The sequence below is a fragment of the Lactuca saligna genome, chromosome 1 (genome assembly GCF_052625555.1).
Source record: "Lactuca saligna cultivar CGN05327 chromosome 1, ASM5262555v1, whole genome shotgun sequence".
Lineage (NCBI taxonomy): Eukaryota > Viridiplantae > Streptophyta > Magnoliopsida > Asterales > Asteraceae > Lactuca > Lactuca saligna.
Genome location: NC_136417.1, coordinates 25,818,142 through 25,890,230, shown reverse-complemented (window position 1 = coordinate 25,890,230; position 72,089 = coordinate 25,818,142). Strand labels below are relative to the sequence as shown.

Sequence of the window (72,089 nt, the reverse complement as noted above, 5' to 3'; positions counted from 1 at the left end):
CCGACCTGGAACTCCAGGTCTGATCGGTGCTTATCGGCATAGCTTTTCTGCCGACTCTAAGCAGTCTGAAGCCTGCTCCGGACCTGCTGAATCTTCTCTATCGTCTTGAGCACTACCTCAGTGCTCCCCATAACCCTCTGGCCAACCTCGCTCCAACATATCGGGGTCCTGCACTTCCTCCCATATAGCATATCGAAGGGAGGACGATCAATGCTCGCATGATAACTATTGTTATAGGAGAACTATGCCAATGGAAAGTATGTATCCCAACTACCTCCAAAGTCTAATACGTATGCTCGCAGCATATCCTCCAGGGTCTGGATGGTCCGCTCGCTCTGACCATCCGTCTGCGGGTAAAAGGCGGTGCTAAAATGCAGACGAGTACCCAACTCGTCATGAAACTTCCTCCAAAACCTGGAAGTGAACTGCATATCAATGTCTGAAATCACAGAACCTGGCACACCGTGCCGCACCACCACCTCCCGGATATAGATGTTGGCCAACTTCTCGGCCGAGATGCTCTCCTGAATCGGGATAAAATGGGCGCTCTTGGTCAATCGATCGAAGATGACCCAAATCGAATCCACTCCCGGCGTGGTCCTAGGAAGCTTATGTTGAATTAATGTCTAAGTCCATAACTATAATTGGTAAGACTTGACCCGACCCGGCATGGTCTATTTGGGTTGCATGGCATCATGCATTTGGATAGACTATAATGAGAGAAATAAAACTTAAGGTTGGTTATAATATATTATAAGTTCTAATATATTAATAAGGTTATTTAACTAGTATTGATCAACAATTAATTTTGAATTAATTAAGTGATCAAAAGGAGACTAATTAAATATATGGGTTGATTGTGTAAATCATCCATTCTTATATATGTGGGCTTGTGATCCAAGATTCCTTATGTTGGACTAAGTCCATGGGGTGACCCATGGATAATCCATGGAGCATAAGGAATGGGTAAAGTTATGAGTTACATGGTGTAACCCTGATAGCCGTCATATAAAAGAATCCCATGGCTCAAGAAATCGTGCACTAGTGTGTGAATATGAGGGCTAGACGATTTCAAGGAGTGTTCCCTTTCTCTCAAGTCATTCCATGTGCATTTGGTGTTTTGTGAACCATTTGAGGTGTCACACTTGGGGCACTAGGCACTCAAGCTTCATGAAGATATTTTACATCAAAGAGGTATGTAATTTTAACTTGAGATATCCATATGAATCAATGTTATTTTGTTAGTTAGGATGAATACCTTAGAAAGTTCATATTTGCATGTATAATAGAGAAAACATAGATCCAAGTTATTTAAGGTTGCATGTACACTTGGGAGTGTTATAATGCTTAAACCCCTTCAGTGGTATCAAAGACATGGGTTGTTTTCTGTTATATTTATGCAAGTGTTTTATTTTCAAAGTTGAAAAAAAACATGACGTTTGGCAAATTTTAAGATAATTACTTGTTTTTGTGAAAAAACTAATTATTTGTAAAATTTGAATCATTTGCTATATAAGTTAAATTAGGTCAAATTTAGTAAAAAAATAAAATGATATGATTATTTTATTATTTTTAAAAGTTTGATCTAAAGAGTTTTTTTGAAACCTCCATAAGTTGTGGATATGAAAATGTTTTAAAAAAATTGATTCAAAGTTTTTTTTATGGAGTTACAAAAATTGGTTTTAATGTTTTAAAGAATTCCATAACTTGTTCTTAAGTTATGGAACATGAAAAGTTTCATCATTAAATAAACATTAAAATCCATACGTTATGGGATCCAAAAGTTTTTTTTGAATTACCTTGATCTTATGAGTTGATTTAGATTAATAGAAAATTATGTGATAATATGTTTTCAATCCATTTTAATCTAAGAGTTGATTTTAAAATGTGTTTTTGTAACTTGTCCTCAAGTTACATGAAAAGTCACATTTAAGTTTCTTAAAACTCATAAAAGTTGCCATAGGTTACAAAATGAAGAGTCTTGTCCTCATTAAATGGTTTTATGACTCCATAACTTGTCCTCAAGTTATGGAGGTTCAAGAGTCTCTTCATTAAATAATAATAAAAAATGTGTAACCTTAATTAAATTCATAAGTTATGAATAAGGAAGAGTCACATTCTTTAATGGTTTAAAGTCTTCCATAACTTGTCCTAAGATATGGAACTTGAAGAGTTTTTTAGTTAAAACTACTTTAAACACATAAGTTATGGAATTAAATAGTTTTGAATAGTTTCAAACTTTCCCTCAAGTTTTGGAATTTGTAAAGTTTTCCCCTTGAATACTTTAATTCCAAGTTAATCCCTTAGAATTTTAAAAGTTAGAATTAAACCCTTATACTTTATAATATTATAAGTTAATAATATTTATATATATGTATAAGAGCAAGTCGTCTTACCATTAGTAGGCCTCATTCACGAAGCCGGTCTATAAGGGGGGTATAAGGTTATTGCCTATAAAATGGCAGTTTAATGGGTGTCCACTCTCACCCACCGCTTCCTTGATTGGTGGAGAGTCGTTAGCCGAACGGGTAGGACAAGGACTATAATTATCCTTCGTTAAAAGTATTAATGATAAATACTACGTAACTAAACTCTTATTAATACCCAATCTTAGTTACTTAGGAAAATGTGAATTTAGTGCTAACCCATGAAATTATACTTTGCGCTTTGTTTAAGCCGTTAGTGGAGCGTGTGTGATTAATCGGCACACTAACCTGGACTTAACAAGGTAGGCAAAGGGTAACTTAATATTTATCATAGTATCGGTGGAGCGTGTGTGGTTAACCGGCACATCGATTAAGGGGTAAATTTTAAGGGTACCAACTATATTTGCATGGTTATTTCACACCTTGTTTTGTGATCCTCGGCATCCCAGTCACAAAACCTGAAGGGCACACTCGAGATTGAAACATGCCATTAAACAGTTCAATGAATCTCAAAAGATCTAGGAGTTTCAAATCCAAGTAAAACCTAATTAAATTATTTTGTTTTCATGGTGGAAATTGGTGAATCCTCATTCGCCTACCTTCAAATATTCTATAGCTTGGATTACAACATCCCTCTTCCGAGTTATAAAATAGTTTGTAGGGTCCTAGCCTTAATATCTCATATTGGGTGTTATATTAAGGACTTTTAATAAACTATCTTGATCCTCCCATATTAGAAGTATAGTATTAATTTTTGAAAGGACCATATTGACATATTATGAAAAGAGGCAACTCTTGTTTAGAAGTGATAGTCAAAATGGGAAGGTGGGAAGGTGGAAGTTATCTGTGTAAGATTAGGAAACTTAATGCAAGAAGAATGTTCAAAGGAAATGAACTTTGAATACGATACTTCGGGTCCATGGAGTTGATCTCCATTGGAATACTCTGTAATGTTTGTTGACAAGTCTTTGTGACTTTGTGCATAATCGTTACAAGAGGACCAATGCATATAAGTTTTAAATTTAACAGATTTTGATAAATGATAAGGATTTGGAATTATTACATTTACAATAAGGATTTGGGAGTGTGAAAAATTAGAATCATGGTTTAATTGGTTCATTTCACAATGTAAAGATCATAGACAAACATAGTGTGCATACTTGGTGTATGACATGACTAATGTTTAGAAAACATAGTGTACATGTTTGGAGAATGGGACAACTATTGTTTTAATTCAAGAATAAAGTTGATAGCTGAAACAGTATGCAATGAATAATGTGTAATCATATGGTGATATATAAAAATTATTTTATTTATATTCATAAGTTCTGAGATCTATGATCCTCCCAAATCTCTTGAAACTTCACTTCCACCACCTCCTCCAGTTATTCTCCCTATCCCACAAGTTCAAGGTCACTCAAGCCCTATTGGTAAGGCAAGGTCTAGGTGTGCTCACATCTTGGAGATGAAGTCACATATTGACAAGTCGGGATAGTTGGGTGTCAAAGTCTTGAGAAAGTTGGATGTCCAATCACTTTCTAAGTCACATAGTGAGTTCCTTTGGGACTCCTATGAAAAGACCCTTAATGATCTTATGTATTTGCTAAGATCAACTTCCTAAAACTTTATGGACATTGACAATGATGACACTGGAAATCCAGAAAAAGCATTCTCTTCCCAATGGAAAGGGATCGTCCATAGTCAACTCGGTTGACCAAATGGTAAAGAGAAAATCTAATTCTGTGATAGTCCCGCGTACCATTACCAAAGGGTCCATATGTTTATATTTCCAAAAGAAGGCGCATTAGTTGCGAAGTTGCCAATTTTACCTAAGGATGTTAAAGTCAATAAGTTTGACCCTACTTCAGATACAGTCCACTATCTAACTCTGCTAATTTTCTATTCTGAGATTCTTGATACATGATGTGACTAGGTCACATGTTGACGTTTTTAAGAATCAAATAAAAGTAGAAACTTAAAGAAAGAACATGCGGAATCTAATCGTGTAGATGGATTTCTATCGCATAGTTTGAAGATAGGATTCTTGAGCTACTTCTTAAGAGTTATGATATATTGCTTAGGAATAAATAACAACAAAGTTTTCATGCGCTTTTGCATTGTAAGGATAGTTTTCCCGCAAAGTTTTAAAATAAAAGGAAAAATTTTGATTTTATTTATTTTAAAATATCCTTACAATGGCATTTGAGAAAAAAAAATTGTTGCTTATATGATTCCATTAATAGTAAGAGTGGAAATATGAAATTGATTCTTTCATTTGTGGTAATGTCTAAATTTAACAAATAAGGTAAGATCCTCATCACCCAAGTTTTAATTGGACCGAAACTTGGAATCATGCAAGTTGTATAGCATGATGAATGAGAATTTTTCATCTTTGGAAAATTAAGACTAGTCCCTTGTTCACATGTATATGTGAGTCAAGTGAAGGACTAAGGGATCGAGTATACATTCTTGTGCACTGGCCAAAGTCCACCACAAAAGATGGATAAGACTATTCGTCATTATTTACTAAGTCTAGTAAATATGGTTATACTTATAGGCCTAAGTATAATTCTGAAGCATTGAAAAGATCTCAATGTATGGCAGAACGAATGAGAACAATCAAATTAGGTAAAAGGATAAAAGTTTCTCAAATATGAAAAGATGGGATAGTACTTTAGTATCATGTTATATGATCATCTTAATGATTAAGAGACCTTATCACATTTCATCCTCTAAGTGCATTCTGATAGCTAAGAAGAGGAGCTATGAATTGTTGAAGTGGTTAAATCAAGAAGATGATTCATACTTCGTTCCAAAAAAAACAATTCTTAGAGTTATACTCTAAGATTGTAATTTGAGTGACATGTCTTAAAGAAGGTTTAAAAGAATAAAATTTTTCTACTCTTGTACAATTGAAATTGGTAAGTTGTGATGTTTTGGATAAAAAAAACCCAACTAAGGCCAATTATGTGAAGTGTTTGTATTGATTAGAATCCACACTATCTCTTGAATATCTGACAAGAAAGTCTTATATGTCAAGAGGACAATGGGAGTCTTGAAGGCCTTAAAAGTCTCAAGAACTAATCAAGAATAAAACCTGAAATTCTTCACTAGCACACAGCTTGTGGTTTATAACATATCGTGTTGACATATTTTGTGCCCATTCCAATTAAAGTTGGCTTTGCATATGAGTTTTTAGAGTTCTCAATTGGTTGCACAACAACTTAGAAGCAATGGCAGGCCCTTGAGCTGCCAGATGGCAAGAAATTAAGATTGATTTCATTCCATATGAGTTTGGATTTGTCGTTATCCTTGTACTGTGACTATGGTTTTGATAATTCACATGGATAAGAACACATACACCATTAAATCTAAGTGTCATAAGGTTTCTCTTTGATTCATGAAAATGATGGTGAGGAAACACTTTCACTAAGTAGATTTTAGCTAGATATCAATTGTGATATTTGCATTCTCAAAGTCGTTAGTGGAGCGTATGTGGTTAACCGACACACTAACATGGACTTGTGGGAAGTGGCTAAGGTCTAAACAATCAAGACTATGATTACGACATCCTTTTTCATAGTTCTTAAATTGTTTAGACATGCTTATGAGACATCTAAGATAAGTTGTATGATATTGATAAAGTTTTATCAAAGCAATCTAGATTCAGAAATCTGAACTTTGTTAAGAAAGTCAATAAAGTATTGTTTTTCTAGAAGTCCAACTGATTTCTGAGTACATGTCAAAGCTAGTGGGAGCATAAGTGTTATGCTAATAAACATCATGTTAGTGGGAGCATGATAATTATGATAAAGGTTGCAAGTTAGCAATGTTAATTATAGAAAACAAAAGGTTTCAATTGGGAAAAAGTTGTTTTGCTATAATTAAGGGGGAGGAAATTATACTTCATCTCAAATCTAAAAGCTTAGATTGAGGTTTTAATCGTATTTAGTCAAGGATATATATATATATATATATATATATATATATATATATATGTATATATATATATATATATATATATATATGAATTTCACATTGGATTGGCTCAACATAAGGAAATTCTATATATGGGTCTATTATTTGCGTTCTAAAATTCGATTATGATTACGACATCCCTTTTCATAATCTGAATTATGAGAACTTGGCAAATAGAAATGGAAATATTATAGCAAAAGACTGGTTTAGTCTTTATGTGAGACATCATACATCGTGTCCCATATACTTCAGATATAGGATCGATTACATGTGCTATATTCATCCTTTCTAAAATTTTCCAAATGCCTATGGATTAAGAAGGGAAAAGGTATAGAACTGGATATGACTAAAACGATTAAGCAATTATCGAGGACAATCTAAGGTTTACCAAAGATTGGTTGCTCAGGGACAGTTGGAAGTATAGTGTTAATTTTTAGAAGGACCATATTGACATATTCTGAAAAGAGGCAACTCTTGTTCAGAAGTGATAGTCAAAATGGGAAGGTGGGAAGGTGGAAGTTATCCGTGTAAGATTAGAAAACTTAATGCAAGAAGAATGTTCAAAGGTAATGAACTTTGAATATGAGACTTCGGTTCCATGGAGTTCATCTCTATTGGAATACTCTGTAATGTTTGTTGACAAGTCTTTGTGACTTTGTGCATAATCGTTACAAGAGGACCAATGCATATAAGCTTAAAATCTAACAGATTTTGATAAATGATAAGGATTTGGAATTCTTACATTTACAATAAGAATTTGGGAGTGTGAAATTAGAATCATGGTTCAATTGGTTTATTTCACAATGTAAAGATCATAGACAAACATAGTGTGCATATTTGGTGTATGGCATGACTAGTGTTTAGAAAACATAGTGTAAATGTTTGGAGCATGGGACAACTATTGTTTTAATTCAAGAATAAAGTTGATAGCTAAAACAGTATGCAATGAATAATGTGTAATCATATGGTGATAAATAAAAGGTGTTTTATTTATATTCATAAGTTCTGAGATCATATTGGATTCAATTATTCTTGTGTTTCATTTTGATGTTTTGACTTCCATAATAAACAAGGTTGTTCTTCCTCAACGACTAATTTATTCAAAATATCCACATTCGGTCATATGTTGGAAGTAGATATGAATCAATACTGTCATGGGTTGTCTTGTAAAGGTTTAAGATGTTGGACAAAGTGGTGCTACAATACTCATGAGTGCTCATAAGTTCTGAGTATTAGATTCAACCCACACTCATTGGAATCACTTCATGGATTTTATCACGAGTGATCATGAGACGATAATATCTTATATTCTTCAAACCTAGAGCTATGAGTTGTTACTATGACTTGGTTATACATTGATTGCACGAAAACGCGTTGGTAACTCGATGTCATAAAATGTGCCTTTGTGTATGATTCAACAAGTAGTAGAACAAGCCATATGAGTCGAAGTTTATCTATTCCTTTTACCTTCAGGATAAAAGCGATATCTGTGAGCCTCTCGATGATTTAATGATGATACATGTGAGTGCTTGGCCAAGCCAGGACTGATTTGATTTGTTCAATCAGTCATTTGTCATGAATCGGAAATCAGGAAACAACAAATGGACAGAGAGAATGATTTATAATCCATGTCTTAGTCCATATGATATTTAGAGTGGAGGAATATATGATCCATTATCTAATGGACAAGTCATTGAGAAGGGTCAGAGTTAATCGACAAGGTCAGAGTTCGACAGAAGCTTTTGAGAGCTACGATTTTCTGTTGGTTCTTGAAGTCATACGCAATAATAGTATTAGACTTGTCCAAGTGGGAGACTGTTGGACTAATGTCCATAACTATAATTGGTAAGACTTGACCCGACCCGGCATGGTCCATTTGGGTTGCATGGCATCATGCATTTGGATAGACTATAATGAGAGAAATAACATTTAAGGTTGGTTAATATATTATAAGGTCTAATATATTAATAAGGCTATTTAATTAGTATTGATCAAGAATTAATTTTGAATTAATTAAGTGATCAAAAGGAGACTAATTAAATATATGGGTTGATTGTGTAAATCATTCATTCTTATATATGTGGGCTTGTGATCCAAGATTCCTTATGTTGGACTAAGTCCATGGGGTGACCCATGGATAATCCATGGATCATAAGGAATGGGTAAAGTTAGGAGTTACATGGTGTAACCTTAATAGCCATCATATAAAAGAATCCCATGGCTCAAGAAATCATTCACTAGTGTGTGAATATAAGGGCAAGACAATTTCAAGGAGTGTTCCATTTCTCTCAAGTCATGCCATGTGCATTTGGTGTTGTGTGAACCATTTGAGGTGTCACACTTGGGGCACTAGGCACCAAAGCCTCATGAAGACATTCTACATCAAATAGGTATGTAATTCTAACTTGAGATATCCATATGAATCAATGTTATTTTGCTAGTTAGGATGAATACCTTGGAAAGTTCATATTTGCATTTATAATAGAGAAAACGTAGATCCAAGGTATTTAGGGTTGCAGATACACTTAGGAGTGTTAGAATGCTCAAAACCCTTCAGCTTAGTGATAAAATCCATCGTGATGTCTTCCCATTTGCACAACGGAATATCCAACGGTTGCATCTTGTCGTGAGGTCTCTGTTGCTCAATCTTGACCTTTCTGCAGGTCAAGCACCGCTCCACGAACCATGTCACATCCCGCTTCATGCAGGGCTACCAATAGTCCAGACAAAGATCCCTATACATCTTCGTCGCCCCGGGATGAATGGAGAACTGAGATTTGTGCGCCTCCTCCATCAGAACCTGGCGCACACCCCCATGGTATGGCACCCACACCTTATGGTATAGTGTCAGTAATCCTCGGCTGTTATAGTCAAAGGAGGAAACCTACCCCACGATTCGTTCGCTCTTCTGATGTTCCTCCTTCATTGCCTCCTGCTGAGCCTCCCGAATCCGCTCCAACAGCGGAGTCACCACTGTCATCCTCAGGCAGATATCTCTGATCGGCGCTGCCACTACTAGAAAAACAGCCTTTACGACGTGCAATTTATGATACGCTTCGATTTACGATACGCAAAAGTATGTGACCTAAAAATAATGTCATCTCCCTATAACTTTTAAGAATTTAGGACGCGCATTTTTGCGAGCCATTAAATTAGTGTCTAAAAAAACACGGAGGGCGCCTATAATAAAATGTGTATCGTCTAAAGATGTCGCTTTATGAATTTTAATGGAAACGCGCGTTCCATCATTTAATAGCTGGGGGGAATGAAATATTAAAAAATTAAAAAGCCCGCCTCCCTTTTTCTTCCTTTCCCTCTTGCCCTAATTACCAACACTCCTTCCTTCCCTCCTCCTTTTCTCTGTAAACCCTAATCCGCCTCCACCACTACCGAATCTACCTCAACTCACCTCTGACATCGGCTCATCTCTTTCCGATCGCTGCTAATGAACATATTTTGTGTTTAATTTGGGAGCAAATCGCGATTTTTGTACACCGGAAGCCTAGATGATAGGTCTGACGCGGCGGCGTCGCTTGTCTCGCTTGCGAGAGACAACGATCGATCGCTTCTAATCTCTTTGATCCAAGGTTTATTTAGGCTCCATCTGGAGGAAGTATCTCTTTCATCTTTTTTTACATCTCAACGTGTTTCTCGGAAGCATCATAACTGGAACCGCGCTTTAGCAACAAAAAGAGTTCTTGGATCAGTCGCCATCCCGGAGAAAAACTTTCAGCAGATATGACCAATCAAAATTCTTCTTCATTTTGATTGAATCAGATAATGTCTTCGTCGCCTGACTTCAATTTGAGTTTATCAGAAAGGGCGTTTGCCGCCGCTGGAGCCGGTTTTCTATCTGTATTTATAGTAAATCCTCTTGATGTCGCAAAGGTACTCTTCTTCCTCGATTATTTTCCTTACACATGTTAGTTCCAATTTCATTCTCGACCTCTATAATACTCTGGTCGTGGATCTCGATGCCAACTGTATTGGTTTCCCTGATTTGATTGGGAGAATTGATTGGCTTCATGTATTGCCTGATTATGCATACTAGATTGCAAGCTCAGGCTGCTGGTGTTCCATATCAGAATCTCCACTCCAAATGTCGCTTTGAACCAAACACAGGTTCAATTTTCGAAGTCCCCGTCTTTCCAAATCGAATCCAAGGGTTCAATTTCCTGAACTCATCGTCACTCTTGTTCTATTGCTACACGAAATTACAGATTTTGTTCTAAAATGTTGTGATGTTGGGGAGGACATTAAAAAATTTAAGTGGTTGTTCTATTGCTACCTTCCTTTCTATCATTAGACAAAACTCTAGATTTTACTTTTACCACAACATTTTCACTGACATATGTGATGATGGTTGGCAGTAAACCAAGGAAATCTGGAAGTGGATCCTCATTAGATGCAATTAAATTTGGAGAGGTTTGGCTTTATTGTATTTCTGAATTAACCTAGAATTTATGCTATAAAATCATGGAGAATACCCTTGTGTGTGCAAAACACGTGATATGGCTTAATGTGTGATTTTGGAAAAAGATAACAATGGTCAAAAAACAACAAAAAATTGTTTTTGGATAATATTGAAAACAAAAAGTACAACACAAGGAAAAACTTTGTAATTTACTCAAGATGTTATGGAATTACTTATATACCCTTGTGATGGATGCAGTAAAAGGAAGAGCAGTTACTATCAGCGGCAATGACAGGCGGCTGTACAACTCACTGCAAGGAAGCTTGGAGGGAAAACAAACCCAAAGTACTCTGTGAATCATGCAAACAGAAATTGAAACTTGTAGATGAAATTTTAGTATAATACCCTTTTAGTCTTGTAATATCAGTAGTAGCTTTTCACTAAATTTTACAAATCTTGTGCTTTTTTTATAGACATTTGAGTTTGCCCAGAGAACATATGCAGACTTTTTTAGAAGATTGGTGGAAGAACTTATTGGGATTTCAGAATTTGTTTTTATACGGATATGGTGCTGTTTTCAACTTCCTAGGCATGCTTGGAACTATCATTATTAAAGGTACTTACTCCCTTGGATTTTACTCTGACCATTTTACCCTTTTACTTTTTTTTAATTATGTTAATCATTCACAGAAAACCCTTATTTCCATGTGATTATTTTTTCCAGGTCCTGAAAGCTTTGATATTTTACAAGGACATTCAAAAGCTACCATTCTTTTAATTGTGAACAATGCAGCTCAAGGAATTGTATCCTCTTTTTTCTTCAAATATGCTGGTAACATTATTATAAGCATTTGTTTTTTTACACAATAAAAAGATTATAAATAGTGGAAGACTAACTTTAATATCTATTATTTATAACATGCAAACACAATTTTGAAAAAGTATTCATCAACAGTTGCTACGATCTTCACTGGCTTTACATCTGCAGCTTTATTTGGTTACACTCACACTATAAATGTTATGTTTTCATCTCAATGCATCAGGTATATGGATTCAACAGTTTTTGTCCACTAATAATTACATTACATATAACTTGTAATTGTCCTATTATTATACATCCAAAATACATGTAAATAAGAAGCAAGACAATGATTTAATTTTTTTTTCAGCTTTCAAAACTTCATCAGTTAATGGTACATGCAGCAGAAGCACTGGAAATTGAAGCTCCTGATTTATATAGCCATATACACTAGCCCTTAATGGTGTACGGATAGCAGTTGCAAATATTTTTTTACCCTTGGAGCCTACACGGTACCTGGTATGTTACCTATTATTATTCTTTATAACCTTTTAATGTAAATCTCACAAAATCCTGAGTTTCATTTAATTAAGTGTTATCTTAAATGGGGAATCTAAAAGGTAATGACCAGTATTATATGCATCTTTGCAATGGCTGGTGTGAAAGAGCTGAGAAAAATTGCCCCTTTGAGAAGGTAATTGGCGTTTTTGACTTTTTTTTATTACCCTCTGACTTTGACTTTATTGTAGTTCTTTCATAATACAAACAGATTTTGAATGCAGATGGAATCTAGTAGAAATAGATGCAGAATTGTCGAAATTGACCATGGAGACAAAAAGTGTCTTGTCACTTATTTATCCTTCAAATACATACATGGATATTAATCTGTTAATTGCACATTTTCTTTTTAAATTTTAATGTTATTATAAGGTTTCATGAAAGTCTTTTAACTTATTTTTGGTGTTACAGGACCTTAATATTGGGATTGCCTTTTGGTTGGCAGCTGGTGGTGATGGGTGTGTGAGTGAAGAAATAAATGGAAATAATAATTTAAAGGTTAAATACAAGTCTGATTCCAGGATCCTATTGGTTGGTTCTGGTACAGATGAGCAGTGTGGTGGGTATGGGCGCCATAGAACTAAGTTCAGAGAAAGCAGGTTACTTCTTATTAATCAGTATTATCTCATACTGTAAAAGAAGCAAGATAAAATACTGAAGTAAGTTTTGATGATTATTTGTTGATATGTTTATTTGGGGTGGTCTAAATAAGGAAATGAAGTTAGATATGCAGAGAATATGGAAGAGAAACCTAGGTAGAGATGATAGATGCATCGCTGATAATGGCAAAGAGGTACCACTTGCTTCTTTGTTAAGTCGTTCAGTTCTTTATGTGTTAAGTCCAGAAAGAAACACATTACATTACACATTTAGTTGGATTGAATTTGAATGGACATGTGTGGTTTGGTCACTTCAGGCTAGGTTTCCTTTTCTGGATGAAAATGTAATAAGGATACTGCTTGATATTCCACTATGGGAGATTGCAGACCTTGGCCAACCAAGTGGAGTTGGTGATAAGATCTTGAGAAAGGTAAGTTTGTCTATTCCAGTTTTATCCTTACTAAACTTCCATGTGTACATGTGCACATTTTGATTACTTCATTTTCTCTGATATTGGTTCAGATCTTGGTCAATTTTCTGCAATATATGAATCCTGTTTTCCAGTTATTAAAAAAGAGTGGGAAAAGTTAGAGATGGTTGGGGTTGGAGTTACTACATATGAGGTATCTTTGAAGAGATTTAGATTTTTTATGAGCATTTCATGATTTACAGCTTTTGTATTAACTTTTACACTTAATTCTTACATTGTTACAAAAGAGTGGCATGTTGTTGTTCGTGTTGACTATATTCCTTCTCGTGTTGACTTACCTTCTTTAGGCCATGGGAAATATGTTGAACTTGTTAATCCATTTCAATGGAAGGTAACTTTCTTCATTTATTTACTTGTTTGCTACCAATTTGTATGCATAGTCATAGTTTGACTTAATTAGTTGCTTATTTTGTTTATTGGTTGCTTGTTTTCTAGCTTATTATAGACACTGATTGGTTTCTTGTTATTATTAAATCTTAACATCTATCATGGCAACCTTCAACAGTAGTTTTGGACCGGCACCTTCTTGCAGAAGATATCGTGTATGTGTTCTTGTGCTGCTATTGTGGATTCGGGAACATCCTTGCTTACTGGTCCAACTGTATGTATCTCACGTGAAGCTTCTGTTAGAACTATTAATCTTGGGGATTTCAAGTTTTTCATATTTCTTGTATCTAATTCGTTTGTAAATTTCGTTACAACTTTTATTGAATTGTTTTATCTTTCCATGAAATGATTATTTGTATGATATATATTAAATTTTATGTAATGGATTGTATTTTCGTATATGATATTTTATTTATTATGAGACATTAAATGCAAATTTAATTTGAAAATTAGTAAATCTATAAATAATATTTTTTTTAAACATATAAAATTACGATACGCAAAAATGTGTGTCATCTTCATTTATGACATGGCCTTTCTTGACAGTGACTTCCTTGATACGCATTGCGTGTCATTAACACGCGCGTCGTAAGGTTACGACACGCAAATGTGTGTCGTCTTCCTTTATGACATGGCCTTCCTTGACAGGGCCTTCCTTGCGTGTCGTAAACGCGCGTCGTAAATGCGCGTCGTCTCTCTTTATGACAGGGCCTTCCTTGACGCGCATTTGCGCGTCGTCTGAGCCTTTTACGACGCGCAATGAGCGTCGTAAAAGGCTGTTTTTCTAGTAGTGTGCCTTGCGGCTGAGCGCGTCGGCCACCACATTGGTCTTACCCGCATGATAAAGGATCTCACAATCGTAATCTTTTACCACGTTCATCCACCGACGCTGCCTCATGTTTAGATTCGGCTGATCCATGAGGTACCTCAAACTCTTATGATCCGTGTCGACGGTACAACGAACCCCATAGAGGTAATGACGACAAATCTTGAGGGCGAATACAACAGCTCCCAACTCCAAGTCATGCATCGGGTAGTTCGCCTCGTGAGGATTTAGCTACCTCGACGCGTAAGCAATGACATGCCCTCTCTGCATCAATATTGCACCCAAACCTGAGATAAACGCATCACAGTACACAACAAAATCCTCCATGCCCTCTGGCAGAGCTAAGATTGGCGCCTCGCACAATCTCTGTCTCAGTGTCTCGAACGCGGCCTGCTGCTCAGGCCCCCAACAAAAGACCACGACCTTCCTTGTTAGCCTGATCAGGGGTACGACTATCTTGGAGAAATCCTGGATGAATCTCCGATAGTATCTGGATAATCCTAGGAAACTCCGAATCTCGGATGGAGACTTTGGAACCTCCCATCTCATCATGACCTCCACTTTGGCCGGGTCCACTGAGATCCCATTCTGGTTGAAGATATGCCCAAGGAACTGCACCTCGTGCAACCAGAAATCACACTTAGGGAACTTAGCATACAAGTTCTCCCTCCTCAAAGTCTACAGAACCTCTCGCAGATGCTCCTCGTGCTCCTCCTGCGTCTTGGAGTAAACCAAGATATCATCAATAAACACTATCATAGACCGGTCTAATATCGGTCTACACATGCGGTTCATGAGGTCCATGAACACGGCAGGAGCACTGGTGAGCCCGAAGGGCATCACCACAAATTCGTAGTGGCCATAGTGCGTCTGAAACGCAGTCTTCTGTACATCCTCCTCTCTGACCCTCATCTGATGATATCCTGAACGCAAATCAATCGTGGAGAATCCAGATGTTCCCTGTAGCTGGTCAAAGACGTCATCAATCCTTGGGAGTGGGTAACGGTTCTTCACCATTACCTTGTTCAACTCCCGATAATCTATACACATCCGATGCGACCCATCCTTCTTCCTCACAGACAGAATCGGGGCTCCCCAGGGGGAGCTACTCGGTCTAATGAATCCCTTGTCTAGCAACTCCTGCAGCTGCGCGGGCTCAATGTCTGCATTCCATCATCTGGCAGCAATGGGGTCCTTCGCCTCGTGTAAATCTGGTGCACCACTGAACCTGAAGTCCTTAAAGGATAGTGTGCAGGATCCTGACTGGCCAGATGCCATATCACTCCTGAATGCCCTGAGGCGATCCTCCATCATCTCGACTATCCCTTCCTTGATCGACCGGAAGATGATGGGGGTCAACTCAAGGATGCCTCTGGTGATCTCTGATGCGATGAACTCGCGTAGCCTCTCATCTACTAGCTCGGAACCTCATCCCGAACCTGAATTGCCAACTACTGGCCTCTACTGTAGTACCACCATTCTATAAAACATAATGCCAACCGTTAGTGATACCGATACATTTCGAGTGATCACATCCACTACAAGTTCCCTGGTCTTGTTTCAGCCTTCCTCAATTTAGGTACGGATCCTCTGCTTTCAGTAGTACGGGCCCATACTACCTTCCACATCTATCCATACCTTCCTCAAGGACTGTCTTGACTCCACCAAGTCCCTTTCACCACTGCTGATTCTCTACTATTCCCATCCTAGGCTTACCCTAGGGAAAACATTTAACTCCACCCAAACCAGTCCTCAACTGCTGAAGGCCTCCTTGTAATCCCAATTAGCCATTACCTGAATACCATCACATGTGATGAGGCTCAGATAATCCTTTGAGTAACAGACTCGTCCCTACAACGGTTAGACTCATACAAGAGATGCACAATAGGGCCAAGTCCAGCACTCTACGATTATTCAACCCTGATCACATGTGACATGACGTATTCACCTAATGGCTAACTACCATCACTCAGAGTCCCACAAAGCACAAATCAAGCGGCATTCGAACACAGGAAAAACTACTCAAGCAAATTTGTCCTCATAATGAGAAGCTGAATTAGCATATAATGCTGAGCTCATACTGCCAGGCGTAACCTAAAGAGGCTATCCTACTACTGTCTACACAATACTAGCATGCAATTCTCATAAGTTGAAGCACATAAAGCAGGCACATAAGGCATCATTCCTAGATCCTTAGTCCTATTCTAGCATGTTGTTCTACTGAAACTGATAACCATAATATAACTCGTATGGGTACTATGGGGAAACTTACTTGAGCTCGGCCAGTTGTGCACATCACACACTTGTTCCATCTCAAAACTCTTTTATATTAGCTTTTAGAAAATCATTTTCCTTGTAAAAATCTTTTAATCCCTTGGTTGGAGTCCAGACACCCCCTAAGGTGTGTCCGAATCCCTCAAACCAGGGCTCTAATACCAACTTGTAACGGACCAATTTTCACGACCAAAAATTTCATTTTTTGATTAAGTGATTTGCACAACATTTGTGTCAAAATATCAACCGGTCATATCATTTAATAAAAGCATGTCTTGTATCTGAAAATTGAATCGTAAAAACATAATAATGTCATAGTATAATTCCCAGAATAACTCATAGTGCAGAAAGCAAAGAGTGTGTGTATGATGTGTCGCTACCGTGCCATCTCCTTCCCCTTCGATGAAGAGGTACCTGAAACCAAAATTGTAAAATGTAAGCACGAAGCTTAGTGAGTTCCCCCATCATACCACATATCATGCAATCACATAGCATACATACTGTCGGGCAATTATGGGGTGCCCAACCTACCCGGTACGACCATTCTGGGGTGCCGACCTACCCATGCGGCCATTCTGGGGTGCTGTCCTACCCATACGGCCATTCTGGGGTGCCGTCCTACCCATGTCAAGCCATTCTGGGGTGCTGACCTGCCCATCGGTCATAACAACCGACCCTCGGGGACTATTCCACCCCTTACTGCTACTATCACATATATCATAACATAAACATACTATCAAACATATCTGGGGGTGTACGAACTACCCTTCGGTCCTAACAACCGAACTTGGGGACTATTCCCCTCCTACTACCGCTATCACATATAACATATCATGCTAGCATATAAACATATCAGCATATATTATCAGACATATATGGGGTGTCTGACCTACCCTTCAGTCCTAACAACCGAACTCTACCACTATCACATATAACATATCATGTCAGCATATAACATATCAGGTAGTAGCAAACTTAGATGATATCACAAAGATAATCATCTCTTCATACAACTCCTACTGGTGGGCCGAAATTGTGGCCGTAGACCCACCGCTACTGGAAGGTAACTCACCTCATAGTAGCTGTTGATCTGTGCAGGAATCCTCTGACTGTTGCCGCTGCTGCTCCGAAAATCCTCCGGCTATAATTCCCAAAAAACACTTAGTCATACACTGCTAACTATTCTTAGGGTAAAATGACCATTTTACCCCTGAGCAAATCAAAGTTAAAGTCAACTTCTAGTTGACCTGACTCACCGAGTCCCTATCCTTCCATTTATCCTTATATCCGTCTCTACTCGTCGAGTTAGGCGATGACTCGATGAGTTTTCCTTTTAAATGAACATCGACTGAATCCTCATCCGACTCGTCGAGTTGTATGAACAACTCGTCGAGTTCATCTTCAACTGATACACAGGTCCTGTCCTTGACTCGCTGAGTTGTATGAACAACTCTTCGAGTTCATCTTCATCCTTAAGAAGTTTGCCTTGGACTCGCCGAGTCTGCTCATGGACTCGCCGAGTCCCATGAACTTCTAGAATAATGGCTTAGTCCAGAACGTTGTGTCACTCCCCGGGACCCCCTAAAACCTTTCCACACTCAACTGGGTCCTTATGACCCTCAACTGATATGGGATAGAAACCTTGGACTAGCCGAGTACAAGAATGGACTCATCGAGTTGGTCACATCCTCTCACTAAATGTTCGATTTCTAATGTACAACCCTTGATCAAAAGATAGATTTATGCTTCTACAATCGATCTAGCACGTAAAGTTACAATCTTTACGTGCTTGCGTGGGACTTTAAGCTCAAAAGGTCCTAAAACAATCTCTTACAATGCATGGGGCCTTCTTTGAGTGCAAGAGCCACTCCTTTCTGCCTTGTAACCCCTTTAAGGGCCTAGATCTGAAACATCAACCCCTAACCATGCTTGCAATCATGGTTGGTGACCAAAATGGCTTAGAAAAGCCCTAAAACTCCACAAAATGGGATGTATCAAAAGAACAAACAAGGTATAGACTTTATACCTTCTGTAGACTGCAAATAATGCTCCAAATTGGATCCTTCTAGCCTCCTCTTGATCCTTCAAGCTTTTCCTTCCTTCCTTGGGTCATAAAAGCACCAAAATCACTCCAAATGCCTTAGATTGCTTCAATAACGGCTAGGGTTTGCTATGGGGGTCTTCTGGGAGCAAATGGGATGAAGGAGGTCGAGTTAAGGTGTTTAAATAGGGTGCAAACCCTCGGGTTAAGGTTTTTGTCCAGATAGGGCCTACTCGCCGAGTCCGGGACCCGACTCATCAAGTCCACAGCTTAAACTCCGCGTCTCATCCCGCTTCTACCCGACGAGTTGGTCCTTCAACTCGCCGATTCCAAGGCCAAAATGCAAAAATATAATTAAAAGAATATGTACCAAGAACCAGATGCTAATCCCTTTCACGAACCATCACTGCTAAAGGGTTTTTCATGCATTCGAGAAGGTTTTGACGCTGAGAAGATGCCAAATTCCCCTCTCAAAGGTTAAAGGTTACTAGGACTATGAGGTGTGGAAAGTATCAACAACTTGGGCATAATAAGATTTCATGCACAAATGAGGAGGTACCTAAGCCACCTATCCCAAAAAGGAAGATTGGAAGACCTAGGAAAGATGGGGGAGGCCAACCTATCTTTGATCAATTCCCTCTATTTAAGCCTGATATACTAAGAAGTGATGTTGCTCCTCCCACAGTTTCAGAATGTGGTGATCAAGTTGGTGGGCCTGATATACCAAGAAGTGATGTTATACCTCCCCCAGTTTCAGAATCTGGTAATCAATTAGGTGGTCCTAATGTTAGTCCTCTGAAAAGGACTAAGATGATAGCAAGGAGAGGAGGGAAAACTAAATTGTCTGGATCAAGGAACAAAACACCAAAGAAAACACCTAATGGTAAGAAACATAAGAGTAATGCAAAGGAGGATGTGTCCCTAACTTGTGATGAGGATTTTGTTGATCTTTGTACCCATGCACCTAATGGTAAGCAAGGTATGAGTCAAGCAACAGAGGATGTTCAGGAACAAGAACATGATGATAATGAGGTGAAGTTAAGTGAAAGACTTACTTTACAGGAGTTGTTGATGTCTGGATATACACATGCTGATGCAGTGGCTGCTATGAAAGAGGTATGTTCTGGTAATCACTATTTTTGGCTTTCAAATTATAGATTTACTAACTACCCCTCCATATTGTAGGTTTATGGAGAGGTTGCGAACAACAGATTGAAGAAAAAGAGGTTGAGGAAGGAGTTGAAGATAGAGAGGTTGAAGAAAAAGAAGTTGAAGGCATACAGGTTGAGCAAGAAGAAGTTGAAGGCATAGTGGTTGAGGAAGAAATAGTTGAAGAGAGAGAGGTTGGAGCAAGAGTCCTACCCTCCAGAAGAAGTTATGGTGCTTACAATTTCCATTGGGAGAAAAAGAGGAAACCCTCTAAAAAAATTAGGAAGTTGAAGCTCAGGAAAATGGTTGAAGATGTTGATGGTGGTGGTTCCTCCAAAACCCCTTGGGTTTTAGAGTAAGGAGTTGTGTTTAAGGGTTCAATGGGTAAAATGGGCATTAGTAAATAGGTTGCCCTTTTTGTAAACATCTACTTTGGGCACACTTGTCTTTTGGTAACAAGCTTCCAATTCATATCCATAATGTTTGGTAGAATTGGAAGTTTGGTTCTAATTAGGTTAAATGGTATGATAGTGGTTTTTGGGAAGCATTGTAAAGTACATTCCCATTTTTGGGCTGTTAACTTACATTGATATTTGGTATGATTGTTAAGTTATGAGGCCGCTGATGCTCGACCTTGACCTTCATGCAAGTCATGTACCGCTCCACAAACCAGGCGATTTCCCGCTTCATGTGGGGCCACCAATAACTGAGTCTCAAGTCCCTATACATTTTTGTTGCACCTGGATGTATAGAAAACTTGGACTTATGAGTCTCCTCTAACAGTCTCTGCCTCACTCTCCCAGCCAATGGTACCCACACTCGACCACACTGAGTCAAAAGGTCGCGACTATCCTTGACAAACAAAGGATACTGACCCTGAATTTTCTCTGTTTTCTATTTCTCCTTCTTCACCCCCTCAACCTGAGCCCCTATGATCATCTCCAACAAAGGCGAAATCACTGTCATCCTCATACAAATGTCCCTAACAGGGAACCCCATCGCCTTGCGACTCAAAGCATAGACCACCACACTGGCCTTCCCTGGATGGTATAGGATCTCGCAATCATAATCCTTCAGTACATCCAACCATCTCCTCTGCCGCATATTAAGGTTCTGTTGATCCATCAAATACTTTAGACTCTAGTGATCGGTATAGATAATAAACCGCACCCCATACTAATAATGCCTCCAAATATTGAGGGCAAACACCACCGCCCCCAACTCTAGATCATGTGTGGGGTAATTTGCCTCGTGAGGCTTCAACTGCCTCAAGGCATAAGCAATCACATGCCCCCCATTTCATCAATACTGCACCCAACCCTGAAATCGTTGCATCACAATATACCACTAAATCATCCAACCCCTCAGGAAGTACTAGGACTGGAGCCTCACATAACCTCTGCCTCATAGTATCAAAATCCCTCTGTTGATCCTCATCCCACCGGAAAGTCACATTCTTCTTGGTCAGATGGGTCAATGGCATAGAAATCTTGGAGAAATCCTGGATAAATCTCCGATAGTAACCCGCTAAACCCACGAAGCTACGAATCTTCGAGGCGTTCCTCGGTACCTCCCATCGCATCACAGTCTCCACCTTCACTGGGTCAACTGAAATACCTTCTTTATTAATGACATGCCCCAAAAACTGCACTTCCCGTAGCCAAAAATCACATCTGGAGAACTTTGCATAAAGCTTATCCGCCCTCAAAGTCTCCAACACCTCTCTCAAGTGTTGCTCATGCTGCTCTTTGGTTTTGTAGTAAACCAGGATATTATTAATAAAAACAATCATTGACCGTTCCAACATCGGTCTGCATACCCGGTTCATGAGATCCATGAATGTTGTCGGGCATTGGTGAGCCTAAATGGCATCACCACAAACTCATAATGCCCATAACAAGTCCTGAAAGCTGTCTTCGGTGTATCCTCATCCCTAATCCTCATCTGATGATACCCGGACCGAAGATCAATCTTGGAGAACCAAGATGCACCCTGAAGCTGATCAAATAAATCATCGATCCTTGGCAAAGGATAGCAGTTCTTCACAGTCAGCTTGTTCAGCTCCCTATAATCAATGCACATCCTGTGTGATCCGTCTTTCTTTTTCACGAAAAGAATCGGTGCACCCCATGGGGAACTACTCGGACGTATGAACCCCCGGTCTAGCAGCTCCTGAAGCTGCGTAGATAACTCCTGCATCTCGGGTGGTGCAAACCGATATGGTGCCTTCACGATCGGGGCGGCACCCGGTACCAAGTCAATACGAAACTCCACTTGCCTCTCCGGAGGCACTCCTGTCAATTCTTTGGGAAATACGTCCCAAAATTCCTGCACAACTAGCACACTGCCCAAATCCATTACGGCCTCCGCTCTCGTATCCGAAACAAAAGCCAGAAATCCCGAGCAACGCTACTGTAGAAACCTTATTGCCCTAGCAGCCGAACAGAGGGTCGGTCCCTACAAGGCCCTCTCACCATGAATAACCAGCTCTCCCCTACTTGGGGTTCGAACTCGTGCCAATTGTTGCTCACAATCGATCATGGTCCCATTGTCCCCCAGCCAGTCCATCCCAATGATCACCTTCAGTCATCGCAATGGTATAGGAATTAAATCCACGCGAAACCTCTCGCCATGCACATTCACGACACAGTCCTGAAATACCCTCGCAGCACTCACAGTGCAATCATCTGCAATCTCCACCTCGAGCAGGGTATCCAAAGTCCCCAACGCGTCTCAAAACTTCTTGCTAAGCGCAAGAGACACGAACGATCGGGTAGCACTCGAATCAAACAAAACATGAGCCGACATACCATTGACCAAAAAGGTCCCTATGCAAAACATAATACACACATATAAGCAATTTTCAAACACAAGACAGAGAAGAATAAACACATACCAGCCACAAAGTTTGGTGCTGCCGTATCCTCCTCAGTAGTCAGTTGAAAAGCGCGGCTTGTCACTGCTGGAGCTTCCGCCTTGACAGGACGGCCGTCAGTAATCCTCATAGTGGCGGGTGCGGGAACCGCTACTGATCCTCCTCCTCCCTGCAACCTCGGACAATCGGCCTTTTTATGGCTTGTCTGGTTGTATTGGAAACATATCAAGCCCTTCTTGGGGCAATCCTTATTCATGTGGCCCTGCTGGCCACAAGAGTAACATTCTGATATCCCGGCTGTCCAACAAGCCCCACTATGAAACCTCCCGCACTTGGCACACCGGTACCAGCCCTGTTAGCCCCTACCTGAAGAATCATAGGTCTTAGACTTCTTAGCTTGAGCCCCTGCTGCCTATACCTGCTCAGTCTTCCGCTTCGTGCGGGACTCCAACTCCATCTCCCTCTCACGGGCCTTCTCCACCATCTCATTCAGGGTTTTGCATCATGTAAAGCTCACAAACTCCCGAATATCATCCCTCAACATAACATGATATCGGGTCCGCCTCATCTGTAGCATACTGAGGAATCAACAAAGCTCGCTCTCGAAACTTGGCGGTGATCTCCACCACAGTCTTGGTGGTCTGCTGTAAGCCTATAACCCATGAAACTCCCTCACCAACTGTTGCACCTCAATAGGTGGTGCAAACTCCGCATCGAAACATCGAACAAACTTAGCCCATGACATCTCAGCCACATTGGCTACCCCCACCTGGCTAGTAACCTGGCCCCACCAATCTCGGGCCCTATCCCTCAACATACATGAAGCAAATCCAACATTTGCCTCCTCCGGGAAAGAACTCGAGCGTTGGGCATTCTCAGTGTCCGCTACCCAGCGTCTGCTCACAATGGGATCCCTGACCAAGGAGAACTATGGAGCTCCACATGCCTTGAACTCCTAAAACGAGGGAGCTCGGGCTCCACCCTGACCCGCAACAACATCAACCCTGAATGCCCTAAGTCTCTCCTCCATGATCTCCATCATACCCTCCTTGACCGTCCTAAAGATGACTGGGGTTGCATCATGGATGCCCCTCGTAACCTCGGCCGCAATCAACTCACGCAACCTCTCATCAATACCATCAGTAGTACCACCTGACCCAGCCCCGAATCCAGATCCCGATCCTGATCCCCCTGTTCCCAACCGTGTCATCACCATGCTAAACTGAAATATCATAAATCAAAATGATCAGGATTTCTATATATAAGGGACCTTCCCAAACTGGTCCTCCTCGAGGTCCTCAGATCTAGCAATGCTTCAAGTACAGGTCTTGTGCTTCTAGTAGTACGGGCCCAATACTACCTTCCACATCTACTTGTACCTTTACGCACTGCTCTACCTGATAACTTTGATTCATCCCACAACCCAACCATATCCCACAATTACCAAATACATTAGCTGCAGGCTGTCCTAACACTCAGTCTACTCATATCAACAAAACCAATCATGATAGGCTGCTTTTATGCATGCAAATTATGCACGGAAAGAATCAAATAGACTTTCGAATAAGAGATTCTACACTAAGACTATATCCAAAAGAGGAAAAGAAAATAAGTCCAAATCAATCATTCTGAGGCTATAAGCTCCTAATCGTATACAATTTTAAAAACATACACTTAGCAGGTTCCATATAATCAACAAAGCTCAATATTAGTATCACATGGTTATTCAAATTGGGAAACTACTTACTTGGCGCGGCTGATCACGTGCGTCACACTCTCATCTTTTGGGTTTCTTTTAAATTCCTTTTAGGTTACTTTTGAAAACATTTTATCACCTCCTTAGTTTGAGACCTGACACACTCGAGGATGTGCCCGAATCCCTCGAACCAAGGCTCTGATACCAACTTGTAACGACCCAACTTTACAAAGAAATTTTTTCATTTTTAAGTTAATCAAAATCAGTCTCATAAACCATAGATTCCCAAACATATATTTTCATTCATTACATCATTGTTTTCCTTTTTAAAACATTAGAGGGTCCCAAATACATTAAAAAGAGAGATAGAGTGTGTGCCACGTCATCACACCTTGCCCTTACCCTTGGGCTCAGAAGTACCTGAAACAAATCAACAACCTGCAAGCGAAATGCTTCGTGAGTTTCCTAGAGCATACCACACACATTCACATACACATATCCTGTTAGCTAATAAAGCTATAACATGCCACATAAACCATGCAATATAATCCAACAAGAATGTCATGGGATACCCCACATGGTGTTTACCTAGGACTGCTATGGGCTATCCCACATGGTCTTACATCCAATTTCATAAGCTTCCCCACATGGTCTTTACCTAGGAATACCATGGGCTACCCCACATGGTCTTATATCCAATGCCACGGTCTCCCCCGGGGTCTTCTATACCAACATAATATCACATCACATATCAATTCATAAACGAATAACACACATAACATGATCACATAATGGGTCGGCCTTAGTGTCGTATACCCATTGGTATGATGAGAAGACTCACCTCCATCCAATGAATACGAATACTATCCTCTTAAAAAGTTGTAACCCCCCGAGCTGAATAATAATGATAATAATAATAATAATAATAATAATAATAATAATAATAATAATAATAATAATAATAATAATAATAATAATAATAATAATAATAATAATATAGTCAATGATAAGACCTTAAATTATTCAAGGAAAGGCCCAATCTTCCAATTCTACCCCAAGGCCCAATTGCCCTTTCCTTGCAAATGGGCCCCAAAGTCCAAGCCCATCATCCTTAACGGGCCCATTGGCCCAATAAGGCCCAACCGGTAAATCTACGGCCCAAACAGATGAAAAGGACTCTAACTCACAGAATTCAATCAAGCCCAACAACCAAATGAGGCCCAAAGGCCCAATACAAATTAGGGCTCAACTGAGTTGTGTACGCCCAGCGTACCACCCTGGTATGCACAGCGTAATGAAGGCTTAAGGACTACGCGTCGCGTACATCCAGTTACGCCCGACGTACAACCATTTTAAGCACTTTTTCCATTAAGTTCTTAATGCTCGAATCTTTCACGTCCAAAAGCTAGATCCAAGTCTAACAAACGGTCCTAAGGCATGAAGTTGGCAACTTTATACCCTTTCATGTCTCATACACATCCAACTACTCCATTAAGACCTTTCCAAGGTCTTTTACCCATTCATGAGGTCAAATCTCTCCTCAAGCTTCCATTTTTATACTTCTACATGATTAGGGGACCTCATATCTGCCTCTCATATCGAAAGGGGAGGCTTAGCTCAACAAAAGAGGTCTAAAGTTCACAAAAGGGACAAAGCACCAAAACCCTAGCCAGATCTAAAGATTAGAAAGGAAAGATTCTAGCTTTTTACCTGCAGAATCCTTGCAAGATGATTTTGTTGCAGGGTCTTGAAGCACCCATTTGATCCAAGCTTGCTTGACCACCCCTTCTTCTTGAAATACACACAAAAGGCCACAAATACACTCTTTAAGGCTCAAGACTGATCTCACAAGGTTTCCAGGTGTATAAGAACGTTATATAGTTATGGAGGCTCTATGGGGTTCAGTCCAAGGGACTTAAAGATGTTTAAATAGGCCTCAAGTCCTGGATTTAGGGGTTTGCATCCCTGGCGCGTACGCCCCGCGTAACTCAAGGTACACCCAGTGTACCCTGATTCCTCAGCAACCACAACCATGCAGTACGCTAAGCATACTCTTAAGTACGCCCAATGTACTTAAAGGACCAATTATGCAAAATTATCATTCCTTAGGGTTTCAAGACATACCAGAATTTTGGATGTTACACCTTATCCAAAGAACCAAGAGATCATAGCAGAGCAAGACACATCAACAAAAAATATCACTTCATGAGACATCAAGTAGAGGAGGGACTCCTCGTAGTTAAGAGGGTATCGTCAGAAGAAAATCCAATAGATCCCCTCATGAAGGGGCTGAATAGGGTTAAGCACTTGCAACACACTAGTAGTATCGGGCTGAATGAAGATACTAGTTTTAGTGATTAGATAGAGATTTAGAAACTTGTAGTAGTTAAAATGTAATTGACATTTGATGATTGAATAAAAGGTGTTTTTATTTACAAGTAAAGTTGCTGTCTTGTGTCAATTATTTACTATCGTTGCATTTTTGCATGTTTTGATTTCCAGAATAATAAGATTATTCAAACTATCCACAGTTAATCATACTTTGGAAGTAGGTTATGGAAGAAGACTATCATGAATGCGTTTTTGTATGATTATCTAAGGTGTTAGACATAGAAAAAGATTGCTACAAACATTCATGAGTGCTCTTGAAATAAGATTTAAGTATTGGACTAAACACACGCTCACATATCACTTCATGGAATTTATCACGAATGATTGTGAGACGATAATATCGTATAATCTTCAAACCAAGATATATGAGTTGGCGATTATTTGTTGATTGTACATTAATAGTGTGAAAACACATCAGTAACTCGATGTTATAAAGCGTGCTATTATGTATGATTCAGTGAATAGTTAGCACGAACATATAAGTCGAAGTTTATATGTTCCTTTTATCCTAAGAGGACTAAAAGAGATATCTTGGGCCCCACGATGATTTTGTTTTGATTTATCTGCCGGGCCCGGTCAGAACTCTATTGATGTGTTCAATTAAGTTCTATGTCAAACAAATCAAAAACTGGGAAACAAAATGTTGGATAATGAGTATGAATTTAATTCCATGTCTTTGTCCACACGATGTCTTGCAGAACAGAGGATTATATGATCACTTATCTAATGGACGCGTTAGAGTTTGACGACGACTTTTTGAGAGCTAGGATTGCTAATCGGATTTTAAGTTACATTGACAGTTACAGTTATTAGAATTATCCAAGTGGGGACTGTTAGAAAAGGTGTCTAAGCCCATAACTATAATTGGTATGTACTTGACCCGATAGTAGCATGGTCCATTTGGGTTGCATTCATCAAAGCAATATGTTAGGAAGGATATTTGAGTAAGAGGTTAATTATGATTTATTAATATATTATAAGTATAATATATTAATTGAGGAATGATATTATTTAATTAGTATTGATCAAGAATTAATTTAGTGATAAAAAAAGACTACTTAAATTGATACATATGGACTGGGCTAATGATCCATGACTGATTTGTGATGGGCTTATGGGATAGTCCATGAAGTGGTTATCCAAATCAAATGGGTGGATCATAAGCTTATGGGTATGGATTAGGGTTACAAATGACCATTGATATTCTACACACACACACACACACACACACACACACATATATATATATATATATATATATATATATATATATATATATATTCATAAGCTAAAATCGGTGACACACACATACCACTTGTATTCTGAAGAGTAAAAACCGATTTTAGAGTCTCCATAGCCTCTCCATATTCATCTTAATTGTTCTTGGTGTTTTGTGATTCCATTTGAGGCATCACACTTGGGGCACTAAGCTTTCTTGAGGCCAAGTCATTCAAGCTACTACACAAGGTAATATTCTAACTAGTTTTTATGATTAAAATATCCCCTTGCATGCTAGTTTCGGCTCCATGCTTTGGAAAATGTTTATTGCTTATATAATTAGAGAAAACTTAGATCCAAAACATTAGGGTTGTATGTGCACCATAGGAATGTTAGAGTAGATAAAACCCAACATAGAAGGGTAAAGTTTCCAACTTTACCCTCAAGAACTAACTACTAAGCTTAAAACTCAAACCCTAGTTTCTCTAAAGGTGGTCTTGATCCATTAAGCCCCTAAAATTCTACTACAACACACCAACATACAAATATGATGTCCTAAGGTGGGAAAATAACGTAAAGTTTCCAACTTTATGTTCATGCATGCTAGAAACACCCTCAGATGTCCATTTTTGGCTTCACAATGGACATATTACATGAATGGGACATGGAGGCCATTAAACATTGCAATTTTAAACCTCAATTGGTCATATATGGGTCAGATCTACCCCATTAACCCCTAGAAACCTTTTCTCTTCGGACCATTTGATCAAAGCCCCAAAACTCAAGCTAAAACTTCAAGAAAAGAGATATAGTAAGATATATACCAATATGACAACTTTATACTTCAAAGGTGCAACTCTTGATGAAGGGTTTCTGGATCTAGAATCACTCCCCTGAGCTAGGTGCTTCCCTCTTCAAGTCTCCTTAAAGAATCACCAACAAATACTCTCCATGAACTCACAACACTCAAAAATGGCCTTAGGTTTTCGAGATTTAGAGTTAGGGCAGTAGAGGCTGGAAATGAGGCCAAAACCCTAGAGATTAAGTGGGTGTAAATCCTTAAAATTAGGGTTTCCCAAACTCCATTCAACTCGTCGAGTTGTGCCTCTCAAACTTGTTGAGTTTATTCCCAAATACACGTCGAGTTCTCCTCCTTGAACTCGATGAGTTGTCCTAATTTCTTTTTCCTTATTTTTCCTTCTAGGTTCCGGGTGTTACAAACTTGCTCCTCTTCTTGAACCGGATGACACCTTCCCAAGGTGACACCTTCAAGAGAACCATGTCTTTCACTTAAAACTCCAAGTTCGACCAGAACCTGTCAGCATAACTCTTCTGCTGACTCTAAGTTGCCTGGAATCTGTTCCGAACCTGCTGAATCAACTCAATGGTCTTAAGCACCACCTCGGTACTCCCGATGACTTGCTGACCGACATCGCCCCAACAAATCGGGGTCCTGCACTTCCTCCCGTAGAGCATCTTAAAAGGATGTCAGTCGATGCTGGTGTGATAGCTGTTGTTATACGAAAATTCTGCCAACAAAAGATACATATCCCAACTCCCACCAAAATCCGATATGTACGCCCGCAACATGTCCTCAAGAGTTTGAATCGTCCGCTCACTCTGACCATCAGTTTGCGGATGAAATGTCGTACTGAAATGGAGACAAGTACCCATCTCATCATGAAACCGCTTCCAAAATCTTGAAGTAAAGCGAACATCTCGGCCTGAAACCACAGACACCGACACCTCATGACGTGCCACCACCTCCCGGACATAAATCTCAGCTAACTTCTCTGCAGAAACAGTCTCCTGGATTAGGATGAAATGCACGATCTAAGTTAATCCACGATGAACCAAATAGAATCCACTACGTATGCAGTCCTAGGAAGCTTTGTGATAAAATCCATGGCGATGTCTTCCCATTTCCATATGGGAATCTCCAATGGTTGCATCTTGCCGTGAGGTCGCTGATGCTCGACCTTGACTATCCTGCAAGTCAAGCACCGCTCCACAAACCATGATATATCCTTCTTCATGCAGGGACACCAATAATCACGATGAAGATCCCTATACATCTTCGTCCCCCGAGATGAATATAGAATCTCGACTTGTGAGCCTCCTCCATCAGAACTTGGTGCACCCACCCCAATACGGAACCCAGACCCTCCAATACAAAGTCAACAGTCTGTAACTATCATAATTGAAGGAAGCCGCCTGACCCATAATCCGCTCACACTTCCGATGCTTTTCCTTTATAGCCTCAACCTTGCCTCCTCAATCCATTCCAACAACGGAGTAATCACTGTCATCCTGTAGCACCCAGTTCCTGGTACATATTTTCATTCAAGTAATTATAACATTTTGGCATGGGACTCGGCGAGTTGAAGGTCCAACTCGTCAAATAGAATCGACTTTGGACACGAGAGTTTAATGACCTACTCGACGAGTCGGCAAACTGACTCGAATAGTAGGAGCTGTTTGGGAAAAACCCTAAATCTGAGGGATTTCACCCTATTTAAACGTCTTAATGCAGGCTCCATCGTCCCTTATGCTCCCAGAACACCTCATACTGAAACCCTAATCGTTTTGTGAGATCTAAGGCCCTTTTTGGTGATTTTGGTGGTTTGTGATCACAAGAAATAAGGAAAAGCTTGAGGAGCCAAAAGGAAACCAGAAGATTTTGAGTTTGTGCAGCATCCACAGTTCCTTAGAGGTATAAAGCTTATACCTTGTTCATTCATGTTCTAGATCCCTTTTTGGAGTCAATTAGGGCTTTTTGGAACCATTTTGGTGACCAATCATGAGTGCAATCATGGTTGGGGGCTAAGACTCCAGATCCAGGGTCCTTAGGGGACTACATGGCCTAAAGTGGCCAACCTTGTAGCCATTGAGAGTCACATGCACCTTTAGAACTCATTTTTGGGTCCATTAACCTTATACTCCCATGCATGCACATAAAGTTCATAACTTTATGTGCTAGATCAGCATTAGAAGCCCAGATATGTCTTTTGGATGAATGTTGTACATCAGAAATCGAGATATAAGACTTGGACAACGCCGAATCGTCGAGTTGTTCTTGGAACTCGGCGAGTCCAGGGCTTGAGTCCTTAGGTTGTTGAGGTTCAAAGGAACCCAGTTGAGTGTTAGAAGGGTCTTAGAGTGGTCCACGGGAGTGACTCAACATATTAGACTTAGCAATGGACCTGAGAATCATAGGACTCGGCGAGTGTATGAACATAATCGGTGAGTCCAAGGCAATCTCCCAACCCTTTGAAGATGGACTCGACGAGTTGTTCATACAACTCGGCGGGTCGGATGAAGGTTCACTCGATGATATTATAGAAGGAGAACTCGTCGAGTCTTTGCTAAACTCGACGAGTAGAGTCGGGAGGGGGTCAGATGAAAGAATAGGGACTCGATGAGTTGGCGGCCCAACTCGGCGAGTCAGGTCAATTAGAAGTTGACTTTGACCAGGATATTGACTTTGGCCATGGGTAAAATAGTTATTTTACCCTAAGGGTAGTTATCAGCTTCTGACTAAGTGTCTTTATGGGAATTATAGCCGAATAATCATCAGAGCAGCAGGCAGAGACTTCTCACTCGGATTGATAACATTCATTCATACGAGGTGAGTTACCTTCCAGTAACAGTGGATCTACGCCCACAATGTCGGACCACCAGTAGGAGTTGTATGTTATATGATTGTCTTTGTGATATTCATCTAGGTTTGCTACTACCTGATATGTTATACGCTGGCATGATATGTTATATGTGATAGTGGTAGTAGGAAGGGAAATACTCCCCAAGTTCGGTTGTTAGGACCGAAGGGTAGGTCGGGCACCCCATATATGCCTGACAATATGTTATAATATGTTTATATGCTGGCATGATATGTTATATGTGATAGTGGTAGTAGGAGGGTAATAGTCCCCGAGGTTCGATTGTTAGGACCGACGGGTAGGTCAACACCCCGGAATGGCTTGACACGGGTAGGTCAGCACCCCAGAATGGCTTGACACGGGTAAGTCGGCACCCCAGAATGGTCGTACCAGGTAGGTCGGGCACCCTATAATTGCCCGACAGTATGTATGATATATGATTGTATGGTATGTGGTACGATGGGGGAACTCACTAAGCTTTATGCTTACAATTTTCAGTTTTGTTTAAGGTACCTCTTCAACGAAGGGGAAAGAGCCGGCGTGGTAGCTGCACATCATACACACACATTGGATTTCCGCATTACGAGCTTTCTTGGGATTGTACTCTGACAATGTTACTACTTTTATGATATGATTTTCAGACACAAGATTATGGTTTACAAATGATATGACTTGATGATGTTTTCTAATAAATGTTTTCCAAATCGTTATATTAAAACTGAAATTTTTTGGACTTGAAATTTGGGACGTTACACATCCTCAAGCATATACCACGAATTGAAGTCGTGACCGACTTGCGGCTGAGAGCATCGGCCACCATATTGGCCTTCCCTAGATGATAAATGATCTCGCAATCATAAACCCTAAGAAGTCTTAGAGCCGATTTTGAGCCTCTCATACTCTCTCTCCAAGATCATCCAACTTGCTTTGGTGTTTGTGATCCATTAGAGGCATCACATTTAAGGTACTAGGTTCTCATAAGCTAAAGATCTTCAATCTACAATCAAGGTAATCATCTAAAATTATTTTATTTGATATTTTTGGATTATGTATGCTAGATCTAGGGTTTGTAAGGTTTGGGTAATTTACATGTACAATAGATAAACCTAGATCCAAAGCTTTAGGGTTTGCATGTGCACCATATGATTGATGTATTGCTCAAAACTCATCATTAGGATGGGTGAAAAAGGACTGAATGAGTTAAGTTGGAAAAACTTAACGAGTTGTCCTGATAACTCGGTGAGTTGGCTTGGGTTTTCCCGCTTTTTTGGATAGTGTAGGAACTCGGCGAATTGTCCTGATAACTCGACGAGTTGGCGTGGGCTTTCCCCATTTTTCTAAGTATTGTAGTAACTCGACGAGTTGGTATGTGCACTCGACGAGTTGGGTCAACATGGACTGTTGACCTCGACTATTGACTTTGACTTTGGCAATGGTTGACCAAGTTTAACTTTGAGAGCATTTTAGCTATTTCGGGGTTTTGATAGAATTGGTCATATGGTGGTTGTAGGCTTTTGAGTCCGAAGCTGAGTTTTGGAGTTGGATTTTTACCGGTTCAGCACTACTTGTGAAGTGAGTTTCTCTCACTGTACTTTTGGGTCGAAGGCACCAATGCCAACCCTTTTTGGATGGTTATCCTGGTAGATAGGATGTTGCTATGCTGTTATGATCTGTTAGATCTATATTCTGATAGACAGGATGATGCTATGCTTATTGATCTGTATGATCTTTGCTTGCTTGTTAATTGATTATGTGGTTATGATATATATATATATATATATATATATATATATATATATATATATATATATATATCGACATGTGTGTGTGGGTGGGTTGAGGCGGTCCTACTTTGTGTTGTAGGTCAAAATACACAGGGCAGTCTGGGTAGACTGAAGGCATGCGAGGCGGTCCAGTTAGTCCGAACGCCCGGTGAGCTGTCCGGATAGGCTGTAGGCCCTGTGAGGCGGTCCAGTCATGCCGAAGGCTCGGGAGCGGTCCAGTCATGCTAAAGGCTCATTCATGCTTGATTTTGTCTGTTATGTTATGTGATGATATTTTGGGGAAGACTCACTAAGCTATGGGCTTACAGTTTTTGGTTATGTTTCAGGTACTTTAGATGATTGCAGAAAGACGAAGGCTTAATCGTGCACCTCCTCGTATTCGTGTCATGATTTACGGGAAAAACTATGATGTGAAACCTATTTTGAAAACAATATGTAATAAATGATGGTTTTTGATTTTATGTAAAAGTTTTAAATTTTTTTGAAATTCCATGGATGTTACACCAGCAATTTCCAGTTCCTTGGTCAACTAAACCGGTTTCGGTCCATTAAACCCTTTTCCGGTCTTTTTACAAATTCGGAATACCCGGACCCATACTCGGAATATCCGGAACCTGGATAAGAATAATTTTTAGACCCCAATACCTGGACCTTTTAAGTATTTTTTGGTTACACCTATTTTGGCATCGGTCCGGTTTTCTGCTTTTATAACTTATCTCTATCTCATTCCATCATAAAACGAACTAGTAATTATCCTTAGCCGTTCTTGAAATCCATCGTCTCCATCCATCATTCATCAAATGAACTAACACATATTATAACTCCTTTATATTGATTATTATAAAGGTAAGTCTTTAATATGAATATTACTCATTTTTGTATCCACGATGATATCACCAAACTACATCACATGGGACACACAACCTCGCTACATTTTCCATATGTTCCTATATTTTAACCCTCTCATCAAAAATTATCCTGCACATATAATACTTAAATATCACGTTACCGATATCCTATAGTGGTATACATCATTGAGCAAAATCCATACTTTAAAACACAAAGCATCACCCAACAACTCTAAGCACTTATCATTACTCTTCCCGAAAGGTCTGGTGAACTTTATATTCCGGTTTTCAGCACTAATATGATGTCATTGTGTCTAATATATATGATAGTAAGAAAATATTCCTTAAAAGTTCTATCCAAAATCATCATATCCTCATTATAACATCCTTGGATTAGACTTTCTCAACAAAAAAACATCATAATCATGCCTTTAGATCGATGGTCTCTAATTCCAAGAATTTGACACCAATTTAAACATGACATTTCCATGACTAAAACACATCATCAAAAAAAAATTGGTACCATTAAAGATCACTCACAACAAACCTTCAATCACTTTAACATATTAGGTTAACCGATTCTTTCAATGGAGCAACCCACAATAATAATCTTTACATGTATTTCAACACCTTAACACACATGCTTATTTTATAGAAGTCATCACCATAACCAAACCGACTTCATCCTCTAAACAATATTACATCCTCAATATTGTTGTAAACATACAAACACGTTATAAAAGGATAGATCAACTTCTTCATCATGATCACATAATCATACATTATCATGATTTGACTACTGTCAACAATGTTATATACGAAACCATCCTCGTCACCTTAAATTTTATTATATTGCTAGCCATATGCCATAACTAAAATTAATTTGTCTTTTTTTTTTTTAATACATACCATTTCATATGTTCAGTATATCCCAATATCATACTCTATCCAATAATATTATCTTTGATTCAACAGACACATAAAAATAAAATCCTCAATTGAGTCACTACAAGGTGTCACGTCTCCCTCGGATTCTTTTCTCAGCTCATGCCTTCTCCTTTTCTATACCATTTTCATATAAGTTGAAGTTTTCATACCTTTATTAAATGTATCTTTCCTCAACATTAATCACTTATCATGAATGGTGTTATCATATGTCCTACCAATAATATGTCCTACCAATAGTAACTGGCTCATGAAACTTGATTCTTCATTGGGTCTCAAGTATCCAATCCAATAGATATTTGGTGCATGGGCCTCGAATACAATTAAACAGCCCAATGTTTACTGTGAGATGTGAGTTATGTGATCCACCTGCGAGCATTTTCTCGCTCCTACATGTCACTCTATCGAGCCTAGTATCTCCAGTCTGCACATCGTCTCCCCAAAGTCACACGCATACACACACACGCACAAAAGCGAAAGGAATTTCTTCCGTACGATCCTTTAGGGTTTTTCTTCATCTTCACCGATCGCTTTACGGTGTTTCTCTCACTCCACTGGTTGACGGACGCAGGTGTTTCCGCTTACCGAGTATTCTCGAGTGGTACATTTCGTTTTCTCGTAGTTTTCTTTTTAATTCTTTAACCACTGAAAGATCAGGTGTTTCTCGATGATTATTGATGTTATGTCTTCTCCAACCTGTGGATTACAACTTAATCTCTTCTATTCTTCGTGCATTTTTGTCTGGCCTGGTAATTTAGGGTTTTATTTTCGTTATAGGAAGGTTTTGATTCTACGTATCGGTAGTCGTACTAATTTAGCAAAGAAAATAAAGCTACCTTAGCTTTTTCCTCTTCTAACCATAGCGAGGATGCTGTTATGCTTCAATATGTAATCTTACTACTTAGTAAGAATGTGTTTAGGATATGCAGTATATGAGTGTTCTTATATCTAAAACTTACATTTCCTTATTCTGTTCAATGCTTCTTTTAAATGTCTCAAAAGATCTTATCAAGTTGTATTCTGTCTTTGTTTCCAAGGTAGATGGATCACAGCTCTGGAGAAGAATCTGACTTCAGTGAGTCAGAGATTGCAGAGTACAAAGACAAACCCTTAGAGCAACTTAGAGATGGAACCTTAAAGGTTAAATACCCGAATGGTATACTGAGGTGTCCTTTCTGTGCGGGAAAAAAGAAGCAAAACTTCAAGTACAAAGACCTGCATCAACATGCTTCAGGGGTAGGCAAAGGGTCTTCTAACAGAAGTGCAAAACAGAAGGCGAATCATCTTGCTTTAGCAATCTACTTGGAGCATGATCTGGCCCATGAGTCTGAACAACCACCAAAAGTGGCTGAGCCCAAACCTGTTGCTCCTGTTTCAGAAGAAAATGATTTGTTTTGCTGGCCATGGACTGGGATAGTTGTGAATATAGTCAAAGATCCCGAGAATGAGGAAGCTATTGAAAGCACTGAATACTGGATGAAGAGGTTCTCAAAATACAAACCTGAAGTGGTTGAGATATCTTGGGATGAGGAAAAGACAACTGCTCAAGCCTTAGTCAGATTCAACAATGATTGGACAGGGTTTAAAAATGCTATGGAGTTTGAGAAATCTTTTGAGGCTAATCACCATAGCAAGAGAGAGTGGGTTGCTTCTGATAAATCCTCTGGTTCAAGTATTTATGCATGGCTTGCACGTGCAAATGACTTTGAGTCACAAGGGGCAATTGGAGATTTCCTACGCAAGAATCGTGAACTCAAAACCATATCAGACCTTGTTCAAGAAGCTATGCAGACAAGAAACAAGGCAGTTGTGGAATTAACCAGTGAAATTGACACGAGGAATGAAAATCTCGATGACTTGCAGATTAAATACAACCAAAAAACAATGTCTTTGAGTAGAATGCTTGAAGAAAAAGACAGCCTTCATTCAGCTTTCTATGAAGGTTCTTTACTCCTTTTTTTCTATTTTCTAAGATTATGTTAAGTTTTATGCTAAGATGACAATCTTGTCCCTACCCAGAGACAAGAAAGATGCAGCGCCTTGCACGTGAGCATGTGAAAAGAGTGTTGGATGAACAAGAAATGTTGAATGCTGACTTGGAGAAAAGGAGGAAAAAGCTTGATTCATGGAGTAAAGAGCTTAACAAGAGGGAAGCTCTAACAGAAAGGGAGAAACAAAAGCTGGATGAAGAGAAAAAAAAGGTGATTGTATTCCTTAACATATCATCTTAAACATCATTATATTTTGTGGTTGACATCCTTTTTGTAAATTCAGAATGACGTGCAAAACAACTCTCTGCACATGGCTTCCATTGAGCAAAAGAAAGCTGATGAGAGTGTGTTAAGACTGGTTGAAGAGCAAAAGGTAAATCTGTAAGAAATTGTTATTATATGTGTTTGTTTATAACAAGTTTTGTTGAGTTGAATTGGAAATTGCAGAGAGAGAAAGAGGAGGCTCTGAAGAAAGTGCTTGAGTTGGAAAGACAGCTGGATGCTAAACAGAAATTGGAGATGGAAATTGAAGAATTGAAAGGGAAGTTGCAGGTTATGAAGCATTTAGGAGATGAAGATGATGCTGCTGTTCAGGAGAAGATTAAGGAGATGAACAATGAGCTGGAAACAAAAATGGAAGAAATGGAGAACATGGAGAATTTGAATCAAACACTTGTGGTGAAGGAACGCCAGAGTAATGATGAGCTGCAAGAAGCTCGCAAAGTGTTGATTAAAGTAATATTTCTACTGAATGAATTCCATTAATGTTTTTGAATAGGTATATGAATTAGTTGTTATTGGTTTTGGGGTTTTCAGGGATTGCAGGATATGCTGAGTGGGAGAACAAATATTGGTGTGAAAAGGATGGGAGAAATTGATATGAAGGCATTCCATGATGCCTGCAAAGAGAGGTTTGATAATGAAGAAGCTCAAATCAAGGCGTCTGAGTTATGCTCTTTGTGGCAGGATAAGCTTAAAAATCCAGAGTGGCATCCCATGAAAATGGTTAAAGTAGATGCTGATAATCATAAGGTATGCTGTGCTTATGTTTATAGTCTTAAATTTAGGGATGAATCATGAATGTTGTTATTAATTAATTTATGATGGTGATGATGATGCAGGAAGTGATAAATGAAGAGGATGAGTTGTTGAAGAATCTCAAGGCAGAATGGGGGGATGGGGTGTTTGATGCAGTGGTTGGGGCGTTCAAGGAGATGAATGAGTATAACCCCAGTGGGAGATATGTTGTGAATGAGCTTTGGAACTTTAAAGACAATAGGAAAGCTACATTGAAGGAGGTTATTAGCTATATTTTTAAGAATTTGAAGAGCCTTAAACGCAAAAGGTGATGGTTTATATATATTATGCTAACTTAGGAGGAATTGTCCAGTTTTATTGGAGGTCTGGTATGTAGTGGTGGTGGGAATGAGATTCAAAATACTCATCTATCCTTGGATTCTTAACTTGTGGTTTCTTTCTGAAATTACTACTGCATAAATCATATGGATTTACTGTGTAGCTAAATGAACATATTATTGTTATTATTATTTCTCACTGTATTGCTTGGCTCTACATGGTGTATGATATATGATATCTGACTAGTTTTTTAGGGCAATTCTTGTGCATATTTTTAATCGAAAAGTTAGACTTAAACATTACACAAGGCTGGGTGGTGGGCTGTTTTTAATGAAGCAAATGCAATCAAGCAAGAGATTGTGCTAGTCACACAAAATGAAATGTAGCGGAAAGAAAAAAAAAATACAAGAATTAAATAGAGTTAGTTACACAAATTGAAATGTATATTATCAAACCAAGGGACTGTGTTACACAATCAATCACATCAGAGCATAGAATGTATGACATAATTAACCCTCTATCCGTTAAAGAAGAAATTACTGCTTATTTATGGATTATTGTACATAACGACATAAATTCAATTATATAAAATCAAAACATGATTAATAATTAAATTTAATCTCAAAATCATTAGTATCAATTCTAGTTACACCAAATTAAAATCATCATAATTCATAACAGCTGCTGCAACTTTGCAACTTCTTCACATCATCAATGTTTGTGAGTCACAACAAGCTTGGATCATCCCTCTTCGGCACCAAACATTGCACTCATGTCATCTGTTGCTCCAAAATTTGAATCAAATAGAAGGGTTGAATATGACAAAAGCCAATACCAATTCATCAAATAAATTAGAAACATACACATATTTTCCCTTCTCCTTATTTCCTCTCAACTCCTCTAATGTTAAAATCATTAATATTATTAAAATCGATAAATATTTTGAAATTTGTTCTTTTGGAAAGTTAGATGTCTCAGTTTTATTCAAAGGGTTTATTCACTCTAGAAAAGAAACAAATCTTATGTATACAACACTTAATCCATACATACATCATTACTCATTCAATCATCTTACCCATACAAGACTTGTTTAAGTCATGTTCCTATTAAGTAAAAAGAAACAACACATATACATCAAGCGGAGGATTAGGTCCATATCAATATCATGAAAAAGTAATTATCATCCCCCATGTGACACATGTTTCACAAGGCTCACAACAAACTCACACACATTGTAGCAAGTACCACATTTAAAAGGGCTTAAGCAAAAAGAAACAACACACACACACATACATATATATATCCTAACTTTTTATAAGTATACCCACATCTTATTTTTTTCATTCCATTTACCAGATTCATAGTAATTTTTTAAACACATTTATCGAGTAAGCACTTGATGAGGGAAAGAAAACAATGCCTGAGCTATATCTGGCATGGCATCACTAAATTTAAAGGAATATGATAACATCTTCCTGATTGAAACATGATGATACCATAACAAATTATTGATTACACTTAGAAGTTAGAATACTACTACATTCATGAATCTGGAAAAAGATCTGAAATAATCAAACAACCAGATACATACCCGTGACATGATCAATGATCAGCAAGAGCATGGCATTGGCAACCAATCAATGATGCTTCACCATGGAATCAGACCTGCATACAAATGACAATAGATATTGTATACCTTCAAGAATCTATTTCATTGAAAATGGAAACCATTGTTAACGTAAGAGAAGATCGTGTAGATCAAAAAATAACCTTTTTTTTTTTCTCTCAAGATGTGTACAAACTGTGGTGCATTTACAACACACATATAGCTTTCATAAAATTTTTATTTTTTTTTTATTTTTTCTACTATCTTCCAACAACGAAAGCATTGTTGTCAATTCTCAACACCTAAACCATACAAGACACCAGCATATTTCTCCAAAGAACCACTAAAGAAGTTGTCTTTCAACTTTCTGAAAGTACAAGCAGTAAGCAAACTATCTGAACCAGCTTGATGACAAACACCAATTCTTTCAACTTCCAACAGTTCAGCCAGCTTGTTCAACCCACCATGAAGACTATTGCAGAACTTCATCAAATGCTTAATGTCAAAAATGGTGGGGAAATACATATCAATCAAACTAAAGAATCCAGATTGTGTATCGGGTAGATTCTGGCAAGTCAGCACCTTCAACAAATACCCAAAATCATATCCACTATGGAAAGTAACCCAATACACACTATCATTCAAGACAATCCCTGATGACATCAATAGCTCACCAAATCTCTGTGCATCAATTCCATTTTCGTTGTTTTTCTTGAAATCAATACCACTCTGTCTCAAAAGCTCAACGGAATCATTTGCAAAAACATCGTCGTTCACATTGAATTCCCGGAAATTGAATTGCCAGATGCAATATTTATCTGTTCCGCATGTTGGTAGGTTTCCTTGATCGTCAGAGAATGTTAACCCTAATTGGATCAATTTGAGCATGTCGACGTTATCTTTTAGCGTCTGGTAATGATAATCGTTACTGTTTTTGAAATTACCGACAGGACGAAGAACAATCCCAGGAAATTCGGTGTCCATTGCAATGTAAGGGAAATCATCAACGAGGCCTCGGATCAATGCGAATTCTTCTTCGAGATTGTCATTCCACACCTCCCGAATCAGAATAGAATCGCTTTTTGACAAAAGCGACATTTCTCATAACAAAAATGTTAAATTTTCAACGAGATTTCGTGAATAAACATGGAATTATATGAAACCCCTTTGCGAGTCGACCCAGATCTGTAATATACACAGGCGACAGACATCATCAGCATGATACAATTCAACAAATATAAAATTGAAGTGGGATAAAGAAGTATTGCTAAAGAGAAATTACTAAGAAGAATGCAAACCTTGCGATGCAGATCTAACAATGAGGAGAGTCTAGAATTAGGGTTTCGAATTGGAAATGGGAAGGGGAATTTTGGGTTTACTTATTGGGTGAACGCTGCAGCGAGGAACCTTTCCCTGTCCTGATGACGACTATATGGTGTACGAAAAGAGAGAGAAAAGGCAGCACATAATCAAATATATGTTCTTAAATTCATATTAGCACAAAATTAATGTTGTTTTAAAATGATTAAATATCTTATTTTACTCGACTATAAAAGCTTAAAGTTATTCACTGTAAATATAAATACCCAAAATGTAAGCCGTCGCAAATTAGTAAAGATAATTTTTGTGACAAAACTGGTTTTATAAATTAAAAGCAAAATTCATTAATTTCATGAAATTAATGAGTTGCAAAATCACAAAAAATGTTATTTTTAATTATTGACAGTTTTTTAATTCATAATGTATTTCTCGATGTTGGTCAAAATCATAAAACTTTTACCGTGGTACAGAATTTCCACATAATATTTGATTATATGTAGACTCATGTTGACAATTATAAGGAAGATAGGAGAGACACTACCATTAAAATAAATGAAAAACAAATATATACGGAATTATTGAAGTTAAAAAAAAAAAAATAGAGAAAAACGATGTTTGAGACTAGATATGGAATGTTCTTGAAATTTTGATTTTTTCAAGAGTTATATCTAGTTTTTTTTTTTTATTTGGTTATTTGTTACATATAACATTTAACAAAATATTTACTTTCATAATATTAAGATCCAACGTCTATGTATAATGAGATTCTCAAATAATAAGTGTTCTACACTTGTGATATTTTAGGGAAGATTATATTAGTAGGTGAGACAGTATGGACGATATCCAAGAGCCTCCAAATTTCTATGATTCATTTTTTATGTATCTATTTATATTATTGTATGATTTTTTCTTTTTTTGGAATTAAATTGTCACAGACAATGAAGAAAAAGAAAAAACGATAATGGTTTAGCTCAAATTTTAGGCAATACATTTTTTTAATCTCCAACACCTTATCACTACTTAAATACTCTATGAACATACATACAAGAACCTTATAATCTCTCAAAAAGCAGTCGAGGACTTTGAAACGTAAAGATTTTGATGAGTTTTAATGTTTCATAACATTCATGGTTGTTTTATTTTATTATTGATGCTAGCAAACATATAATTGATTATACTATACAATCTTTTGAATTCAATGGATTTAATGTGCATAAAATTCAAAGCAATTATAAAACACATGTTATGCTGCATTTTTATCCATGTAAGGGATTCGACATAGCAAGCAAAAAGAAAAAGTCCAACATGCATAAAGAGTATTAACTATTAAGCACCTAAACCAAGCTCATGCACGGCTGATTTTAAAAAATATCCAAGATATAGGGGGATACTCTGTACAATACAAAGTAGAAGGGCTAAAAGTTAAAATGAATGAAGTTTAGATAGAACTAGGGTTTTAGATTCCGCACCCTTTATAATCTCTCAAAGTCTGCGGGCAGAGCTTACCGTTTCGTGCATTTCTTTGATTTTGAGGCAGCATCAGGTATTCACCCCACTCTCGATCTCTACATCTCTATTGCTCGTTGTTGGTAAATATGGCGTTGGATTAATGCGTTATAGTGCTGATTTTCTGTTAATTGTTAGTATAAACCACGCATTATCTGTTTCAGTATGATATAGTGGGCGAGTCTATCGCTTTTTCTCGACCGAGATTCCGATTTTGTTTAGAATTACCCGAATACTGATTTGGAAACGCTTTGATCTTTGTATCCGTCCACCTGATTCTCCGATCTAAACGTATTGAGAAAGCAGGGAATTTTTTTCCCCTTCGAGTACGATTTGTTTGATTTCGTGATTGGCATTATGCAGCTTCCGAACACATAAAATTTTGATTTGATGTGCATGTATGCGATTGAAACTCAAGCTGATGCACGAAATTCTCTTTTATCGTATCGTTTGCTAGGGACACCAACGAGAAAACATTTATTTCTTTTCCGGATTTACTTTTAAGCCAAAGGGACACTGTCAGCATACATGTCTTTTTGTGTATTGTTCTTGCTTCTGTGAATAATATCTCTCGTTTTACTTTGTTTCTGTTGTGACTTGTGACTGATGAATGTTATCAAAAGCTTTCTTTACATATATTAAGAGGTTTGAGGGAAAATAGATGATCCGTTAACCTTCACTACAATGTATCTTCTTCCTGACATGCTTTCCTCATTTTTTTGACAGTTTGATTTGAACATCTTACATCCATCAACAGCAAACATGGCAGCAGTGTAAGTGTTGTATAAGCAGTATTGTAATCACTGTGATTTCCAATGAACACAATCATACATTCTTTTTCAAAATCTGATGGACACTTTTTCACTTTTTGTAGTGAAGAGGCCGTTGTTCCAGTTGAGGTCCCAGCTCCTGCTGCTCTTGGTGAACCCATGGACATCATGACAGCATTGCAACTTGTGCTAAGAAAATCACTTGCTCATGGAGGTCTTGTGCGTGGACTTCATGAAGCTGCAAAGGTGATTGAGAAGCATGCTGCTCAGCTCTGTGTATTGGCTGAGGACTGTAACCAGCCAGACTATCAAAAGCTGGTCAAAGCACTTTGTGCTGACCATAATGTCAGCTTGATCACTGTTCCTAGTGCAAAGACTCTTGGAGAATGGGCTGGTGTAAGTCTCTTTTTTCATCATAATTGATTAGAAATAGCAGTTTACTTTCATTGACTTGTTTTTCTATGATCTCTCTAACATCATACTTTTTTGGATTAAAGTTGTGCAAGATTGACTCAGAAGGGAAAGCAAGGAAGGTTGTGGGTTGCTCTTGCCTTGTTGTGAAGGTAAGTACTTTTTTTTATTTGTCAAAAGTGGTTTTGTTTATGTGCTATTTCTTTCTTTATTTAATTTTATATATAAAATTTACAGGATTACGGAGAGGAAAGTGAAGGGCTTCACATTGTTCAAGAGTACATGAAATCTCACTAATTATTTGGCGGTTGATGAAAATACTCTTGTTTTTTTGGTTTTTGAGTTTTGGTATGAGGAGACCCTTAGGGATGATTAGATTGTTGGAGTAAAAACTCTTGTTGAAGTTCATTAGATATTAATTATTGAGTTTTCTTTTGTTGTGTTTGGCCGTTGTTCAAAATTCAAACGATATTTCTTGTTAAGCATATTTCATACAATTTCTGGTTGAGAGTTGGGTGTAGCTTAATAAAACATTTTTTAAACACTTAAAAAATATAGAATCAAACACGTAACACGTGACTTAAATTAAAAATATCGTTGTCTTAGATATCAAGTTGAAATGATTATCCAAAAGGTAGCCTTATGTGATTGTGTCCTTTTTGTGTTTTAAACGTGCTTAAGAATGCATGAGATCTGTTGTAGCATAATAATTATACAAAGCAATTGTGCCCGAACTATAACAAGTTCAAATTTTTTGATTTTTTTTTTTTTTTTTTTTTTTTTTTTTTTTTTTTTTTAATTTAAAGATGTACGATGAGACTATTAGAACACTACCGATGTTTGTTTCAATCCCAAGAAGAAGAGAAATCCCATCACTTTAAGTTGTCTTCGACAACAAGGGTTACAAGTATTTAGGTCTGCAGGAGATGTGTTAAAGATCACAGTAGATCTCTTTATTGTGATAGAAGCTATTATGAGAAAATCTAATGGCATCTACTATGTCTTAGGCATTACAATTACAGGTTCTGCTAGACCTACAATTTCGATCACCACTCCCCATATTAAACCTACAAAATCGATCTACACCGGTATCATTTCCCTTCCAAAATTTTTAAATCCTTTAGTTATAGAAAAAGGAAACTAAAATTCTACGAGATCTACACCAGTATCCTTTCCACTTCTAAAATTTTTAAATCCTTTGGTGATAGAAAAAGGAAACTAAAATTCTATGAGCGCTATATTCTTGGAAAACAATATGAAATTTAACACTTTGCAGGTTCATACCACCAGAAACATTTCGATTATGTTCACTCAGATTCAAGTTGGTCGTGTCAAAACAAGTGCCATGGAGAAATGCTAACATGATGATAAAGCCAGTTGCAGTATCCAAGTTTAAACCTTGCTCGTAAGCTTGGTTGGCATTCAATCTATTCCTCAGTGGCTATGGTATAAGATTTGTTTTCCGTTTTTGGAAGTTTTTTCTATTGATGATGGAATTTGTCTCAAGGTGAGCCGGAGTCTCCTTCATGGGAGTTATTTGGTTGCTTGGTTTTCAAGTAATTAGGATTTATTAATCTTTCAAATTAGTTGGTGTTTAGGATTTTTAGAATTCATGGTGCCATTTATCATTTTTAGAATTGTCCCCACAATGAGAGTTTGGTAGTTCCTGTGTGAAATTTCACTCAGGTGATTCAGTGTTCAAATCCTGACACACCTGAAATATTGTTAATATTCCACGATTGACCTCCCACATAAGCTGTTTAGATGGTACGATTCACCATTTTTAGAATTTTTTGAATTCTCGTAAGATTCTAGTTACGATGCTTACAAACATATAATGTTGCTATGCATTCTAAATTCCCCTCTCCATTTAATTATTATATATCATTTTACATGTAAATCGAGTGTAATGTGATTTTCCTTACAAGTTCTCTTTGTTATATATATATATATATATATATATATATATATATATATATATATATTTCTATTTTCCATAATATGATATGATTTGGAGTTTCAATTTTCCATAATATGATATGTTTATTATTTATTATTATATTAAAAAAAGATATAATAAATTTTTAGAAATATACATTTTTAGATTGGGCTTTCAAATTTGTACCAAATAAAACCAACACTATGTTACCAACTTAGCTAAAAAACAGATAATCAATATATTTGATAACTAACATTTTTGTTGGTGGTTCGGTAATAATCATATAATTTGATATCATGGTATATCACAATTTTTGTTACTTTTGATACAAAAGGTTTGTTTGACAATGAGTTTAGGAAATTCTAGCTTTAAACTTTTAACAAAAAATTCATGTGAAAGTATTAATTTTTAGCTTTTAGTTTAAATAAGAAAAAACATTTAAAAACAAACTGTTAGGTTTTTTTAATCAATTTCTAGAATTGCCTTTAAAATTATATTTATATATTCATTTATTTTAAACAATTATCTTTTTATACATATTTATACATTTTAAAAATTTTCATTTATTTTTATCAAACACTCATAACAAATAAAATTACAACTTCCAACTAACTTTGCAAAAAAATGACCTTAACGTACTTTACATGGAAGTGGTAGCTAAAACTATGTACCAAATATTAATTAATATGACAAGACTTAGTACCATAGTACCATACCATACCATGTTGACACCAACTTTTTGATAGGCTCTGTTCTTAAACCTATCAGTAAACACACATAGGGTAAACTCATAGCATTTTATTGCAATGAAATAAAAAGAGGGTAAAAACGTGGGGTAGAGTGGAACAACAGATATCTCAAAACCCCCAAAAGTTGTTACACATCCATCCTAATTATAACATCCTATATGTATATGACTCGCTTCAAGTGTTCCAATTCTCACTTGTACATATCATCTACCAAAATGATTTTTTTTTTTTTTTTTTTTTTTTTTTTTAAAAAACAGCAAGTTCTAGATAGAGAGCTACAAGCTAACATTTAATCGTGATTTAATAATTCATTTGCTTCCAGAAACCGGCAGATACACCCCCTCCACTGCCAACCAAACATTATCAGCCCTTTTCTCCCTCACACCGCAAACCTAAACAAAAAGAAAAAACACATAACACCACTTCAGCAGCTCATTCTTTTTGACTTAATGAATGGACTTAATCAGAATAACACTATAAATATTTTTTTAACATATACTACCTCTTGCTGACCACCAGCAATGCGGCTGTATTTCTTATTATGGCTGTGTAGATATCCACCCGTGTCCACATGGCGAAGCCTTATTCGTTGATCCTGTCTCCAAGTTTTTCCACTCCCCTCAATTTCAATCCTAACCCCATAATATATAATCACAATTAATTATACAACACTTCAACTCGTAAACTTATTATATGGTAGATAGTTCTCACCTCCAATAATCTCCTGTATCTGAATTACCATCATCCCCAAAACAACTCACCTACACAAAACTTACACTTAGCCACTTAACCATTTTCTCTAATGATTAAAATTTAAATAACAAACCTCTAAATTGCCTGAAATTGGTGAAGCATGCAAGTGACTATGGAGCCATCTTCTGGTTTTCATGTGTTGCATTCGAATAATGGTTCCACTTTTTATACTGTCTCCCTGTTTTGCTGATGTCTCAGGTGAAGCCCGAACAATCTGGTTTATAAAAGTTAATTATGTCATTTTGTTAACCATGTGAAATGGATATCAAGTTATAATTATAAACACCATTAACATACCCAGTAGCTATTGGCATCATCTACATTAGGAAAACCTGTAACGGATTGCTGCCCACTGCCTGATCCATATGGCACATCATGTGAATGAAGTCGGAATCTTGTCTTTTCATGCATCAACTTCAGTACTGATCCATATGTAATCTACCATATATACAGTTTCAATAAATCAACATTGATGAAAAGAAAAATCAACAAAAGTGTATACCTCAGAATTCAGATCAGTCTTTTATGCAATATCAGGTGATATAAGTATCAGTTAAGCTAAACATTGATATAGAAATGCTACTAAAAAATATAAAATTTCTCATTCCCTAGTTAAAAGTGCAAGAAAATCGAACCTTAATAGCTTCCTACCCAAGAAAAGAAAAAGATGTCCTGACACATTCAGTATTCTTACATTTCAAATCTAAAATTCCTGGAATTTATTACAACCTTAATGGTGATATTAGTTTTAGCTTCACAAGGAATTTAACGAAGTTATGTAGTCTATTTGACCTTAAGAAGTGGTCATGATATTTCTCTTCCAAGATAGAAAGGAGTTCATCCACAGATTTACCACAAATACAAGCGATAAAATCTTCTCGGTGTCCGGATTAAAAAGAAAAACCGGCACAACAAATGACTTACACCAGCATTCTTTTATGCGTCTTATTTGTTAGAACGACTGGAAACCTTCATCAAATTTCGCTTGCAATATTACACAATTCAAATCAATTTCGAAGTTGAAACTAGTAATCGAGATTAGATTTTAATCAAGCGAATTAGAGTCTCCAAAGAAATCAATTAGCTCCAACAATCTCATGAAATAAATTCGTAATAAAAAATCGTATAATCAATGAATTACCTCAACGCCTTCGGAAGTGGCAGCGTAGACAGGAGTTGAGGTGTAATCCGAGTCTAGGGTTAGGAAGAGAAATACAGCAAGACCAAAGAAAGACAGCGCCATCACCAGTAAAAGTCCAATAAACCAGGTCCGTTGCCAAAACGGTAGGTCTAGATCCGATTCAGAGAATGAAGAAGTGCCAAGGGTTTCTCTGTAAATGATCCGAGTAGGAGCCGAAGGACGTGTCGGAGACGAATTAGAAGAAGCGGTTCTTCTTCGAGTAACGTTGCTGTTGTTGCTCTGTTGCTGTTGCCCTGACGGAGGAGCCACGGCTGGATATTTTCTCAGGTCGGAGCCTCCGGCGGGAGATCCGACCTCCGGTGGCTTATACACAGACTATAAACAACAGCGAGAGAGCGAGAGCGAGAGAAAGAGCGAGTGTGTGTGTGTGTGTGTCCCAGCGATCCGATTGAGAGTTTCTTGTATCATAGCATCTCTTGTTTGTAGTTGGATTGTTTCGTCAACGGCGGTGCCACGTTGGTTGTAGTTTTTGAGCAAATAAAATTGCTCCACGTGGTCATTCCGTAACAGCTGGAGTGCTGATTAGGATTATTGTTAAGGTTTACAAAAGTATTCCTAAATTTTTTCAATTTATTTTGCAGATTTTTAAGCAATAAAAAATTGTAATTATATCTATATTAATTATATACATCTATTTCTATAAAAGAAATTCGGATTATTTTAACGTGTGTTATTTTTTTTCATAATAATATATAAAGTAAGTTAGCATATCATACTAACTAATGAAAAACAACTTTAATATTTTGATGTGACAATGTTTACAAAGGAAAACACCAAAAAAAAAAATCTTGCTTTAAGACTTGAATCTTCCAAGGTCTAAGAGGGCGATAAGAAGGTGTTTAAATTTTTTTAATTAATTAATTAATTTATTATTTTTAGAAAATATACTATATCATAACCAATTATTATCATCTATTTGATTTGGTCATTATTATTATTATTATTTTTTTTTCACAATAAATCATTAAACTTATAATTTACTTGTTTATTAAGTCACTTTCGTTAGTATTTCACAAATCACTCGTAACTATTTATTCTAAATTACACTAATGATCCCTATGATTTCAATTTATTTTGTGGTTGGTCCCAAACCATCACCACCACCACTTCAATACTTCTATGTTTCTAGTTTAATAATGACACCCAAAATCTGTTAATCCATCATCTAAAAAGATTACAAATAACAACTCTTCTACTGTGTTTCATTTAAGCTCCATAGATTTTTGAATCGTTGACCATGGAGTCGTGTGATTTTGATTGAAATTAGATTTTCACAGAATGTATGTATAATAGATGAGTGACAATCTTGTAATTTCATATCCACAATACCTACATGATTTTCAGATTAGGTTCCATTGTTGTTGCTTCAGCTGATACAGTTAAGCAGATCAATGTTAAACGTCCTCCGTCAACAGATAATTCGATAACTTATAGAATTTTTTTTTTCGATTCATTTTACTAAAAAAAGGGGATTCTTTCTAATTTCTAACTTTGAACGGACAATGATGTTGTTCCATGCTTCTAATGTTGAAATTGGAGCTTAGGAAACGATTAATCTACTTCTTGATAGAATAAAAAAGAAGAAGGCAAAAAACAGATTATTGTATGTGTTATTGCAGAAGCTATTCTTAAATCCGTATCCAATTTTACTCTATATTCGATTATTGTTTCTATGCTTTTTAGAAAAGATGAAGAGGAAACAGATAATGTTAAATTAATTTGCAATTTAATCAATGCACAATCAAACACTCCAGATTTTGAAGATCATTTTACTTGAAATTAAAGATATGTTATCTGGCATGATTGCTATTCCATTTCCGACAGCCGAGAAAGAGTGTGTGTGTACGAAATTGAAATGACGAACAACGCAAACGAACTTGAACGATTACGAAAATTAGTCAAAGAGCTTGAAGAACAAGAAGTCAAACTCAAAGGCGAACTTCTTGAATAACAACAATTGCACTTTCGTTTGAAGAATCCCAACTTGTTTCAACAACAATAATTTCCCTTTCATTTGATTCACATTAAGTTGAAGCTACCTTTGAAGCTCCTTGAATCTTTTTCATGGCTGCATCTAATTCCTTTTTATAATTAGCTCCGATAACGACTTCTTCTTGAAGTTTTTTTCTCTCGGTTTGTAACGAATTGATTGTAATACTCAACATATAGATCTCGACTGTTTTGATTTTCATTTGTATTTGTAATTCGACAATATCAAATTCATGTTCTTTTCTTAGGTAGGTGAACGGTGGTGGTGGTGGTGTGGTGGTGAGGGACAAACCACATAAGAAATTGAAATCATAGGACCATTCCTGTAATTTAAAATAAAAGTTAATGGAGGATCAATTAAAAATTAACAAAAATGATCTAATAGAAAGGTAAGTTGTAAGTTTAATGACTTATTATGCAAAATAAATAAATAAATAAATAAATAAAATTACTTTAGTGACCAAATAAGGTAAATAACAATAGTTGATTGTGCTACAATGTCATTTTCCTGTTATTTTTCGATGTTTCAAAGATGAATGTTGTTTAACCTACACAATTCTCGCTTGTCCTCCACATTGTTATGGAAATCATATTTGTTGTTCATCGTTATATGGCACCCACCTATATGGCCACCCACTCGTACTACCAACAATGTAGATATCTCAAACGATGAGTATAGAGGTTTGGAGCATGCTCGACAAAAATAGTTGGCAGCGGGTAGCTCGTAGGGGTAGCGGGTGGCTTCTAGATGGTAGCGATTTGTTAAAAACTACATGAAGTAGCATTTAGATTTGAATGTTTTCTGTTCAAAAGGAAGTATTTTGTCAAATGCTAGAACGTAGAAGCTCTCAAACGCTCATAAACATTCTATGTCGAACACGCCCTTGATACTTTTAAGATAAATATTGTTGTTTGGTACTTATAAGAAATATTTTCGTTTGGTGCTTTAAAAGAAAGACAAAATTTCGTATATGTCATTTCTAAACATGTAAATATCGTATTTGTTCGACCTTAACTCTAACTATCGTATTGGCCCTTCTTAATATTTTTTAATATCATATATACCCAAATCTATTTTTTATATATTTTACTCATTTATTGTAGCATCCCAAAAATACCAAGTAATTTTTTTTTGTTTTAAATCTATCAAAATCACCATTCATTCAAAAACCCATCAAAGTGTGAATATATATATATATATATATATATATATATATATATATATATATATATATATATAATAGTTATCTGAGTACAAATCATAACATAAATGCGGAACACTGGCGGATGTGATGCAATCACGTCGAGATCTTTCCTTTCGTAACGGAAGTACCTGAAGCACAAACATAAAACTGTAAGCACAAAGCTTAGTGAGTTTCTCAAAATACCACATACCATACCTATATCGGGCCCTACACGACTTCTATCGGGCCCCGCCTGGCATCAGGCCCCACCCGATATTACATACAAACACATGCAAGAGTCACAAAGACAGCTAGCACCCTACATACATAATCTACTGGGTCAACATTGGTGCCTTCGACCCACAAGATAGTGAAGAGACTCATCTCAATTGATAACATATAATTCTCACACCCCGAGGTACTGGTCTAAGAACCTCATCATACTATACATATCAAAACCAACCCTAATTAATAATTAGGGTAATAATCATAATCAATATTCCATTACATACTTTCTCTCTAGGGTAAAAGACTGTTTTACCATTCCATACATTACCTAAATCCCTAAAATGACCAATTTCCTCCTCTGTAACTATGCCATGCGTACTCCTTCACATTGGTTGTACTTTTTGAGCAAATAAAATTCCTCCACGTGGTCATTCCGTAACAGCTGGAGTGCTGATTAGGATTATTTTTAAGGTTTACAAAAGTATTCCTAAAACTTTTTTGCAAATCTTTAAGCAATAAAAAAAATGTATATACATCTATTTCTATAAACGAATTTCAAATTATATTAACGTGTGTTACTTTTTTTATAATAATATAAAAAGTAATTTAGCATATCATACTAAAGTTGGAGGGAGTGATAACATCTTTAACATGTTGTCACATAAGATTTTTTTAAGGCTACATAGGATTTTTTTTTAACCTCATAAGATGAAGAGAGTGGTAACAAAAAGGTAGGACCTTGAGTTTGAAGATCCGGGTTACCATCATCTTTTGGCACTCATTTGAGGTATAAAGCTCAGAACTTGTTGTATTATAGCTTAGATTTCCTTTGTTTGAGTTTTTGGACCATTTTGGTCCCATAAATGGGATCTTGTGGATTATTTTTATTTCTGAATCTTAGAGTTGCTACTCTTGGTGTGTTCTTTTGGTCCTAGATTCATAAAGTTTCTATCTTTGAGGCTTAGAACCATCCATGCATGAGTTTGGGTTCATCTTATGGAAGTAGAGGGTTGTATTTTGGGTTTGGGTTCATTTGGGGCATGTAAAGCCGCCAAGTTGATGACTTTATGGTTTAAGATGTTGCATATGACTCGGATTTGTGTTTGGGACCCTTAGACTTAAGTATTCAAGAGCTTATTGGAGAAATGGCTTAATGGGTGAGTACGATGGGTGTACAAGCTCATATGCTTAACGTACAAGCCATGCAACATGTACGTTTAACATACAGTTGAGTACGCCCAACGTACTCAATGATTTGGGCTTTGCGTATTTTAGGATACTTCCTTGGACATTATTGTTTTGGGCCTTAGTGGGCGATCTGAAATCGAGCCTTTGTACCGAGTGAGTTTAGTGGGCCTAGAGATAAGGCCCATATTGGGGGTTCCTTAGAGGAACAAGTGGTTTTGGGCCTTGGTTTTGGATCATATTAGCTTAGGGGTAAAATGGTCATTTTACCCCAAGGAAGGATTATTGAATATATAATGGAATCGAAGTGTTAATTGGGTGTTATTGTGTACCGTTAGCTCGAGGAGTCACCAGGGTAGCAACTAGGGATTTATTTCAGTGAGACTCAGCATTTGAGGTGAGTTTCTTCACTGAGTTTAGCGGGTCTAAGGCACTAAGACCGACCCTTGATTGGTTATGTTGATATACTTGTTGTTTGTGTGATACTTGTATGTACTTGTATATGTATGTTTATTGGGCGAGGCCCGTATCTCATTGGGCAGGACCCGTTATATGAGAGTGGGGGAGGCATGTATCTCTTTGGGTGGGGCCAGTAATATGATATGTATTGTATGCAGTATCTTGGGAAACTCACTAAGTTTTATGCTTATGGTTTTTAATTTATATTTCAGGTACTTCCAGTTCCAAGGGAAAAAGCTCGGGTTGTCTGCATCGCACACATCATATGGATTTTGTTTATGGGACATACTCTGATTTTCATGATGTTTGACATACTTATTTTATTGGGATGTATGAATAATGTTTTGAGAATGTTGTTTTTACTTTAAGATATTGAAATTTTTGGGTCGTGTTTTAAGGATGTATTAAATCAATGTTGTTTTGTTGTATATATATATATATATATATATATATATATATATATATATATATATATATATATATTGTTTTTTTGATTATTACAAATATCATTCTTATAAATAGCTAAGTTTCTTTTCTGAATCTTGCATATCATCTTTATCTTCACATTTCTTTTAACCGATAAAGAATTTGTAAAAGAGTATTATTATAATACTTTTTGTAATGGAAGGTTGTTGTAGAAAGTTAATAGAGTTTGAGGGTATATGTTAGCTCTATGTTATCAATAGTCAAACTTTGAATTTGCATTTGGGGTATAACCTATTATAAGTTGATTAATTTGTGACCTAAAAATTACGTGTATTGGATAATCAAATCATATTACCAAAATTATTTCGATGCCCGACAATGTTGTCTATTTAAATGGGAATCAAGAGGTAAATGACTATCTAGTTGTTCATTATGTGTATCCACATATGGCTAAATATGGCTATATTGTATGTGATCTTTGTACACCCGATGACAAGGAAGCATGTGAAAAGGGATTAACAATATGAAGTGATAAAGTTTCTATTGTGATGATGTCTCATATAGGTCCTTTTAAGTATGTTATATTTTTAAGTATGTTACCTATCATAAATGTAAGAACGTTTTCAGTGAGGAACTTGCATATAATTGGATATCTTATCTTTTGCTAAATGATTCTGGATCATATCATCTTCATCTCTATACGAGACATTGTTGTTGATTCACCAGATAAAGCCATTCTAATGAATGATTATAATGTGAAGAATGAAGAAAATAGTATTTATGGAAATATTAATGATTTCTCGTGTATGCCTCCCTTGTTGCCTAACCAATAACACACTATCAATGTTAGGGTATCACTCTGCTTCACGACTACTTCACATGTTTGACTTCCTCAAATATTCAATGACAAAAAAAAGAGTTGAAGCTAACATCGACATTAAAATGCATTGATGAAAGTTCTTAATATAAAACCACAAAGTCATGCAAAAACATACTTTAGGCTTCATATCTTTTAAAAAACTATTAATGACATATTAGGTATTCCAAAAGTAAAGATACATTTCCAAGTTCGAGTATTCAAAGAACATCACACGTGTTCAAAAAAGCAAATTCATCTCGATCGTCTTCAATCAAATATTAATTTAGTGGGACATATATTAAATTTTTTAATGGGGGAGCATAATAAAACACAGGAAAAAGAATCACCAAATATATGAAAAGCTGATTTAAAGTTCACATTTCGTACTCTCAAACTTGGCATGTGAAGTGCCATTGCTAGATTCTTACTCTTGAATATCAATCACACAAGAAAGGAAAAGACAAATTCAAGGAATTATCGATCTTACATAGGAAATAGATGATTTAATGATCAATTTTACATACATATGACAAAAATCTTGTAACATCCAAAAAATAAAAGTCAAATTTGTATTTTTCAAAAACAACCAAAAACCATAAATATTTACAAACATAGTTTCCAAAGTGTCAAAGTCACAAATCAGAGAATCCAAAATCAAATCTCACAAAAAATGAAGGTTGTGCACGATCAAGTCTTCGTCTTGCCCTAATCATCTGAAGTACCCGAAACATAAAATTTAAACTGTAAGCTAAAGCTTAGTGAATCCCCCAAAGTACCACGCACAACCAAACAAATATACATATTGTATGTTGGGTCAAACTTGGTCAAACCCCAAACCCCAGGTCAAAGGTCAAAGTGAACAAGTCAAAATTCAAGGAAAGTCAAGGTAGGTTAAGTAAGCCTCACATACTCGACTACTACGTTGGGCGTAGTCGAAAACTTAGCAAACTATCAGGGCTTCAGCCCATTACGCGCAACATACCACATGGTACGCTCAACGTACTCCTTTTGAACCCTTTTCTCTTCAAAATGTGCTTATTCCTTTAAGATCTTTCATCCAAACTCGGATCTAGACCCAAAACATTGTTCTAAGTCATAAATTTTCCACCATTATGACTTTCTATGGCTAGACAAGGCCCAAAAGCTAAAATCCTAATTCAATAATCCATTAAGACATCATAACTCTTGCATGGAATGGATAGAAGTACCAAGATCACATTTTTATGATTCCTAATATCTAAAAACGTCTAAAAGGATAGCTCTTCTGGTTAGAGTAACCTATACTCATAAACACCAAGCTTATGGGACCAAAATGAACACACCTAAGCAAATACTCATCAAGTTTCAGACTTTATACCTCCAAGAGATGCTTGAGGGTGAAAAACTTCGAGATCCAAAGTGCCTTAAGCTTCCAAGATGTTTTACTTTCCTTCTCTTTCCTTCAAGAACACCATAAATGCACTCTTAAGCTCACAAAGGCTCAAATAAAGGATTAGGGTTTGTTAGGGATAAATTGAGAGATGGAGGTTGATGAATGAAGGGGTCTCAATGAGATAATGATGCTTAAATAGGGCTCAAACCCTAAAAATTAGGGTTTGGGCATCAGCCACGTACACCCTACGTACATAAACGTATGCCCAACGTACTAAAAAAAGTCATGTTTTCACTTAAGTGACAAAGGATTTTGCAACACATTTCATATTTTAGGGTAGAAAATGAAAAATACATGGATAAATGTGTTATAAATCCCCCCCCCACACACACACACACACTTGAATCAGACTTCGTCTTCGAAGTCAGTTGTCACGAATAACTCAGGGTAGTGCTCTTGCATCTCTGCCTTAGGTCTCAATTCCATTCGGAACCCTTCTGATGCTGCCACTAAACCCTGACCAATGAACCCTTCAATTTTTTCTTCTTCTCGTAATCCATAGAATTGGAAATACCTTTCTACTCTGAGAATCCAACCATCGGGGTTGGTTCCATCAAATAAGCGCATATCAAGTTTCCAAAAATGCTAATTGGATCCCCCTTGACCATTTTTCTGAGGGGGAGACGGTCGATCACCACTGTGATAATCATTTTCCTCTCTTATCAGTGATTTCCCTCTATTCTCAAACGACCTCCTCAATTTTCTATATTCCTCTCTCTCTTTTTTTTTTTTTTTTTTTTTTTTTTTTTTTTTTTTTTTTTTTTTGTCAGTGTTGTGAATTGACTGCAAAGTTGTTGCAATTCTTCAATGGTGTTCTTCACCCCTTCCAAATTCACTTCTACTTCTTCTATCCCTTGGGTATTGATGGGTCCATGAGCCATTTGCTCTATACCACATTGCTAGATTCTCACTCTTGAATATCAATCACACAAGAAAGGAAAAGAAAAAATTCAAGGAATTATCGATCTAACATAGGAAATAGATGATCTGATGATCAATTTTACATACATATGACAAAAATCTAGCAGTTCGAGAAGCCAGGATCTCCCAAGAGAGTAATCTCTAAAACAACCGATAAGATGTCCCTCCTAACTGATCTCTTACAATATAAATAAAGACATAACTGAATTAAAGACATAACTAAAATAGTTTATTTACTTATTTACTCTTGTTGCTCACAATTGCTTACTCATGGTTTAAATCCTTTATTGCCCCTTCGTGAATAAGTAAGAATTGGTTTATTTCCCTACTTGCCCCTCCTTGAATATGTGAACATGAGTGGTGGTCTAGCAACCATACGCTCAAACTGCATAATGATACAAATGAGGATTAATTTTCGAGAATCCCGTTGTATTGTTACAATCCGGAGAAGGCAAATCCATTTTTGTAACCCATATTAAGATAGATGATCAAATAGCTTTAAAATATGGAATTCACCGGGTTTGGTAAAAGAATCGTCAAATTATTCACCCTTACACCAAACCCATCACATGTAAATAATTTTCTATCAATAACCGTCAAATGTAATGGTAATTATGGTAATTACTAACTAGCATCGCATAAAGAAAATAATGAAACCCACAATTTCTATAAACAAGAACCAAGTATTTCAAAATGGAGGTTTAGAGCAAGCTAAACAAATCCAGGTATTTTCAAAAGCCTATATACACAAAACTTAACCTTTTTCTTCCTAACAAAAAGAGTCCGACCTTAGTTTCACAAAATAAGCATGCGAGCCTTGTGGATATTCTATCATCTAAACACCATAAGTCTTGTTCGGTTTTATAATCCAAGATATTGTGATTAAGATTCTTTTCTACAAGATCCAGTACTTTCATGCACTTTTCAAACCGTTGTTGTGCAGCCATGAGCTCTGCACGTCTCTCTCTCACCTCCATTTCAGCAGCTTTTTTAAGCATCCATGTTTTTGCTTTTTATTTCCATGGATTCATTCCTTCTGCGAAAGGCTTCCAAGTAAGATCGAAGCCACGAGACACGAATGTTGGCTGCCTCTGCCTCTGACACCTGGCGCTGTATTTCTTCCATCTTGGAAATTATGGTTTTTTCATCATTGGTTTGAAGTTGTGTGACAATTTCACAAATAACTTGTAGGAAAGACTCCCTTATGGAAGCTGTTTTGAATAAACATTCAGCTGCTATGTCACCGTGTTTCATGAAAATGGATACAAGAATCGGTGCAATGTTGCTCTTCACATTGTAGCCTTTGACACAAATTATGCAAGATTTAGAAGACGAAACCTCTATTGGCAATGCCTAGATACAAATCCATATCATATAAATGTTTATAATGTACCTTAGTTATGTTTCCAAAAGGGCTTTTGATACGAAAGTACTTACGTTTGTAAAAAAAAATATGTTTTTAACCCAAGTCTGTTTTTATGTTCGTTAATGCTCGAACTTTACAAGTTTTCTTCTATTTTTGCCCTTTTTACTTGTTATAACAGATTTGCATATTATCAGGAAATAAATTCTCAACAAAACCCTTAAGCTTATAATTTTTTTACATTTTTACCCTAAGTATTTTTTTTCTTCATACTAGACGTGTATTCATACTGAAAAAAATGTATTTACACACAAAAAAAACATTTTATTTACGTTCTTTTTAAATGATATTTCTTTGTAGTTTGTATACGATAATTTTTTTTTTCCTATTTATATGGTTTAATACATAAAAACATGTTTTTAGAAGTATAAAGTATAAACAACTATTTGAAGTATATCAATTAAAAGCGTGTTATATATATATATATATATATATATATATATATATATATATATATATATATATATATATATATATATACACACACACACACACACACACACACACTTCTATAAACGTAAAAATATGTATTTATACTTCTAAAAATGTGAAAATGCATATTTATACATTTAAGAAATATATATATATATATATATATAAATTCATATTTTTAGATTTTTTAGAAGTGTAAATACATTTTTTTTAGAAATATTAATATGTCTTTTAGAAGTATATGTATTTTTACGTTTCTAGACGTATAATTATATTTTAGCAGTATAAAAATGTATTTTTACATTTTTTAGAAGTATAACTACTTTTTTAGAAGTATAAACACGTTTTGTAGAGGAATAAATACACATTTTTATGTATTTAGAAATTAGAAGTATAGATACATATTAATATTTCTAAAATATATTAAAATACATATTTATACTTTAAAAAAATATGTACATGTATCTAAATACATAAAAATACGTATTTATACATCAAAAAACATATTTTTTACGTTTTAAACCATATAAAAAGGCAAAAAACGGAACCCATATACAGAGAAATATTATTTAAAAAATCTAAATACAATGATTAATTAAATATTTTTTCATGTATAAAAAAGTTTTTTCTGCATGAATACATATAATATGAAGAAAACATACTTAGGATGAAAACGTAAAAGATTTGGAAACTTAAGGGTTTTCTTGCGAACTGTATTTCAATTTTCATGGTATCAGAGGTAGCAAGGGCAAAAGTTTAACAAAAAAAAACTCGTAAAATTTAGACATTAATGAACATAAAAACGGACTTAAGGGCTTTTGTGTCAAAAGCCTTTTCCAAAATGTACAAAAGCACACAAATAACACACACGTTTTCAACCACCTTCCAATGTAGCTTCTTGAAGAGGGATTCATGTTTGTTTTTGAAGAATTAGAATAGTTTCCAAAAGCAGGCGACATTACCTTTTTCTTTGGTGAATTGCACTTTCTCTTACATTTTCCCTTCACCCCTGTTTTTGACTTGGTTGACATTATTGAATCATTGGAAATTAAGAGGGTTTTCTTTTCATCTTCAAAGTGGATGCCATTACAAATTTGTCCAACAATTTTAGAGTAATCTTGAAGAGGAATCCCCATTTTGCGTACAAAACCCGGGAGATGTGATTTGAGTTGAGTAACACAGTTCTTAAGAACATTTTCCCCAAGTTGCCAACAAACATGCAAATCAATCTGCAAGAGAAACAAACAACAAAAACTCTAGCATATGATATGATGTAATTAGTGAACCTAATATGGTATTATGGTTAACCTCACCTGATTAGAATTTCTCACACTCATAACTAGGAGTTCTACAAGCTCGACCATGGGTGCATCACATTCCTTCATGATCATGATCATGCTCATGATCATCTCCATCTCAAGTACAACAACAGGGGGATTGAAGCTTAACATGCATAAGCACAAAGAAGAAATTCATTTGTTGGTTTATAACAAAAGAAGTAAATCAAAAGTTCACTTCTAAGAAACCAGTTGCAAGTTTACAACTTACTCAGCAACTGTTAGAAACTGTTTGAATAATTGAACTACTAGTTTGTCTATCTTCAGGTCCAACATCAGCAATGGAAATTTGGCTTTCCTAAATATTTTGAGAACTTTAGTCATCCTAGTATAGCATCCACCTGATGAAGAAGATAGTTTCTCAAATGTCATTGTTGTCAGTTCAAAAAAATCCTGCACAACAACACACAGTAAAGAGTAAAGACAACAGTTACTTGAAAGTTGTATAGAAAGTTCCCACATGTTAAACCAAAACTCATTCAGATGTCTAGAACCTTCAGTTGATTGTCATTGTAAGGGGGATTCGGTGCCATAATTCTCAAAATCTCACAGTTACAGCATACAACTGAGATGTTCACATCCATATCATGATGTTTGACTAGTTCTTTAGCAATCAGTGCCTCCGCTATTGGATGCATTGCATACTTCATTGATTCCGATGGCATTTGGTTCACCCAGGATAAATTTTGCTCCATGTGCTACGAAGAAGAATACACTTGAAACTTGTTAACTGTAACAATGAAATATGAGTAGGATTGTAATGTATGTAGCCTACTGGATAATCTTTAAAATTTCGAGGAAAACCCTAATTTATTTATTAAACATGTCTCGAGTAGCTTGAACAATGAAAATCATAAGAACCTATGCAGAAAACAACTTACGCCATGAATTAATTGACAATCTATATAAAAACCATCAAATTCAAGATTACTAACATCATTAATTACAAAATAAAAAGGAAATTATATGGCGGGAAAACCCCTTACTGCAAGAACATCAAGAAGCTCGGGACATGAAGAGGGCAGAGGTAATAGCCTCCGTACCACGTCCATTAACACGTTCTCGGGCTGAATGCCAGAAAAAACAGACAATCTGGACGCCATTTTAGGAATCGACTTCAGCAGTCCACTCAAAGAGCATGAAAACCGAGAAATCCCCTGATATTCTCTAACCTGGGGACCTCAAATCGACCCACAACTTTGATTCATATGCAAACTTTCCTTAAAATTCGTCAATATATGATTCTAATTCCTAACAAAATTTGAATCCCGCAAGTGACGTTTATAACCGAGCTTTATAACAAAAACCATTTTCTTTATAAAGGTGTTGGCATATGCTTAAAACTAATAAGTTAAAAAGCAAAAAGACGTTTTTTAGATTAAATCTAAATTTTATTTTTTCAATGAAAAAGATTGAGTGTTTATCAAATTGACTTGTTAATTTGTTGGTTTTTCAATAGCTAAAAAGAGTTTGGTACATTTCAAACAGCCAAAAAAAAATCTATTAACATATGTATGGTCCTCTACCTTTTGTCTATATACACCTTTTTTGAGTGAGAATTTCACTACGTTAAAGGGACCCAATCAACCTTCTGTACATATCAAAGAGTCGTCTACAAGGCCTAATCCTAATAGGGTTATTAAAAGGTGTTGGAAAAAAAATTGTTGTTGTAAAAATAGATGTTGGATGTTGCGTTACATATACGACTATACGTACATATCCTAATTGCCCATATTGTTTTGCAATCATCCACTTGCTCCTAGACTAACACCTCTCCTTTATCAACTATATAACTATATTGGATCACGACATAATATCTTTCACCTATTTTTGCTAAAGAATTTAATGTATTTGTATTTAATGTTATCGTTTGTAAGTTTGGATATTGTTTTTTTTTTTAACAAAAGTATTTTTGTTGGGTTCTTTTTACAAAATACAAAAAAAATTATTGTTTCTAAATTCACATTATTCATTTATCTATGTAAATGGTCCGCGATACATATTAAACTCGCATGGTTGTAATTTTTTTGAATGAAGATCATTCTAAAATATAATAATAGTATTTCATGTTACGAATTTCTTCTTTTAATCTACTATTCTAACATCTTTATCTTCATATATCTTGGAACCGATCATGAATCCACCAAACGATGGTGTTATATTACATTTTTGTATCCGAGGATTGTGGGAGAATATTAATGGAGTTTGAGAGTATATGCCAATGAATGTTAACAATAATCACACTTCGAATTTACATGTGTATAAACTATATTGGATTGATTAGTTTGGTGTCTAGAAAATTACTTGTAGTGAATAATCATATCAAAGTATCCTACAAATATCCGTTTATTGGCATTGTTTTTTATATAAATGACGATCACGAGGTAAAAGAGTATTTTTTTCTGTTGTTCATTATATGTATCCACATATTGTAATGTTGTATGGTGTTGTTTAGGTTATAAGGGATCTCGTGGAAATCGATCGGTTGGAAGTATCCTATATGTTGGTTTCTCATACCAATCCTTTTGAATATGTTAACCATCATAAATGTTGAACCTACATACAAGATTGGTACATTTAGTATTGTGGGTCAAGAAGGTATCCTTTTGGTTAATGATGGTAAACCATCAATATTTAAGGATAATTATGAATACTATAAAAATATAACAGAGGTGAACAATGTGGGTCAAGAAGGTATCTTTTTAGTCACTTTTGTCAACACCATTAACTAATGATTTATTTATTTTTGTGTGTTGAAAAATATTATGATTGGTTATTGCAAATCATAAGGGTACTTTTGAACACAACAAATAAACTTACTTGTAAATCATGTACACAAAAAAGAAATTGACTAATTATGAACAAAAATAAAAAATTTGTTACCTCATAATTCATTATTCATTGTCCCTTCTTAAACATTCATTTTAATTTAATTAAAATATCCATTAATTTGTAAAATATTCATTTTAATAAAAAAATTATTTTGTAAATTTATAATTAAATCTCTTTCTTATCATGGTAAAAAAAATTAAGCATTAAAATGTGACTTATCAACCATAGTAATTATAATAAATGTAAATTATTTTGACGATCATTCAAACATTATCTTTACTTGGAATTTCAATATTTTTCAAGCTTTCACAAGCAAAAATGTGAAGTGGATGCAAACATCAAATAGTTACACAAACATTTGAGTGATAATCAGCATCACCAAAAGAAAATCTATGAACAATAATCAAGTAGTTCAAAATAGAAGTTCAGAATCTTAGCTTTCTAGGAAGCACATGAAAGACTCATGATCAGAAGGAGCATGAAAAAACAGGCTAAATTAATCCAAGTATTTTGAGAAGCCTAAATACAAACTTATCAATTTTTTCTAAACAAAAAGGGTCTCATGCAACCTGACAAAATAAGGGTAACCCTGCTGATTGGTGAATCTTCTATTATCCACACCCCATATGATTAACCTATAACAAAGTAGGGGTGTGACCCTGGTGGATATTGGTTTTTAGCTTCTTGTGTACAAGACCCAGTACTTTTACAAACCTTTTAGCCTTTTTAAGCCGTTGTTTTGCAGCCATGAACTCTGTACGCATCTCTCTCACCTCCATTTTAGCAGCTTTTTTAAGCATAATCGTTTTTGCTTCCGTTTCCATCATCAAACTTGACGTTTTCCTGGCTTCCAAGTGAGATCGAAGCCACGACACATGAATGTTAGCTGCCTCTACCTCTGAGACATCGGTCTCCATTTCCTCCATCTTAGAAATTATAGCCATATCATCATTTGTTTGAAGCTGCATGACAACTTCGCAAACAAGCCCTAGGAAAAATGCCCTCACGGAAGCTGTTTTGAATATACATTCAGCTGCTATGTCACCATGCTTCATGAAAACGGCTTCAAGAATTGGCGCTAAGCTGTTCTTCACCTTGTAGCCTCGAACACAAGTTGTGCCTGGATACAAATCACATAAAATGCATAACGTTATTTATAGTTTGATAATATGGAATTGTACGAAAAAAGTTCCAAAATCCATCAATACACACACATTTTCAACCAAGTGGTCTGACTTTTTGAGGTTTAGAATTTCTTGTTCTTGTTCTTGCACTCCATCTCTTCTTCTAACTCTCTCGGCTTTTTCTCTCTCAACTATCTGTCTCTCTTCCGGTTCAAAATCTGCGACAAATGTTCGGTTTTGCCAATCTTTGATATGGAACGGGGGTTCCAGTGAAAACACGAGATTAGGGATATCCTGCTGTGTTAAGGTCCGAAGTTCTATATTTATCCTATGGGCTTCCATATCCATATCAATAGCACCCTCATTGTGTAAAAATGTAGACAAGAGGTATCCATGAGGGATACTAGACCTATATGCGCTCTCATAAGTAGCCCATAAATTCAACATCACCAAGTGCGCATACGATATAGCCACTCTCCCTGAAATAAGCCCATATAAAATTGAAATATCACGAACCCGAAATTTACTTTCATACCCGGCCTCTCTAGGAAAAATATTCCAAACACCTACTCCCCACAAAACCTTCGCTTGTGGCTTTAGATCCGCTTTCCCCGATGACGTGTATTTGAATGTGTCAGGAGGAAGAAAGAACAACTCCTGCAATCGATCAATCCAATCTTGGGTTTCAAGATTCGAGGGCTCCAGATAACTCTCATCTGGATATTCGTAAGCCCGACCCGGTTCTCCTCTAATACCCGTGTCAACACCGAACATTTGCCTGATTTTGTCGTGGGTAAGTGTGTATTGTTTTCCACTAACTATACCGGTTAAGGCTAAGGATGCTCCATCACCATGGCGTTGAAGGGTTGATATCCAATCTATTACGGGTTGCGTGTAGCAGATATCTGATTCGAACTCTAAGATGCCACCCCACCCCATTCTGTAAATCGGATCCATGACATCGTAGTCTTCAAAATCTTCCATTTTCACTTTTTTCTCAATAGAGACAGACGGGTTTTTCTCATGAATAATGCTTGTCGGATCTCTTCCGGATGTTGGGAAAGTGTATACCCAGGTATCCATTCCGGTTGCTGTTTTTTAACGTGAGCATGTTGCTCCGTTTTTATTTGCTTTTCATCATCTGTCATCTTTTAGCGTTAATCTCCTTCTGATAACCACGTGGCCTCAGTTGATTTGATCAAATCTGAAGCAAATACATCAAAAAAATTCAGTTCAATAATCAAGGGTATTATTTCAATTAATTTCTATGTTTCCTTCCAGATTTGATCCAGGTTTACTGAAGAATGTGTTGGATATAGTTGGTGAAATAAGAATGTACTATTTTTTTTAATCCTTTGTGACTCGGTGAAATAAGAATACACATTGTATTTTCAAGTTTTTTAAAAGAAAAACAACACGTGGTTGTGAATGATAAGTACGTTGCTATTATTTTAACAATCATAAATACATTCCTTTAGCTATTAAAGATGACAAGTATGTTGTTATTATTGTTAAAAAGGATCAGTACATTGCTATTTCTGTAAAAGAAAATGAGCATTGTGTGGCTATTTCTACTAAAAATGATAAATATGTTGCTATATATATGTTATAAATTATAAAAGATAAGTATCTTTCTACCTCTATTACAAATGACAAGTACTTTAAAACTTTCAAAAAGGAAACTACCTAGTGCAATTTAGCATTTAAAAGGACAAAAAAAAAGGTTAGCCTTTTGTATCAGAAAAATTGAAACAAGAAAACTTTTGCTAGGAAAAAAAAGGTATAATACTAGTTGGGTATTGTGGTTGTAAAATCAACTTTGTTACATGGACCACTTCCAAATATTAATATTCAAAGTGTTGTTGACGGGTTTTAATTATAAAAAAAATTCAAGAAAGTTCGTGGCGAGAACCAAACTCAACCAAGCCCTAAAAATATCATTTTTCACTTTTCAGCTTCATCCCAATTCCCAACAAACCTACCACGAATCCAGTAAAAAATTTAAGCATAAAACGTAAGGAAGCATTAACAATCACATACCTTAGACGAGTATGCAAGAACCGAATAATGTATAAACTTGGATGTGCAAAATTTGAGCGTGAAGATCAGCCCACGACTGGCGATTTTATGGGTTTTACACAGAAATTTTCTTTCAGAATGGTGCGATCGAGCGAGATGTGCGCAAGATTGGTTGATTTCGTGATTTAGAAAAGAAAAGAAGAGACTGTGGGCTTTTGAGAAGAATTCGTAGAGAAGAATCAAGGAGGAGAGTTCATCTTTTCAGAAGCAACTAAAATCCTGTCTCGTATACCGTGTATACTTTTGAGATAGAGTGAAATCATATAATCTAATATACCTTTAAAAGATAATGGGAAATGAACTAAAAATGTTACACTTTTTGAGATATAGTGAAATCATACAATCAATATACCTTTAAAAGATAATGGGAAATGAACTAAAAATGTTACAAAATTTGAAAAATGTATAAAAAAAAATTATTGTTTTTTTAATACAAAAAATATCATATTATCGGGTATTATAGGTAACATCAAGTAAGTTTTCTTTTTTTTTTTTTTTTTTAAGTAATATAAGATATACGAGGATAATACATGGCATTCCCCGTCATTATTTCACCCAAATTGAAAATACCTAGGGTTTGCTCATTTGTCCTTCCACAACGGATACAACAAACGACGATAATGGCTTCAACATCGATGCAGGAGCACCTGACAATCGAAGTTAATCATATAAGTTCTTTTGTCCCCAAACCTATTGTTTATTTCAATCCCGTAAAAGTGCTTGTTACTAATGTTGATTTTAGAAGCATGAGCTTCACATAATTTATTTTTTTATGTAAAGAACCCGGTAAATGATGGAATAATCATTATCTACTATTGTCTTCCACATCGTTCACTAAGAGATAGGTTGAGAGACTTTACAGATGAAAATGATTATGTATGTTTTCTTGATGTTGGATATGAGAATGATGGAAGAGTACATTGATCATAGGCAGGAACAAGTTATCGAGCGGATTGAAGAAGAGATAGCTAAAGATGGATCCACATATGGTCATACTGATGATGATGATGTAGATGATAAGAAAGATGCCAAGTCAAATATTCCTTAGTTTCATGGTCATGATCTTAACCAACAATGGGATACTATGGTACCGATCTTGTAACGTCCCAAAAATAAAACCCAAAAATTTTATTTTTAATTTTATAAAAACAATAATCCAAAACATTGTCATACAACCCAAAAATATATCAATACATCATATCATATCAGAGTAAATCTCAAAAAGCGGAAAAAATGGTGTGTGCTCTGCAATCATCTCGGGCTCTTCCCTTTCATTCCTGAAGTACCTGAAATATAAACTGAAAACAGTAAGCCCAAAGCTTAGAGTTCCCCAAAGTACCCCATACCATACATAACAAACACAAAAGGACCCTACACGGCATACATATATGTCAATCAACGAGCCCCGCCCAATTAGTGTAACAGACCTCACCCTAACTAGCATAACGGGCCCCACCCACTGAGTATAACGGGCCTCACCCTAACTCGCATAATGGGGCCCGCCCAACGTACAAACACATAATCCTATTAACACGTGCGATAATCACAAAGATAATAGCAAACAATACAGTCATCGGGCCTCACCTGACAGCGAGCCCCGCTCGGTATACATACCAATGCATACACATGCAAGAGTCACGCAACATTTAGCATCCTAAGATAATAAAACATGGGCTGACATTGGTGCCCTCGACCCACCAAAACACAGTGAGGAAACTCACCTTAGACTGTTGAATCTCACAGATAAATCTCTGACTGCTAGCCCGTTAAAATCCTTGCACTATAATCACAAAATAACATCCAATTAATAATTGGATCCTGACTCACACTAAGAGTCCAAACTAAGGTAAAAAACCTTTTTACCCTTTCCCTAACTTAGCCCAAGGCCAAGGCCCAAAATCCAAAAATAATCACCCAAAGCCCAAATATGGCCCAATTTTCTAAATTGGGCCTAAATCCCTTCATGGGCTTCAACTAAAGAGTCCAATAAAATAACATCAGCCCAAAGATAGAATTTAAGGGCCAAACAAGGCCCAAGACTACTAAGGTCCAACATGGGCTCAATACTGAGAAGCCCATAATTCTAAAGCCCATTGTTGAGTACACAGGGTGTACTCAGCTTGTACGCCTAGCGTACTCCCCAGCTTGGCCAACTTCTATCATTAAGCTCTTAATCGGTTAAGACTTCAACCCAACACTCAAATCTGACTTCCTTAAGGTATTTTATCACTTAAATTTGGCAACTTTACGTGCATGTATGGCTTAATGGGGTTCTAAAGCTCAAAAGAACTTGACAAAGGGTCTTAACACATGCATGAGTCCATAAACACCCCAAAGCTTGCATTTTTATGGACAAAGGGACCCACAGAACCCTAGATCTACCATCAATCACTTTTGGAGTGAATCAAGAGGCTCAACAATCATTGCAAGGACTCAAAAAGCACAAAATGGAACTAAAACAAGATCTAGCATCATAGATTAGCAAGATGGGATCTTTTTACCTCACATGGATAGCAAATGATGAACTAATCCTGAATCCTCAAGCTCCAAGCACAACTCTAAATGGTTCACTTCTTCTCCTTCACAAAGCACCCATAAGTACACTTAATGGCTCAAATCTCTCAAGAACACACTAGGGTTTCAATTTCTAGAAAATAGGGGATGGAGGCTGTCTAAACATGACCAAATGAGGCTATCATAAGGCTTAAATAGGGTGCAATACCCTAAAAATTAGGGTTTCGTTAACCACACGTACGCCATGCATACTCAATGTATGCCCAACGTACGTAGACCAAAGGCGCGATCCTAATGCACTAGTATGCCCAGCGTATAAGGAGTACGCCCAACGTACTCCCACTTTCCTGAAGTTGGCAATTTTGCCCCCTAGGGACCAAATCAACAAAACATTAACACATACAGGGTCTGAACTAAAAAAGTAATTTGAATCAGGTGTTACAAATCTTAGGTATGAAATTTCGTGATCGTTTTTAACTTAAGCACATGTTAAGCAATTATGTTGTTGCTAATAGGTATAAAGTGTGGTATGAAAAAAATTATTCAACTAGATTATTAGTCAAATGTTGCGAAAAAAAAGAAAAAAAAGTCTGAATGCCCTTTTAGATTATGGGCAACTTGGATGAGTAAAGAAATATCATTTCATATTAAGTCATTAATATTTGAAAACAACTATTTTAGAGCCTTCAGTTTAGGTGCAATGGTCATATATAGTTGTATTGGAAAACACTTAATCGAAAACATATTAGATAATCCAATAATCAGTTACAAGAAAATGAAAGTAGTAGTCCTTAGAAATTTTAATCTAAAAGTTAGTGTTTGGCAGTGTAGAAATGCCAAAAAAAATTACATTGGATGAGATAAGGGAGTTTGGTGGCATATTATGAAAACTTAGGAGTTATGGTTTGGAGCTATTGATTGCTAATCCAGGTTCAACAATCAAATTAGATGTGGATATCATGCTTGATTCCCCAATCCATTTTTCAAAGATGTATATTTACTTGTAGATTGTGAAAGATTGTTAGATTTAGGGGTGTAGAAGGGTGATTGGTGTAGATGGGTGTTTTTTAAATGGTCTTTGTAGAGGTGAGGTACTGCTAGTTGTTGGTAGGGATGCTAATAGCCAACTATATCCTCTAGCATGGGATGTTATTGTAGTAAAAAAGAAGGCAACGTGGAAATGGTTTTTGGATTTATTTCTTGATGACATTGAAATGGGACAAGCTAAAGGTGTAACACCCCAAAAAAATTCAATAAAATTAAAAACTTTCAAAACAACCCATTTATTAAAGAGGTGTTTAAAAACCCGTTCTTTCCAAAACATTTATTTAAAACCGAAATCATTTACACATAGTTTTCAAAACATTCACATTATCAGAGTTTTCCAGAAACCATAAGTCCAAAACACGAGGATGTGTACGGTCACGCCTTCGCCTTGCCAAAATATCCAAAGCACCTAAAACAATAAAATGAAACCGTAAGCACAAAGCTTAGTGAGTTCCCCAAAGTACCAACACACAAACAATACACATATACAAATAACAACACGCATACTAAGCCATCAGTCTAACTGGACTGCCTCGAAGGGCCTAGAGCCTATCTGGACCGCAGACGAGCCTTCGGCACGTCTGGACCATCTCGCAAGGCCTACAACCTATTCGGACCACTACCGAGCCTTCAGCACGTTTGGACCGCCTCACAGGGCCTACAGCCTATCCGGACCGCTCCCGAGCCTTCACCATGTCTAGACCGCCTCGTAGGGCCCGCAGCCTATCTAGAATGCTCGTGAGCCTTCAGCACGTCTGGACCACCTCGCAAGGCCTACAACCTATCTGGACCGCTCGTTGGGCCTTCGGCGTGACTGGACCGCCTCGTAGGGCCTTCAATCTATCCGAGTCCCCCTGGGTCTGCTGGACTTCAGCACAAAGCAGGACCGCCTCAACCCAAATATACACACACATATGTCGACATACTTATATCATATAAACAATCAACATACAAGCACACGTCATACATATCACTAAGCATAACATCATCCTATTTACAAGGATATCGATCTAACAGATCATAACAACATAACAATGTCCTATCTACCAGGATACCGATCTATGATCATAACAGCATAACAACATCCAATCTACGAGGATACCAATCTAACAGATCGTAACAAGATAACAACATCCTATCTACCAGAATACCGATCTAACATATCATACTGCAAACAAGCATACTATAACCAGGATAACAATCCAAAGGGTCGGCCTTGGTATCTTCGACCCTTTAGTACAGTGAGAAAAACTCACCTCACAAACTGAACAGAAGCTGATGAGGTCCCGACTCCGAATCTCAGCTCCAACCAACACCTATTCCTCCAAGTGACCAATCAAAATCAAAATCCCAAAATACCCTCAAGGTCAAACTTTTTCAAACTTAGCAAAGTCAACTGTTCAAACCAACTAGGTCATCTAAGTCAACCCAATCGAGTCAACCCAACCGAGTCAACTCAGGGTGCGTACACGGGGCATACCCTCTTAAGTCTCAAAATCCATTAAGAGCTTATTCTATTAAGTTCTCACATCCAAAACTTAGATCTAAGCCCAGAATAATGTTCTAAGTCATAAAGTTTCCAACTCGAGGACATGACTCTATATGGTTTATAGTTGATCGACTAACTAAATGTGTTTGATTTATTCCTATAAAGGAAA

At 36.7% G+C, this 72,089-nt stretch overlaps 5 protein-coding genes and 1 pseudogene across 11 annotated transcripts; 2 read left to right on the top strand and 4 right to left on the bottom strand.

Annotated features, from left to right (window-relative positions):
• Positions 1–35,763: 35,763 nt before the first annotated feature.
• On the top strand, positions 35,764–38,896 carry LOC145029645 (factor of DNA methylation 1-like). 2 transcript variants are annotated; one of them, XM_078978145.1, is made up of 7 exons: positions 35,764–35,959; positions 36,396–37,300; positions 37,378–37,559; positions 37,633–37,722; positions 37,797–38,084; positions 38,166–38,381; positions 38,471–38,896. In XM_078978145.1, the coding sequence occupies exons 2-7, from the start codon at positions 36,400–36,402 to the stop codon at positions 38,696–38,698; spliced, it is 1,905 nt and encodes a 634-aa protein (XP_078834271.1). In that variant the 5' UTR covers positions 35,764–35,959; positions 36,396–36,399; the 3' UTR covers positions 38,699–38,896. The 2 variants fall into 2 exon arrangements, with proteins under 2 accessions (XP_078834271.1, XP_078834267.1); XM_078978141.1 differs by having other exon boundaries at positions 35,765–35,959; positions 36,400–37,300.
• A 333-nt stretch (positions 38,897–39,229) lies between these two features.
• Positions 39,230–41,764, bottom strand: LOC145029636 (putative CCR4-associated factor 1 homolog 6 pseudogene; annotated as a pseudogene). 3 transcript variants are annotated; one of them, XR_013676567.1, is made up of 4 exons: positions 41,610–41,764; positions 40,476–41,496; positions 40,297–40,370; positions 39,230–39,484 (listed from the first exon to the last, which is right to left on the bottom strand). The product of XR_013676567.1 is annotated as a putative CCR4-associated factor 1 homolog 6 pseudogene, transcript variant X2 (transcript). The 3 variants fall into 3 exon arrangements; XR_013676566.1 differs by having other exon boundaries at positions 40,297–41,496; XR_013676568.1 differs by having other exon boundaries at positions 39,230–41,496.
• Positions 41,765–43,081: 1,317 nt separating this feature from the next.
• Positions 43,082–44,826, top strand: LOC145029632 (small ribosomal subunit protein eS12-like). The gene is made up of 5 exons (XM_078978126.1): positions 43,082–43,174; positions 43,864–43,910; positions 44,012–44,303; positions 44,405–44,470; positions 44,556–44,826. The coding sequence occupies exons 2-5, from the start codon at positions 43,900–43,902 to the stop codon at positions 44,613–44,615; spliced, it is 429 nt and encodes a 142-aa protein (XP_078834252.1). The 5' UTR covers positions 43,082–43,174; positions 43,864–43,899; the 3' UTR covers positions 44,616–44,826.
• A 2,267-nt stretch (positions 44,827–47,093) lies between these two features.
• LOC145029623 (stromal cell-derived factor 2-like protein) lies at positions 47,094–49,346 on the bottom strand. The gene is made up of 6 exons (XM_078978120.1): positions 48,901–49,346; positions 48,057–48,197; positions 47,833–47,973; positions 47,718–47,767; positions 47,509–47,638; positions 47,094–47,398 (listed from the first exon to the last, which is right to left on the bottom strand). Exons 1-6 carry the CDS (start codon positions 49,000–49,002, stop codon positions 47,315–47,317), a joined length of 648 nt encoding a protein of 215 aa, XP_078834246.1. The 5' UTR covers positions 49,003–49,346; the 3' UTR covers positions 47,094–47,314.
• Positions 49,347–57,742: 8,396 nt separating this feature from the next.
• LOC145029607 (sister chromatid cohesion protein PDS5 homolog C-like) lies at positions 57,743–62,135 on the bottom strand. 3 transcript variants are annotated; one of them, XM_078978109.1, is made up of 6 exons: positions 61,822–62,135; positions 61,330–61,533; positions 61,047–61,228; positions 60,812–60,941; positions 60,461–60,727; positions 57,743–58,028 (listed from the first exon to the last, which is right to left on the bottom strand). In XM_078978109.1, exons 1-6 carry the CDS (start codon positions 61,936–61,938, stop codon positions 57,969–57,971), a joined length of 960 nt encoding a protein of 319 aa, XP_078834235.1. In that variant the 5' UTR covers positions 61,939–62,135; the 3' UTR covers positions 57,743–57,968. The 3 variants fall into 3 exon arrangements, with proteins under 3 accessions (XP_078834235.1, XP_078834229.1, XP_078834240.1); XM_078978103.1 differs by lacking the exon at positions 57,743–58,028 and adding an exon at positions 58,292–58,996 and having other exon boundaries at positions 61,822–62,134; XM_078978114.1 differs by lacking the exon at positions 57,743–58,028 and adding an exon at positions 58,817–58,944 and having other exon boundaries at positions 61,822–62,133.
• A 2,539-nt stretch (positions 62,136–64,674) lies between these two features.
• On the bottom strand, positions 64,675–67,145 carry LOC145029601 (uncharacterized). The gene is made up of 3 exons (XM_078978099.1): positions 66,832–67,145; positions 64,882–65,995; positions 64,675–64,787 (listed from the first exon to the last, which is right to left on the bottom strand). Exons 2-3 carry the CDS (start codon positions 65,872–65,874, stop codon positions 64,758–64,760), a joined length of 1,023 nt encoding a protein of 340 aa, XP_078834225.1. The 5' UTR covers positions 65,875–65,995; positions 66,832–67,145; the 3' UTR covers positions 64,675–64,757.
• Positions 67,146–72,089: the final 4,944 nt, after the last annotated feature.

Excerpts from the sequence above, each read along its gene's own strand:
- LOC145029645 (XM_078978145.1), top strand. The coding sequence starts at position 36,400 with ATGGATCACAGCTCTGGAGAAGAATCTGACTTCAGTGAGTCAGAGATT. Across the intron at positions 38,085-38,165 it reads CTCGCAAAGTGTTGATTAAA|GGATTGCAGGATATGCTGAG; the intron begins GTAATATTTCTA and ends TGGGGTTTTCAG. Across the intron at positions 38,382-38,470 it reads TAGATGCTGATAATCATAAG|GAAGTGATAAATGAAGAGGA; the intron begins GTATGCTGTGCT and ends ATGATGATGCAG.
- LOC145029632 (XM_078978126.1), top strand. Across the intron at positions 44,304-44,404 it reads CTCTTGGAGAATGGGCTGGT|TTGTGCAAGATTGACTCAGA; the intron begins GTAAGTCTCTTT and ends TTTGGATTAAAG. Across the intron at positions 44,471-44,555 it reads GCTCTTGCCTTGTTGTGAAG|GATTACGGAGAGGAAAGTGA; the intron begins GTAAGTACTTTT and ends TAAAATTTACAG.
- LOC145029623 (XM_078978120.1), bottom strand. The coding sequence starts at position 49,002 with ATGGCGCTGTCTTTCTTTGGTCTTGCTGTATTTCTCTTCCTAACCCTA. Across the intron at positions 47,639-47,717 it reads GATACAGGAGATTATTGGAG|GATTGAAATTGAGGGGAGTG; the intron begins GTGAGAACTATC and ends TTATGGGGTTAG. Across the intron at positions 47,399-47,508 it reads TTGCTGGTGGTCAGCAAGAG|GTTTGCGGTGTGAGGGAGAA; the intron begins GTAGTATATGTT and ends CTTTTTGTTTAG.
- LOC145029607 (XM_078978103.1), bottom strand. The coding sequence starts at position 61,938 with ATGGCGTCCAGATTGTCTGTTTTTTCTGGCATTCAGCCCGAGAACGTG. Across the intron at positions 60,728-60,811 it reads GTGTGAGAAATTCTAATCAG|ATTGATTTGCATGTTTGTTG; the intron begins GTGAGGTTAACC and ends TTTCTCTTGCAG. Across the intron at positions 58,997-60,460 it reads GCAATTCACCAAAGAAAAAG|GCATTGCCAATAGAGGTTTC; the intron begins GTAATGTCGCCT and ends ATTTGTATCTAG.
- LOC145029601 (XM_078978099.1), bottom strand. The coding sequence starts at position 65,874 with ATGGATACCTGGGTATACACTTTCCCAACATCCGGAAGAGATCCGACA. Across the intron at positions 64,788-64,881 it reads CAGACCACTTGGTTGAAAAT|GCACAACTTGTGTTCGAGGC; the intron begins GTGTGTGTATTG and ends ATTTGTATCCAG.